The sequence below is a fragment of the Gadus morhua genome, chromosome 22, assembly GCF_902167405.1.
Source record: "Gadus morhua chromosome 22, gadMor3.0, whole genome shotgun sequence".
Lineage (NCBI taxonomy): Eukaryota > Metazoa > Chordata > Actinopteri > Gadiformes > Gadidae > Gadus > Gadus morhua.
The window spans coordinates 23,388,065-23,458,786 of record NC_044069.1 but is presented as its reverse complement, the minus strand read 5'-3'; the positions used below and the strand labels follow the sequence as shown (position 1 = coordinate 23,458,786).

The 70,722-nt window shown below is 46.1% G+C and overlaps 3 protein-coding genes and 2 long non-coding RNA genes across 16 annotated transcripts in view; 2 read left to right on the top strand and 3 right to left on the bottom strand.

Moving 5' to 3' along the window:
- snx13 (sorting nexin 13) overlaps window positions 1-14,049 on the top strand; it is a 26,921-nt gene extending 12,872 nt beyond the window's left edge. For 4 of the 10 annotated variants that reach the window (XM_030346990.1, XM_030346988.1, XM_030346984.1 and 1 more), the window contains exons 7-26: window positions 1-39; window positions 629-717; window positions 1,175-1,258; window positions 1,549-1,687; window positions 1,850-1,938; window positions 2,479-2,578; window positions 3,953-4,149; window positions 4,299-4,403; window positions 4,547-4,679; window positions 5,653-5,690; window positions 6,079-6,148; window positions 7,635-7,813; window positions 8,751-8,870; window positions 8,951-9,061; window positions 9,212-9,373; window positions 10,084-10,155; window positions 10,297-10,442; window positions 10,785-10,853; window positions 10,968-11,080; window positions 11,472-14,049. The exon at window positions 1-39 is cut by the window's left edge and continues 66 nt beyond it. In XM_030346990.1, coding sequence (XP_030202850.1) covers window positions 1-39; window positions 629-717; window positions 1,175-1,258; window positions 1,549-1,687; window positions 1,850-1,938; window positions 2,479-2,578; window positions 3,953-4,149; window positions 4,299-4,403; window positions 4,547-4,679; window positions 5,653-5,690; window positions 6,079-6,148; window positions 7,635-7,813; window positions 8,751-8,870; window positions 8,951-9,061; window positions 9,212-9,373; window positions 10,084-10,155; window positions 10,297-10,442; window positions 10,785-10,853; window positions 10,968-11,080; window positions 11,472-11,707 — 2,291 coding nt within the window. In that variant the 3' untranslated portion in view covers window positions 11,708-14,049. The remainder of the gene's footprint in view (window positions 40-628; window positions 718-1,174; window positions 1,259-1,548; window positions 1,688-1,849; window positions 1,939-2,478; window positions 2,579-3,952; window positions 4,150-4,298; window positions 4,404-4,546; window positions 4,680-5,652; window positions 5,691-6,078; window positions 6,149-7,634; window positions 7,814-8,750; window positions 8,871-8,950; window positions 9,062-9,211; window positions 9,374-10,083; window positions 10,156-10,296; window positions 10,443-10,784; window positions 10,854-10,967; window positions 11,081-11,471) is intronic. The other 6 variants (XM_030346991.1, XM_030346989.1, XM_030346987.1 and 3 more) reach the window with 3 other exon arrangements.
- Window positions 14,050-18,103: 4,054 nt separating this feature from the next.
- Window positions 18,104-19,894, bottom strand: LOC115535696 (uncharacterized). The gene is made up of 2 exons (XR_003974544.1): window positions 19,653-19,894; window positions 18,104-18,927 (listed from the first exon to the last, which is right to left on the bottom strand). It is a non-coding gene; the product is annotated as an uncharacterized LOC115535696 (long non-coding RNA).
- Window positions 19,895-24,664: 4,770 nt separating this feature from the next.
- Window positions 24,665-25,903, bottom strand: LOC115535697 (uncharacterized). Its single transcript, XR_003974545.1, has 3 exons — window positions 25,641-25,903; window positions 24,917-24,954; window positions 24,665-24,719 (listed from the first exon to the last, which is right to left on the bottom strand). It is a non-coding gene; the product is annotated as an uncharacterized LOC115535697 (long non-coding RNA).
- Window positions 25,904-29,900: 3,997 nt separating this feature from the next.
- btd (biotinidase) lies at window positions 29,901-32,870 on the top strand. The gene is made up of 6 exons (XM_030347108.1): window positions 29,901-30,482; window positions 30,888-31,037; window positions 31,122-31,270; window positions 31,390-31,567; window positions 31,660-32,283; window positions 32,437-32,870. The coding sequence occupies exons 1-6, from the start codon at window positions 30,216-30,218 to the stop codon at window positions 32,707-32,709; spliced, it is 1,641 nt and encodes a 546-aa protein (XP_030202968.1). The 5' UTR covers window positions 29,901-30,215; the 3' UTR covers window positions 32,710-32,870.
- A 376-nt stretch (window positions 32,871-33,246) lies between these two features.
- On the bottom strand, window positions 33,247-69,798 carry LOC115535694 (serine/threonine-protein phosphatase 6 regulatory ankyrin repeat subunit A). 3 transcript variants are annotated; one of them, XM_030347105.1, is made up of 29 exons: window positions 69,126-69,798; window positions 67,368-67,451; window positions 66,105-66,183; window positions 64,707-64,777; window positions 64,135-64,335; window positions 63,048-63,135; window positions 62,429-62,571; window positions 60,646-60,753; window positions 60,177-60,281; window positions 59,476-59,554; window positions 57,310-57,424; window positions 56,702-56,784; window positions 56,428-56,491; window positions 56,200-56,268; window positions 55,104-55,244; window positions 54,831-54,942; window positions 54,599-54,625; window positions 54,407-54,481; window positions 40,737-40,938; window positions 40,123-40,210; window positions 39,246-39,363; window positions 38,388-38,607; window positions 35,997-36,084; window positions 35,810-35,893; window positions 35,370-35,518; window positions 35,212-35,294; window positions 34,917-34,999; window positions 34,732-34,823; window positions 33,247-34,140 (listed from the first exon to the last, which is right to left on the bottom strand). In XM_030347105.1, exons 1-29 carry the CDS (start codon window positions 69,291-69,293, stop codon window positions 33,839-33,841), a joined length of 3,321 nt encoding a protein of 1,106 aa, XP_030202965.1. In that variant the 5' UTR covers window positions 69,294-69,798; the 3' UTR covers window positions 33,247-33,838. The 3 variants fall into 3 exon arrangements, 2 of the variants coding, with proteins under 2 accessions (XP_030202965.1, XP_030202967.1); XR_003974543.1 differs by having other exon boundaries at window positions 34,120-34,140; window positions 35,374-35,518; XM_030347107.1 differs by lacking the exons at window positions 33,247-34,140; window positions 34,732-34,823; window positions 34,917-34,999; ... (6 more) ...; window positions 40,123-40,210; window positions 40,737-40,938 and adding an exon at window positions 52,542-52,901.
- Between the last annotated feature and the right edge of the window lie 924 nt (window positions 69,799-70,722).

The following is a 70,722-nucleotide window of genomic DNA, read 5'->3' as shown; positions in this document are numbered from 1 at the left end:
GCCGAGACGTGGTGTGCACGTCGCGCAAAGACGAAGAGGGTATAATATGCACCTTCCTCTCGCTATCCTCTCTCTGTCCATCACTATATGTTTACATTCACTCTCCCCTCTCCCCTTCCATCACTATATGTTACATGCACACTTATCTCTCTCCTCTCTCTGTCCATCACTATATGTTTACATTCACTCTCCCCTCTCTCCTTCCATCACTTTATGTTACATGCACACACTCATCTCTCTCTCTCTCTCCTCTCTCTGTCCATCACTGTATGTTTACATGCACACTTCTGTCTGTCTTTTTATTATTTATATATATCCCTAATATGTTTATGAACACTCTCATCTTTGATCTCATTGTGAGAGCTTCGTTCAATTGCTTTCATATACTGAACACTTTCATTGTAATATGACCTCTGTGCACAAGTAAACATTCTGATTTGATCCTGCGACTGACTGTAAAACACATTCAACCACTTAGTGGATAAGTGTTATGTCTTGGCAGACAGATCTGAGGTGTGTGTGTGTGTGTGTGTGTGTGTGTGTGTGTGTGTGTGTGTGTGTGTGTGTGTGTGTGTGTGTGTGTGTGTGTGTGTGTGTGTGTGTGTGTGTTTCTTTTTCTGTGTGGCAGGTTTCCTGCGGGACCTGTGTGAAGTGCTGCTCTATCTGCTACTACCTCCCGGAGACTTCCACAACAAGAACATGAGATACTTCCTGCGGGTGAGAAACTCACAGGGAATAGTGTCACGCCATAGCGGAAAATCTGTGCTTTTTACTATTTGTTCATTTAGCAGATGCTTTCATCCAAAGCTTATTCGGATGTATGCCATTAATTAGGCGGTAGAGGTTGGACATTTGCCTCAAGGATGCCTTTTTTCTAGACCGTAGACATCGAGGTTTGAACCCACAGCCTTCTGTCCGAGAATCACATCCCCACCACTAGACTATCGAGTGACTTCACTATGACAAATACATTAATCTAAGGTTCTGTTTATCAGTAATTGGGACATGCAAAAAGCATTTTCTGGGAGTTTTGTTTTTGTTTGTGGTGAAAATGGCTGATGAGCAAAATGTTGACTGTAACCCTAACCGGTCTAAGTGAGGCCACGGTGGGCCCTGGAGGGGGCGAGGCTACAGGAGGTCTGCGGTGTTGATGTGGATTCTCTTCTGCCTGCAGGAGGTGCTGGCACGGGGCGTTCTCCTGCCCCTCATCAACCAGCTGAGTGACCCCGACTACATCAATCAGTTTGTCATCTGGATGGTATGACCCTGTTCACTGTTATTCCCCTGCCCCCGGGGAGTCCAATAGGAGGGAGGGGGTGAACTGACCAATGCTATTTAAGCTCTGCTGTTGTAAATTATTCCTATGGGTACTGATGGAGTACCCATAGTCCTCAAAGGATTTCGTCATAGGGAAGGGATTCTGTGTTTGTTAATGTGTGTGTGTGTGTGTGTGTGTGTGTGTGTGTGTGTGTGTGTGTGTGTGTGTGTGTGTGTGTGTGTGTGTGTGTGTGTGTGTGTGTGTGTGTGTGTGTGTGTGTGTGTGTGTAGATCCGTGACTCCAGCTGTAACTACGAGGCGTTCATGAACATCCTTAGGCTGACCGACCGGCCGCCAGAGCTGGAGGCCGTCAAGGACAAGGTGCTGGAGGAGCTGCAGTACCTCCGCTCCCTGGACACGGCTGGAGACGGTGCGCACTCACTTACACGCAGACACACACTTCATCTAACACACACTTCACAGACTGGCCCACATTCCAGTAAATGTGTGGATCTATTTTATTTACATCAATTCGTTTTTTTCATTATTCTTATTACTTTCCCTCACTCTCTCACTTTCTCAAATCCTGCAGACATCAACGTGATTAAGAATCAGATCAACAGTCTGCTGTTTGTGAGGAAGATCTGTGAGACCAGGATACAGAGGCTACAATCCGGCAAGGTGAGCTCCTCTGCAACAGAGCACAGCTCCCATAGCGTCTCACTCAGCATCTCAAGAGCTCCCATTCAGTACTATCGGGAATCATCATAGGACCGTGTTCATGGTCAGGTTAAGGATAAGGTTATGTTGCGGGGAACTGCTTGGAAATTGGATGATAAAATGTGATGCGGTTGGGCCGGGGAGAGCTAGGATGTGTCTCCTTTCAAGCCCCCCACGCTCGCTCCCTGGGGACACCTAGTTCTGTACCACTTCATTCCTCTGCCCCTGAGGCCGAATGTTGCCTCACATGAATACTCATTGAGTGTCGAGGTGTCCCTGAGCAAGACACCTCACCCTGACTGCTTCTGACGAGCTGGCTGTTGCCCAGCATGGTTGACTCCGTCGGTGTGTGAATGTGTGTATGAACCTATAGTTGGATGAAAGCTGCTGCTAAATGCCCTAAATGTAGATGTGAAAGCGCAGCACAGAAAGCGTTTACCTTCTTCTCTGTGTGTGCTTCTTAACCCCTGCCTGTTTTTGTTTTTTTTACGGGCTGAACAGGAAGTAGATGCACTGAAGCTGGCCGCCAACTTTGGGAAGCTGTGCATCATTCCCTTGGATCACATCCTGGTGCACAACATAGCTCTGCAGTTCTTTATGGGTAAGCCCTTCTGAAGCCTTTCCAGACAGTTAGTTAGTTAGTTAGAAATGTATTGTCCCCTTGGGGAAATTGTTCTCAGTGAAAAGACAGATACACATGACCGTTAACAACAACAACATAAAAAACAAACAACAAAAAGTAAATAAAGATAAACAACCACTGCCCCAAATCATCATATTTTCCACATAGCTCAGGGACACATCTAAAGATGTTGTCATTTTAAACCAACAATTAAAACCTTATTTTTAAATGTTTGTTTAAAAGGCTGATGGATTGTGGAATGAATGACTGTTTTGTTCTATTTTTGGAGAGGGCTGGGTATCGAAACCTGCTACCTGAGGGTAATAGTTCGAAGGTGGAGAAAAGTGGGACAGACAGACATATTGTTCTTTTCCGTGGACATGGAGCAGTTGTTCTACATGCCTACTTAATCCATATCCTGCTTGTCCTATTTGATGACCCATAGTCATCACATTACTGGCCTTTCAAAACTGAAATCTCTTGCTTTTTAACACGGGAGGCGTTCAAAATGTCTTGCGACACAGAAGAACTGACATTGCACTGACGTTTAAATCGTTTAGATGAGATGAAGAGTTGAACCCTTTGGCTCACAGGGTCCCGTTTTCACATTGTGGACAATGTAAAAGAGCGGCGTCTTCTCAAGCCAGCGTTTAAAGAGCTGGCTTTAAGAGCTAGAGGTAGGACAATGAATAGTGGGTTGGTGTGTATGTGTAATCTATTACACATCGGAGCCACTGGGATGTGTAGAGCTGCATATCAAGCCATGATTTGATCGTGTTTCAAAGAGTATATCAAGGCTTCGTTAACTGTGGGGCTTATTGACACTCGGGGAGCTTTTGAAGCGGGAATAGTGACAACCGATTGGACAGATGTCCTATCTTTATTTCCTAGCTTTAAGAACACTCTTGATGCCATCTAACGACAACTCAATCGATCATCGGTGAATCGTTCACTTCCCCAGGAGAAAGAGCACCTTCCACTGTAGGGTGTGAGTCCAGTTGTGGTCACACACCATCACGGAGGCCCCGTTAACACACCTTTTGTCGCGCTATGAGTCATATGGCCGTCGAAGGGTAGCTTGTCATGTTGGAGGAACGAACTCGTAGAATAAAAGGGTAGGGTGCATTCCAATAGTCGTACCAGATCTACTTGGATCGCCCTTGCTTCATTCATCTCCAGACGCTCTACTCTGTCTCTGACGGCCAGTGTCCAAGTGTGAAGTAGGCTATAGAACCTGCCTAAAGATGCCTCTCAAATAGCTTCGGACCGGTGACTGACGTCATGTTGTAATGCCGCTGGTGTGTGTGTGTGTGTGTGTGTGTGTGTTTGGTTTGTGGGGTGTGTGGTGTGAAGACTACATGCAGGCGGTGGGAGCGCAGGCGGAGCTGTTCTTCTGGCTGACGGTGGAGGGCTACCGGGTGACGGCGCAGCAGCAGCTGGAGGTGATGCATGCCTGGCAGCGCGACGGCAAGAAGCAAACCAGCAGCACTACAAAGGGCTTGCTGAAGGCAGCCGCGCAGGGCGTGTTCGAGCAGTACCTCTCGGAGAAGGTAGCGGCACCAAACGGGCCGGCCATCCCTGCTGAATAGTAGAGACGTCCTGTGCGGTTATCAATCATATTGAAGCTGAAAAAGATGGCTCGTTTTCTCACCAGCTCTCTCTCCTCCTTTCGTTCTGTCGCTCGCCCCGCGGCGGCCAGGCCTCCCCAAGGGTGCAGGTGGACGAGGCCTTTGTGATCAAACTGGGGGAGAAGCTGCTGAAGGAGGACCCCACGGCGGAAATCTTTGATGAAGTCCAGAGAAAGGTGCAGAGGAAGGCTCATCACTTGGCTTCATGGCTTTGCGTTGTTATAGGTGCAGTTACACTTCAGCATTGTGTGTGTGTGTGTGTGTGTGTGTGTGTGTGTGTGTGTTTGTGTGTGTGTGTGTGTGTGTGTGTGTTCTCCAGGTGTACGACATGATGCTGCGTGATGAGCGCTACTACCCGTCCTTCAAGCAGAGCCCGCTGTACGTGCGCATGCTGGCCGAACTGGACATGCTGAAGGAGCCCAGCTACCGGGGCTCGGACGACGGCGACGGAGGTGTGTGTGCTGCCGTAACTGTGTGTGCACAGTTACGGTGCGTGTACATTTGTTTGGTTTGTCTTTGCAGTGCCCCATGTTTTAGGGGATTGAACATTCGGTTTTTAATACTAGGTTGTTTGATGATGGCGTGTAGCCAGGGTATAGGCCAGGGGTCTTCAATTAAAATTGAACAAGGTCCAGTTACTAAAAATTCCTTCCAAGAAAGGTCCGAACCTACCACGTCCTAATAGCCTTCTTTTGTCAAATACAATCAACACGGCATATTACCTTATCATTTCAGATGTATTTATTTTCAATTTCCAAATAGCTTACTCTTAACCATGAAAAACTAGTAAGACAAAGTAACGCATATTAACATTTCAAGTGAACAAAACAGGTACATTAGGCCTGCTATTCAAGTGAACATAAAAAGTGCATAAGGCCTACATGTGAAGTAAGCAGAACAGGAACACTAGGCCTACACTTCAAATAAACACAAAGTGCATTAGGCCTACATTTCAAGTAAGCAAAACAGGTACACCAGGCCTATATTTCAAATAAACACAAAAAAATAGCATCAGGCCTTCATTTCAAGTAAGCAAAACAGTGTCTCAAGTGGTGTTACACCCAGCAGGTCCTCACATATCTCTTTCTTGTCTTGATAAAACAAACATGCTGTTTTTATGCTGTACTACTGACTATTCTGCCTTTCAATTTGTTTTTCAGTGAGAAATGATTTTACTAACATAATCATGCTTTGTATAGTGAAATCATAAAAAATATTATTTTAAATTGGTCATGGGTCCGGATAGGACCGTCACTTGGTCCGCCGTTTGGAGATGCCTGGTATAGGCTATGGTCAGGTGAGGGCGTATAGCCAGGGTATAGGCTATGGTCAGGTGAGGGCGTATAGTCATGGACTAGGCTACTGCAAGCAACTACTTGTAAGCATGTGGACCTTTTTAATTGTGGTATGTCTCTTGCTCTGCAGAATCCTTCAACGGCTCACCCACGGGAAGCATTAACCTGGTATGTTTACTGTCTTATCTTACTGTTTTATTTTCGCTGAATACATAGTCCTAATTTGTGTTGCTTCTTAATAGCCCCCAATTTTTGCAGCAGGCAATGTGCGTAATATTGTACTTGACTAAACAGTGAAATTAGTAATAAGTGGTAATCTGTAATGATTTTAATTGTGTTTGACTGCAAGAATAGTTTCATACTCTTGAACATGGTTAAAAATAAAAACTGGCCCCAGCCAATGGAGGATTGAGATGATTGGTTTGCCGGTACAAAGATTCTGGCTTACACATGAATTTGGTTGCTTGACGTGTTAGGTAAAAAGACAACATTCCCATGTATTTTGGAACCTTCTCTGGAAGTTCCTAAATGTTACTGACCTCCTCCCTTTGTTCAGTCTTTGGATGACCTGTCCAACTCCTGCCATGATGACACTATGCAAATCCATGCCTTCATCTCTGATACAGGTACGCTCCCTTACACATTCCGAAGTCATTCCTTAACAGACCGTGTTGAAGTTTAGCGGTGCTCCCAGGCATGAGGTGACTAACCCGACATTGATGTCAAACATGCTGGTGACATTTTAGCAATGCACTCTGAAGATCTCTGGATATACTTGTGCGTAGTAGTAGTAGTAAACTTGGAACATGCAGCAGACGTGCCAGACAAGCAAGAACAATATATTTTTTTTTAAACCTCACTCTAATATTATCATGTTGATACGGAATTAAAATAACATGAGTTGAACCATCGCGTGGTGTAGGAATACAGTTTAACCATCTGAGTGAGTCCTATAAATAGTGAGGGGAAATAAACGTAAACAAACATGAAGAATCCCCTCGACAACATTCAAACCAAACGGCTGCCTTTCTGCACGCTCCTTTGCAATACCTCCTCTTGTACGCTCCACCTGTAAGGCTGATCGTGATTGACCCACTGGAGAATGTTTTAACATCCGCTATTATAAAAGAGGATTTTACTTGTGTATTGCAAAGTGTCTCCTAGCCCTTCCCTGTTCCCTCGCCCTCCTCCCCTCAGACTCTCTTGATTATATGATCCTTCCCACCATTGATTAAAATCATCCGTTTACTTTTTTGCCATTATGCATGACACACACGTTGTGTATTCCATAATTGCTCTCCTTCCATCATTACTTTCAACATTTTCTGTTCTTCCTTTTTCCTTCCGGTCATTTCCCTTTTCTGTCCTCTTTATTTTTCTGTCCCTTCCTCCACTCTATTCCTGCTCTTCCTCTTCCTGCTTCTCCACCCGCCACACACTCTCCCTTTAATTCCTTCTTCCTGCCTGCTATGGAATATTCACCCTCGCTCCTTGATTACATCACCCCCCCCTCTCTTATCACCCCCCCCCCCCTCTCTGATCACCCCCCCCCTCTCTGATCACCCCCCCCCCTCTCTGAACACCCCCCCTCCTCTCTGATCACCCCCCCCCTCCCCCTCTCTGATCACCCCCCCTCCTCTCTGATCATCCCCATCCCCCTCCCCCTCTCTGATCACCCCTCCTCTCTGATCACCCTCCCTCCTCTCTGATCATCCCCCTCCCCCTCTCTGATCATCCCCCCCTCCTTTCTGATCACCCCCCCCCCTCTCTGATCACCCCCCCCCTCTCTGAACACCCCCCCTCCTCTCTGATCATCCCCCCCCCCCCCTCTCTGATCACCCCCCCTCCTCTCTGATCATCCCCCTCCCCCTCTCTGATCACCCCTCCTCTCTGATCATCCCCCCCCCCCTCTCTGATCATCCCCCCTCTCTGATCATCCCCCCCCTCCTCTCTGATCATCCCCCCCTCCTCTCTGATGACCCCCCCCCCCCTCCCCCTGATCATCCCCTGCTCTCCCTGGGCTCCCCCGTTGCTCTGCCGTCTCCTCTCCCTACCCCCACCCTACCCCATGTGGTTGTGGTCGTGGTGCCTGTGTGGGGGGTGCGGGGTTAGCTGATCCTCCTCTCCCTGGCTTCTGGGGTGCCTCAGGGGTGTGCAACGACCACGGCAAGACGTACGCGCTGTACGCCATAACCGTGTTCCGCCGCAACAACGACGGCAGCGAGGACTGCTGGAAGACCTACCGGCGCTACTCCGACTTCCACGACTTCCACATGAGGATCACCGAGCAGGTGGGCGGCGGGGCTCCCAGCAGTTTACACGTATGCGCACACATGAACATGGCCAGAGAGGTCAGGTCCGGACATTACCCGGAGTCTAGCGCTTATTTAAATAATAGAAGATTTCTCTGTCAGATGCATTCTCAATTACTGGAAACACTCTGTTTGGTTTAGGCAAGGGTAAACGTCAGCACTATCTGTGAATTCTTCTTCTTTGTGTTTACCCATCTTGAAAATATGCCAAAAGACTGATTTATTGTGTTAAGCTGACCCAGAGCTCGGGCTGGTCACGCAGTCTTTGGCCTGCTGTTCACTGTTTTAGGGCTAGCGGGGTACCCGTCCAAGCAGCACTTGTTATCTCCATCGGGGGCGTTTTGTGACGTATCCCATCAAAGGAAGAGCACTGCTGCTCCGATGCCTTCGCTTGGAAGCCCTGCCTCCTCGGCAGCTCCAGACGCTAGACAGAAAGGACTGATACCGGCGATGGTGACTTCAGTACCCCGCCTAAGATCACTGATTCAGGGTCGAGCAAGAGAGCCAGAGGAGCGCCCTATGGGAGTGCTGCAATTTCTGTAACAACCAAGGTGGCTGTCGCCAATGTGTCTCATGTTTCGTTACTCTGATTGGTCTTAGGTCTATCCAATTACGTCCAGAGCCATTTTGGTCTATGCCCGTTGACAACGGCCCTAGGAAATTGAAAATGAACTGAGAGGTTTAAAACTAATATGCATTTGGGAAATGTAATGCTGATGTCAGGTTACCTTTGAGCTAGTCTATCATTGGACTTGTGAAACTAGTGTCTGACAGAGCGGGCTATTGCCTGTCTTACTGACTGTGACTTGTTGTACGGTGTGGCACAGTATTGATGGTGGAAACAGGGCTTATAGCACTACAAGGGGACGTGGGCCTTTACTTTGACAAAATAACAGCTAACATAATGACTCCTAAGTGTTCGCTGCAGTACGAGAACCTGACGTCTATCCTGCGGCTGCCTGGGAAGAAGACATTCAACAACATGGACCGGGACTTCCTGGAGAAGAGGAAAAAGGACCTCAACGCTTACCTCCAGGTACGGGCTCCTACTCACAGCCATCTCTGTGTCTAGCCGTGTGTGTGCGTGTGCGCGTATTCACTGCGTGTGCTCTCCAGTTACTGATAAACCCAGAGATGGTGAAAGCCTGCCCTACTCTGCTGCCCCACGTCTACGACTTCCTAGAGAACAAGGCCTACAACAAGGGCAAAGGAGACTTCGCACGCAAGGTCAGTGAGTCGCAGACCCCCCCCAGAGGCTGTGGGGGATGCTGTGCGGATATGTTCGTGTTTTCGGATGCGGTTGAGATTTGTTTGATTCTGGTGCCGTTCACCAGAGTGGTTGTCCTAAACTCTCTCTGGCGGGGCGTCACTCTCCAGATGGACACGTTTGTGAACCCGCTGCGGAGCTCCATGAGGAACGTGTCCAACGTGGTGAAGGCCTTACCCGACAGCCTGGCTGAGGGAATGAACAAGGTCTCCGACAACATGGGACGCATGTCGGAGCGTCTGGGCCAGGACATCAAGCAGTCCATATTCAAGGTGAGCCTCCGCCAGGAGGTCCATGGATCCCTGCATCCAGACCTTGAAGGTTTAACTTTAAACTGATATTTCACTCTTCATTTTGGAGCATCATTTGTAATATTGTGGTGAGGTGTTGGGAACAGGAGCTGGGGTGTACCAGATCGCTCGCTCGTTGGCCAGCACCCCATCATCCAGAGTTATTTTCAAAATGTTCTAACATAAATTTGTAAATGTTTGCTTTTGATAAGACTGTATGTCAATGATTGCACTTCTCACCATCCCTGAAAGGAGGGACCCCCCACTCTGCGGTTCTCCTCCAGATTTCTTCCTTGTTAATGAATGGAATTTTCATAGCCGTTTGGGATGCTAGGGTCAGGGGGGTATCATAAATACATGGCCTGTAAAGCCCTTATGAGACTCTGACTATTTATTAAAGGCCATACAAATAAGATTGACTTGACTGCATCTATTTCGGGGCCTTAACTTCTAACACAATGATCATTCAACGTATATATTAATATACTCGTCAAATAGTCATATTATACATAAAACTATTGAAGGTATAACCAATCTAAATCTCTCAAGTCCCCCTTGAGCCCGCCCCTGTGGGCTGGTTAGGGGTCCATGTGGGCTGGTTAGGGGTCCCTGTGGGCTGGATAGGGGTCCATGTGGGCTGCTTAGGGGTCCCCGCTACAGAGCTGGTGCTGACGTTGGCTCTGTGTGTTCAGGTCCCTCCACTTCTCCCCAAGTCGGATATCGACCCCGAGCACTGCCGCGTGCTGGCCCAGCTCGACGACAACGTGAGTGTGGTGTGTGTGCGGGACACTTGGAGAATACATTGAAGCAGTGTACAATACATTTAATACTGCCGCTCCAGAACCTGACAAGCTGGTGTGTGTGTGCGTCCGTCCATCCGTCTTTCCGTCCGTCCGTCCGTCCAGGTGGACGACAACATCCCTCTGCGCGTGATGCTGCTGCTGATGGACGAGGTGTTTGACCTGAAGGAGAAAAACCAGTGGCTGCGAAGGAACATCAAGAACCTGCTGCAGCAGCTCATCAGGGCCACGTATGGAGACACCATCAACAGGTCGGCACAGCCTCATCCCTCCCTTAGCTCCTACCCTACACTCCGACCTACACTCCTACCCTCACCCCTACACTCCTACCCTCACCCCTACACTCCTACCCTCACCCCTACACTCCTACCCTCACCCCTACACTCCTACCCTCACCCCTAAACTCCTACCCTCACCCCTACACTCCTACCCTCACCCCTACACTCCTACCCTCCTACCCTCACCCCTACACTCCTACCCTCACCCCTACATCCCTACCCTCACCCCGACCTACACTCATACCTATACCTAGCTAACTACTCACCCCTACCCTAACCATACCTGACTAACTGATCGTTTTCTGCTCGCAACAGGAAGATCGTGGACCACGTGGACTTCATGACCTCACCGGAGCAAGTGGCAGACTACGTCAAGAAGTTCAGGTACCTCCTGTCCCTCTTACCCCTGCCTTCAGCACACGCATATCATTAAGCTCACTGTGATTGGTTAGGGGGACGTGTCAGTCACCCTCTCCGGCCCCACCCTTTTCTGTGCAGGGACTCTTACTGGCCCAATGGGATCCTGGCAGAGAGCCCGCCCACCCGGGACAAGGGGACCCGCATGAGGACCCGTGTCGCGGCAAAGACCAACCTGCTGGGCATCATGCCAGGTGGGGCCCCCACACACAGATATTTGCAATACATTTTCTGAACATGGGTGGCCCAACTGGGAATCAAACAGCAACCCTTACAGTGTTTATGCAATGTTCTGGCAGTTCAAAACTGGCAGAACAGAACATTTTCTGGAAATGCCAATGAATATAAAATCCGTAGTACCAGATTGTTAGTGCTTGGCACTTAGTTTTATGAACATCCTTACTGTACCAACAGCGATATATTCTTTCACCTTCTTCTGACGAATGTACTTCATGTAAGTCGCTTTGGATAAAAACGTGCTCAATGTAAATGTTAATGGCAACCATCTCCATGCACCTGTACGCCACGGCATACAAACCATAATAACCTGACCTGTTTCCGCGTCTGACGGCTTTCTCCCTCCAGACGAGCTTAAGCACATCATCGGCGCGGATACCACCCGGAAAGGCATCCTGCGCGTCTTCGACATGTTCCAGCACCAGCCCATGAACCGCCGGCTGGTCTACGTCTTCCTGGAGAGCTTCCTTGAGACCATGTTCCCGCAGTACAAGTTCCCTGAGCTCTTTGTCAAGCTGCACTCACGCTCGCCCCGCACCCACCGCTACAGCCAGAAACTTAAGAGCACCGCCCTCAAGAGGTGACAGGAGAGAGGTGGAGATGGAGGGGGGGATGGGCCACCGGGCAGCAGAATCCCAAGGCGTGGAGGCGTACGAGATGGGCACGTCGCAAGCGTGCACATGTAGACCACCACCATAAACAAACACAGATAGACTCAAGAACAACCACGATGAAGAGTGAAGCGATTGGGGGAAGCGAGGTGTGTGTGTGTGTGTGTGTGTGTGTGTGTGTGTGTGTGTGTGTGTGTGTGTGTGTGTGTGTGTGTGTGTGTGTGTGTGTGTGTGTGTGTGTGTGTGTGTGTGTGTCCATTCTCTGGACCTCTCTTGGTCTCCCATCGACACTCCTCACCATGGTTCTTCACTCCATCCAGCTGAGACTTTAGAAAGACTGAAATGACCGGGAACAAGTCGACACTCGCACACTGCCCTCCTGACACACAAACACGAACATGTTTGTATGATCTTCTGTTTGGACCTTTTATTTAGGTGTTTAGCTTTAGCTGGCCCAGGCCGTGCCGAGCCCCCCTTCCTGGTCCAGAGAGCAGACCACATACTGTTGATGTTGGACGGTTTGTTTCTAACCTGCAGTGTAGCCCGCATTGACCCTCACCTTGCCTTACCCTCCTGCTTCTCTCGGCTTGCATATAGACGGATTAAGCTCTCATTCATTTGTTTGACCTTTATGTGTTGAGGAAGATTGAGCGAATAATCACTTGGGTTTTAGATAATTGTGTATATTACATAATCGCATATTTAGAAAACTGATTTTGTCAGTTGCACTGGTTCAAAAGGACACGTCTTGTTTTTTAATGTGACTAAACTCTCTCTGCATCAACCTAATTCTAAAGAGTTAGTCAGAGGCTTCCAGGCCTTTCCAGACTGTAAGAATGCCCCATTCAACACTACTGTCAAACTAACAAAGCACCTGCGCACACACACTCACCTGCATACACACGCACACAAGCAGACGATACTCCAAACACTACTGTCCTCCATATCAGTTTTCATGTGGGGTTAAAAGGTTAATCCACGATGCACTGTTCACCTTTAACCCTTTCCATTAAAAGGGTTAAATCTATACTGTGGTGTTGGCGGCCCTCTGGCTTTGAAAAGTGTACTACTTTAGTATAATGTTTAAGAGAATGTACTTTGGTCTGGTCTGTACTTTGTTCATTGAGAGCGTTGTGTGTCTGTATGAACGTGCGTGCGTGTACGTTTGTAGCATGATGAACTCTTTTCAGTCCGAAACTGTGCCAGTGTATGCTAGTGAGCCAGCCTTAAAACGCTTTATTATATTAGTGACCAAGACGTAGCTCTCCTTGACACACACACACACACACACACACACACACACACACACACACACACACACACACACACACACACACACACACACACACACACACACACACACACACACACAAATGGAGTGATACAAGGAAACAGATTTATCCCTAATTAATCACTTTTTTTTTTGTGCAATATTTTTCTTCAGTGCATGTATATTTGAATAATTGGGTACTGAAAAAAAGTTTGAGCATACTTCTAGAGATTAGCAGGTCAAAAGTAAATCAAATCAAACAATCAATCCAACAACTTACATTCCGTTGTTGTAAAAGGACTTCTTCAATTAAACGACCTGTAACTATGTTTTTATGGTTTTTACTTTGTTTTGTTTTTATTTTTTGGGGGGGTTACATGACTAGCTCTTAAGCCAAGGCCAGACTTGGCCTAGAACAAATTTACTAGATGTTCACTGAAATGTGGCTACCTGTCAGAGGCGCTCTCCTCCAATGGAATCGCAGGAATGACACTTCCTATGACCTCATTGAATCGCTGCTTAAAGCAGCACAGGAGGGAGTAGTGGGCAGGATGTGTGACTACCTGCCTAGACTGTACCGGAACCCTCCCTACCCATCTGCTGGGATTGGCTTGCACTGAGCAGCCCTGTTGGACTTTAATTGGCTTGAGACGAAGAGAACTTTTGAACCTCTTGCCCTTTAAGAGCTGAATATCTGTCCCCATACTCGATGCAGTGACTTCCCCTTTGTGTCCCTGTCTGTCCATAAAGGAACTTGTCATGCTTTTGTTTTTTAAATTCCCAATGTATATGAATCTATGATGATAAAAAAGTGTGCATATGTGTACAGTATGTGTTAATAGTGTGCCTAAATGTACTGTCAATTCTATTTTCATATTTTTCCTTATCTACAAAAAAATGAATCAAAGTCATGGTAATTTTAAGCGACTGAAGAGGATTTAAGGGTGTTTTTTTTTTCCGCATCATGCATATCAAACTGCTACTTTTGGTGCAGCCGTGCTCAGATCAGTATAACACTAATAAAACAGTAACTGAGACTAACTGACCAATTGAGTGTTTCATATGTACTCTGTAAGGGCTGTATGTACATCGAGAACAGACTTTGCGTATTGCTTGGTGATATGCAAGCATCAACTATTCTGTATTACAGTTTTGAGGGGTATTCCATCAAAGTCGCTAACGAAAGCGGCGCTTAGAACTAGCCAACTTCCACTTGAGGCTAAACCCATTCCATCAACGTAGTTCAGCCGCTCCTTGCTCAGGCTAGTTCAAGCCAGGTTTACGTTATCGTGGATTACGCACGCTCACGAGATATGTAACCAGCCCAGAACCGTGAATGTCAAATCATGGATCAAATGTCCGAAAAGGACCGAGCGGGATCTTATCCAAATGCGAACAGACGCTGCTTGTGGAGGTCTATGAGGAGTACAAGCATAAATCAAAAAGGGTCTATGAGGAGTACAAGCATATAATAAATCAAAAAGGGAACACCGTAACCATTAATAAAAACAGGGAGGCCGCCTGGCAATAAAATCACCGATCCAGTGAATGAATAAGTAGTATTAAGCGTAACATATTTATATATCTAATATTGTCCGTAGATTTGTGTTCAGGGAGATAGTCTCGAGGTTACGTGTCGGACTTGCACCCGTCCGGGGTTCAATTCAATCCACACCTAACGTCAGACCTCATCTCAATCTACGAGGTCTGGGAACCACTTTTTTTCGTATTTGAGGCGTGGTTTACGATTGCCCGGAGCCGTTTATTGGGCGCTACGAATGTCTATCATATGAGTCTGTACGTAGCTCATAGCCAATCAAAGCCTCTTGGTAGCAGGGCAAAGACATCCTTCTTGGTAATGAAAGAGTTTAACGCCGAAAGTTGCTATTTTTTCCAAATAAACTTGCGTTCTAAACTACTTAGAACACTATAGGCTGCATCGAAAGGCAGGCCCGGTTCCAGAACAGAATGCCTTGGGGTGCATCTGAGATTACAGGGGGTGCACCAGTACTATACTAAAACCAGCTACCCAGCTTCAGTTCAGACTTCGCTTTTTTACACACAGGCTTTTCCTACCATAGACAAGCACTTCTGCGTAGTTCTACTGACATGTTGGGACAACAAACAATTAGGCTACTGTGCTTAAAAGATGGTATCATATCATGTCTTGTGATGTGGATTTCAGCTGCAACATTAGCTTATTGATATCTTAGATAGCTTTGAATATGAGATAAGTTTTTGAGGTATAAAAATAACAGAATTCAACAAAAAAACAAAAAACATGTGACTGCAATTCAAAAATAACGATTATTTTTTTATAAATTGTGGCAGGATATTTGAAATAACAAATAATTGTACATTGCCACTTATAAATAAAACAGATTTTAGCTGAACAAGGAAAGAACACTTTCAGACTTTGAACTTTGAACAAAAAGTAATCAGTATAATACTCTTAAAGTTAACACGATTGTAAATAAATGCAATAAAAAGAAATATGGGTTCCTATGAACATAATACATTTAATACATGTATTGGATATCCAACGGATATCCAACGGATATATAACTGTTGCTGCCGAAGAAGTTCAACGTCACTACCGTGCGCACCATAGATATACTATATGGGTGCGTGCATTTTGCACACGATGCCGGCAGGCGGCCAATCACAGCAGCGCTGATATAGAGCGACAACATAGCGACCTCGAGTGTGATATTGCTTTATACAACAGTTATACTAGTAAAATGTACTGTTAATAATAATGATTGACAATAGATTTTGATTTGTTTGTTTATTTAATCATATAAACGAATGAAATTGCTTCCGGCAACAAAAATAGATCCCCACTGAGCGGACTGTTGCCAAGCAACATATAAACAAAACACCATAAATAAATGCGGAGTGATTTTGTCAGTTTGGTGAACAGTCAGAGTGATGTTGGATGCTGATATCTCAACGGTATTTAATGGAAATTGTCACAGGTTTCATTACAAGTTGTTTTGTGAGCAAGTATTTTATTATTTTTTATCATATTTATAAGAAAAATAATCTTTTTTATTTTTTTATTTTTTTTCAATTGAGGGTGCAAACATTTTTTTGGGGGGTGCAATGCATGCTTATGCACCCCCGTAGAACCGGGCCTGTCGAAAGGTAACGCGTCTGCTGCCATTTGGGATCCGTAAACTACAAGCTTCGGTGTGTTGCATAGACGTCATCATCGTCTTGCCGTCCCTCCCCGTTCTGTGATTGGTTCCCTATCTCACGCGAAAATCGGATCCATGGAATCCAGGCTGTCTCGCAGCGTGAAATGAAATCGCGCACAAGGCAGCATTGGGTATCACCAGGCTAACACCTAAATAGTAATTTAGGAAGGATTACTGTAGAAATCAAACAACTTTCCATGCCTTTTATTTTCCATTCCTTTGAATGTTCTATATTGACTAACATATGGGTAGCACCGGAAACCATTCTTTAATCACGTTGGGGCATTCAAGGAGCCTGTATGAACACCGGTATTGTTCATTAAAATAACATATTTCACTTTCGTTGCCCCTATTTGTAAACAATCGAAATCTAACCCTAACCAATATTGAGTGTAAAGAATATATTAATATTTGAATAACGTTAACATTATTCTTGACAACGAATAAATAACTGCAGCGAACTAATTTGGATTTCTGATATTTTATTTGACAATCATTTGAAGGATAAATAAAGTTCCTGAATTTATACAAAAGGTGGCATTAGGACAAATCGGGTTCGACTACATGATAGTGAAATATACATTATGGTTTTGTTTCATATTGTCATTCATCTGTCGAAGACTTCTGTGCTTTTCCTACAGGGTCAGCAATCAGAACAATCCCCCAGGCTCCCAAACCTGCAAAACAAGCGTTTGTACCGAATTTAAATCTGGATATCATTCATCATCTACACAATAAAGCACAATCACGAAGGAAAGCTTACTAGCAGCGAAGGTGAGCTGCATGGCCAGGCCGATGGTCGGAGGGGCTCCTGTCCGCATGACGCTCTTAGCCGCCCGGAACACATACAGCCCGCCGGCGATCAGACCTCCGCCCGACAGCAGCCGGCAGCTCCAGCAGCTCTGGAACCGCTCCCTGGGGCTAGAGACCGCTGCGGCTCCCGCTGTCGGCGCTGGTTCAGCTACTGTTGACATTTTCCTGTTCTGGACTCGGCTCTATAGGCCTATGTCACACTTCCTGCTTCCGGAACGCGTAGTAGGGTAATCCAACTTCCGGTCGCGTCCAGCAGCAACAACAATGGCAGCTCCCTTTCGCAGTTGTTCTTGTTGTACCGTGTTGCTCTACATCAGGACGTATACAGCCATACCTCAGCTTCCACGCTTTCCCGAAGGACAAAATAAATCTTGGTTGAGATATTTTTTTGCCCAGTGCTGTCCTAACGTGCGAGTGATTCTAGACGGCACAGAAATCAGGTGTGAGGCACCCTCATCACTCACCCTCCAGTCTGAAACATTCTCCCACTACAAGAATACCAACACCTTCAAAGGTCTGATTGGCATTGCTTCATGTGGAGTTATCACCTTAATTTCTAAGCTAATTTCTAAGCTGTACACTGGTTCCATATCAGATAGAGAAATCACACAGCAGTCAGGAATCCTTAGTCTACTTCAGCCAGGAGATGCATGCATGGCTGACAAAGGCTTTGTTATCGACAAGATGCTTTCTGAAGTTGGGGCCACCCTCATAATGCCGCCATTTAAAAGAGGCGCCAGGTTAACCAGTGAGTATCGCCCAACTTAGAATCTTGGAGAGGGCCATCAGAAGGGTCAAAGAATATCATATCTGGGACACAACCATTCCTCTGACTCTTTCAGGCTCTGTCAATCAGCTGTGGGTAAATTCTTGCTTGATGTCTAACTATCAAGGTCCTTTAGATGTTAAGGGTGATGTCCCAGTGTTACACATTAAAACACACATGACGTCACATGACTATTTTCAAACGTTTATTAATGTTCTTTGTTTACATTTAGCAGAAAGAAATTAAAATGGTGTGTGTGTTTGTGTCCGTCCGTCCTTTTCAAATGTTTATTTAATGTTTGTTTCCAGTTCTTTTTTTTAAATTTACATATATACATATTTACATTTAACAGAAAGAAATGAAATGTTCTGTGTGTTAGGCAATGCAACTTTATTTAGCACTTTTCATACACAAGGGAAGACTCAAAGTGCTTCACATATAAACATTGTCATACAATAAAATAGATAAGTAAAAGAAAACATATGCAGAGAAATGAGTAAAATAGAAAGTTAAAGGCATTTTAGTATTAAAATAGAAAATAAAGGCAAAGTTAAAAAAGCTTTTTAGAAAGTGCAATGTATTTAAGATGTAGCAGAAAGCTAATGCAAACATAAAAGTCTTCAGGCTTGTTTTAAAGGTGCTCAGAGTGTGTTACCTTAAAACAAATGTTCAGGAATGTTCGTTTCCAATTCTTTGATTAAAATATTTACATATATACATTTAACAGAAATAAATAAATGGAATGGGGTGTGTGTATCCCTCGGCCATATTTACTTGGCATTCAGGAGGTATGTGTCCATGTATGTGCTCAAATAAAACACCTAACCCAAACCTTGGGTTTCCTGACCACAAGTTGGTCAATGGGTTCCGGGCGAATCCCCTGGAGCGAATCCCCTGGAGCAAAAAGAAAAAATATGTCAGCACATAAATCATAATGTCAGTGTAGCAACACTTAAGTCAGTGTTAGTCGCGTCTGTCTATATACAAGAACTTCGAATACTATTATTGAGTAGACTATACAGGATGTTTGGCTAGGCCTGAGGTATACACATAAACCTGTGTCCTTGGTCCACGTCTGCAGAACACTGGTGCACGACAGAGGTGTTGGCACGCTTTTCTCCCCTGTGAAGTGGTTGTCATGTGTCTGGAAGAGCAGATATAAAACAAAACATGACAATCTGCAACAGCAGACATGAAACAAAACATTATCATCTGCAACAGCAGATCTGGAGAAAGAGAGCATTTTGGAACAGCAACAAGAAACCATAATAATAAAAAACACACAGACTGAACATGCAACTGAATCTGTGAAGGTCTGAAACCATGCTCTAGGCTATCCATTATGCTACATATTACGAGGTGGGCCTGTTGTTTGAATCACAAAATGTAAATCTAATTAAAGTGGTCAGAAAGGTAGGCCTAAGTAACAGTCCCATTGATTCACAAAAGACTATGAAAAGCGTTTTTCTTCTGGGAACAGTAGCAGTTCGCCCGAACTGCTACTTCCAAATTAACTAAATCTGACACTGCAGTAAGAGGGAAAGATTAACACACCATACAGCAAAATGTATGGGCATTGGTAGTTTATGACAGCCACCCAGCCACTATGTTCTGACAGTAGCCTGGAGCTAATCTGACATACTATCGACACTTACATGTACGGTAGGCAGTGGCTACCTACCTATACCAAACCTCTTGGGGTTCGTCAGGCAAAGTTTCAGAGACACTCAAACTAAATATGTATTCCTACCAGTGTAAAAAAATATTTTGCGATTAATTAAAAAGGATACGTTTTAACTGACATGTATTACACTTAGTGCTATCTGTCACAGTCAAGCTACACAGTGTCAACAGATTTGAAACACTTACCTATGTAATTAAAAATGTACTTCTCCCAGAATAACTTATATCCTTTGCGTAGTTTAGATGTTTCGACACGTAAGTGCTGATTTACTATCCTTAGGACGTCGTCGTAGGACAATTTAGGTAGGTTGGAGAGACTTGGTCCAAAGGTATTGATCTGCCTCCGCCATGGTAAACAGCTTAGCTAAGCTAAGCGGAAGAGCAGTTACCCTACTCCGCGAGCTTCTTCCGGTCTTCAATAGGCCTATCTCACAACTTCCTGGTTCGGCGTTCGATTTTGCCTTCACCGGGTAAAGTGACTTCCGGTCGCGTAGTCCATATTTGACAATGGCGCGGTCAAAAAACAAAAGCTTCTGTTGTGTACCTCTATGCGCCAATTCAAAACAAAAACAACCGTATTTACATGTCCACGACTTCCCAAATAATACCCAATACAGCAGTGGCGATCAGACGGAATGAAGGAGTTAATTTCGTAATTCAGAAGGGGAGTACACTGGTCTGTAGTCGGCATTTCTCAGCGGCTGATTATGACGACGGGAGTGCTACGCTGAATACTGGAGCTGTTCCTAGTCGTTTTGACTGGAACAGCTACACCACAGCCCCGAAAAAAACACCCGTGTATAAACGGGTGTCAGCTCGAAAAGCTGAAGGAGAGGACAAAACACGAACGGACCGGAGAGGTACCGGGGAACATGACTACGCGACACGCCCCCCTGCCGGTAAGTAGATGTGTGCTAACTAGCTGTTATGTCTGTTATTTGTGTTCAACACTTGTTGGGCTATTGTATAATTTTGCCAAACATGGCATGGTTAACGTTAAAACATTCAATCAACATCAGACGTACTGTTAAACTGGGGTTGCATATTAATTCAGATTCAGCTTTATTGGCCAGGTTTGCGAACAAACGAGGAATATGACTTTGGTTTTTACTCTATGTGCACTCAACCTATAGTTAATACATAAAAAATAAAAACAGAAAACAGTACAAATAAATGTAATAATAAGAAATATAAATAAACTTAAGTATACAGAATAACAATACAATAAAAAGAAAGGGTGAATACGAATGAATGGTAATGAAGACTTATTTGTCTTCTTTTTTTGTAGGTGCACTGGATGATGCCCTGGAGTATATTGCTGAGCTGGAGGCAAGGCTGCAAGAAATGTCCATGGGGCCACAAACTGTCCTCAACAGGTTTTGTGTGTCTGATCAGACCATGACATATTATACTCGGTTTCCATCTCAAGAAGTGTTTCAAGTGTTTTGGGAGTCTGTTTTGCCCCTCAACACAATATATTCTTCATTGGAGCAAAGCACAGAGGATTGGACAAGAGGCGATTCCAACACCACGCCCTTCAAGGAAGATTCCAGTCATTGATGAGTTTTCATCTACTGTTGTAGAGTAGCAACTGGCCTTAAAGAACAGGTCATTGCTGACATCTTCCAGGTCAGGGCCCCGTTTCCCGAAAGCGTCGTTAGCCTAAGTGGATCGTGAAGTGCGTCGAAAGGGCATCGTAGAGTTTTCACCGCGTTTCCCGAAAGCATCGTTGGTCACGAACGTCTTGATAACGCTCGTAGCTAACGAGTACTCCAGGGCCCCGTTTCCCGATAACGATGTATCTTCGCTCGTACGATCATTCTCCCGATTCTTTGGAGCGTTTCCCGAAACTCCTCTTAACGTGAACGCGCATTCGCTGCACTCACGACGTCGTAGGATTGTAACTGTCTATTGACACGGTGCTGAAATGGGCTCCGTAGGAGGGGGAGACGCAGGAATGTCGCAGGAAAATTGTGTTAAAAAGGGTTAAAATATATCCCCATCAAGGACAACAGCAGAGTAGCCTACGGAAAAAATAGACTGCAATTATATGAATGCTAAAGACATTAAAACACAATTGATTATGCTTAAACCGACATATATCAGTCCTAATCCTGAATGCACTGTGCGTTTCACGGCATTTTCCCCCCTGAAATAATTCCATATGACAAAAAATTAAAAATAGCTTGTGTGCCAACTACATTTATCTTAATGGGCTGATTTCTGAAACATGCTTTGCGCAGCAAAGAGAGCCAACTTAATCTGATTCCGCATAAGGGTTTCCTTGATTGATAATTTGATTGGCTATAAAAGCCCCTCCGGAAATAGGGTAAGGTATGTATTGATGAGGAATACAACGAAGCCCACCGTCTGGCCCGGTGCATCGTTGAGCGCACGATCGGGAGGTGGAAGTTGCGCTTTAGATGCCTTCACAAGTCAGGCGGAGGGCTCCAGTTTTCGCCGGCCAAGTCCAAGTACCCCTGACTGCAGCCCGCAGACGGAGCCCACATGGAGGGGGCGGGCACTCAGTCCACATGGAGGGGGCCGGCACTCCGCCCACATGGAGGGGGCGGGCACTCAGTCCACATGGAGGGGGCGGGCACTCAGTCCACATCGAGACCTCTGTGCCCTATACCACGAAGCTCGCTGAACATACCCAGGCTTTCTTGGGAAAACCTGGCTCGACAGAGCCGCAACTCGCAATCAGAGTTAAATGGTACCACGAAGCTCACTTTAGATTCAATTAGTTGAACCAGGTTTTCCGCTTTAGGTTCAGTGCGCGTGCACGTGAAAGGGGCGTTTTTTGCGTCATTTTTCTCACCTTTACGATAGATCAAGCAGTCTATATGCATAGAAGTGAAAATATTCTGCATATTGTCTGTAAAATAACTATGCCAAATGCAGAATTGTTCGCCATTAATCCAAATAGAATGATGATGATTTAAAAATGCATAAGCAACGTCCATCCTGCCTTATTCTATCATTTAGGGAATTCACTTTAAATACACCCAATTTAAGAAATGTATTGCATGTTGTCGACCGCCGAGAGGTAGCGGCTCTAGCGTAATGGATTGGTATAAGACCCGAACGCCGGCGACCGGGGTTCAATTTCGCCGGTCTATCATCATGCATTTTACCCCCATAGATGTGGTGCCAGCACGGCCTTGAAAATATGCGTTCAAGTTCGAAATAAGCACAAAAATATAATTCCATAAGCTTTAGTGAATAAGTATTCCATATGCATGAGAATTAGGACTTTTTAAGCTTCACATAAATTTGCATCACTTGGGAGTCGACCCCCCCACGCCGAAATTCAAGACTGACGCGCTACCTCCACTCTAGCACTCTTTCGAGGAGACACAATGCGCAACAGTAATCATTGTCTACATAAGGTCCAAAAGGACGATCAAATAACGAACACCCTCTGATGATAATCTGTATCTCTCATGAAGAACCCCAATTTCGTTGTTTGCACAATGACAATAAAGTCTGAAATCTGAATATCGTCAGACAATGCCAAGGGATCGGTTCTGTCCCGTAAAACCCTCTGTCTCCGGAGAGACGCCTGTACGAGAAGTGCGCCGGGGTCCACCCACAAATGGTGACGCCATTGTCAGAGGAGGGGCTAGGAAGCTGCGCACGCCGATTTAAGTAGCCGATCTCCGGCTAGACTAAGCCGAAAAACTGCTCCCGACCAGGTTTGGTTGCGAGCATAAGTCACCATGGTGATACAGCGACGCTAAAAGAGATCGACTTTCGTGGTACAACTAACCCAGGCTTGGAGTTCAACATACCTCGCTAACCCTCTAAGCGAGCTTCGTGGTACAGGGCCCTGATCGAGACGATTGAGCAGATTTCCGCTGCTCTTGTTAATGCAAGAGTAAACGGTAATACTATGTTAAGCTAGCGGGAGCCCATGCTGTTAATTAAATTATACAAACAGATGGTACGGGAGTATTGTGACTGGGTATCTTTCTTGCTGCGTACCATGGAACTATTATAAAGTTAAGCATAGCCTAAACGACTTGCAAATACATTTTCTCTTGTTTATTTTTTTTTCGCTTAGCTGTTCCACTCATGGACCTATTTAGGTTCTACTTAAGAGTTCACGTTACAACCGTTCGCCGTTGCTCCATGTTTAAATCACAGTGCCTTGTTCGTGACCAATCTCAAATTCACTAACTGAAATAGTGCCCCCTAGTGATCTTTTTTTTTTTTTACTCAGTATTAATAGGCCTACTATTGCTGTTTTCGCTTAAATTTTTGTATTTCTCTACTGATTGCTTCGACAATGCAACATTAATAGTTACAAGTTAATAGTAACAGCGACTTCACACAGAAGCTCTGGCTTAGGGCCCCCCACCGCCCTTGGGCCCCTGGGCATGTGCCCGTGCGGTAATCCACCCTTGCCTGTAAACAATGCAACGTGTGCGAACTCCTGTACCCGTCTGTCTGTGAGAGTTACAGGCCCAGTAAGAGCCAAAATAAGATTTGGGGAAAGACTGGGAAGACTGGGACCCAAAGGTATGACCTTAACAGATGTAATGTGAGGAATAACGAAGTGACCACATCTAAGGGCAAAAAATGTACCTCAATAGACATAATGAAAAGCTACATGTGTGAAGCACATTAAGTTACACCAATCACAGGAGCACTAACAGTCTTTTTATTCAACAAAACAATTACAAAATAACAACTACAAAAAATAGATTGTAAACTATTAACATAAAAGATAAATCAATAAAGAGTAGAACAAACAAAGTCTCAACGGGGGGGGGGGGGGGGGGGGGGGGGGGGGAACACACTGACGCCTTCCTCAGTGAGGTGGACGCCACTCTCGCTTCACGCTCTGTCGCCCGACATCGCCGTCACCGCCGCCATAGCTGCCAAGCGCCGCCATTATGCTGCATCATCAGACTACATTGGAGTCGTGTGGCGCAGGCGTCACGGGGAGGGAGGACGGGGAGGGGGAGAGGTGTTTGACTCAAAAGAGGCAAACACCTTCAGGTTTCTCCTGTCCATCATCTCCACACAAAACAGTTCATAGTCAGTATGTAATCTGAATGAGAATTGGAATGGTTTCCACGTTTCTTCCTCATCCCTGCCGTCATGGGATTTGCGCTGTGTTGATGCTGCCATCTGCTCCCGACCTTCCATCCCAATGACCTCTGGGAGAGAAACGCTGTCCTTGAAAGACTGTAACTGGCACCATGCTGCTGCCTGAATTGTGTCCTTCAGGACAACATCATCTTCCTTGAAGAAGAAAGAAAAATTATTTGTGTCTGTAGGCCTACTTGACACCCTACTCTCCCAAAACCACAAAATGGTATGCAAACAAAGGCTACTACTACTGATGAGTTTTCAGTGATAAAAAACACTATTCAACTAGTCATCAGACTATTTCATCTGGCTATACATACAACCTCCAGCATTACACACATATTACATACCAGGTTCCCAGGTTCCAGTTCCTGATCTTCAGTTTTGCCTGGAAATAAAACAGATTGTTGTCTGTAATGTTGAGTAGGCTAATGCAATGGAATAATAAAAGTAGGCCCTAGTAGTGCAATAGATCCGCCATGGAGTAGGCTATAACTTGTATATTGATGGTGTCTCTAAAAGTCAAAGAAAACCAGACATAAAAGCAGTTTTCTTCAAAAAAACATTGCAGCGTTTCGGTTTCCTATTTTTTGGCTGCTTTGTATAAGATGGCTTGTGCATATACACAATGTAATTAGAATAAAAAATAATATTGATATTCGATTTCTGTGGACTCTTATGAACATTTCAAGACCCAACATGAAGTATCAACTCATTGCTAAGGATATCCACAACGACGATAAAGTAAGAATGCACCAAGGGTGGGGGAGGGTGAGGGGGGCTATTTTGACCTAAGACACTAGGATATATTTGATCTATATTCATTAAACACATTTATTCCACCGAATGGTTGACATTGGTTGACATTCCTGAGATTCTAGCTTTCAAACGGTGTATGACATGACTATAACACTCAACCTTATGATGCTGAAAATTGACCTAGCATGTTGGGGGGAACATGCTAGGTGTAACTTTCTCGCCGGCGGGATTTGACGATTAAGTAGTTAACAAGACATAATACACAATTGCATGAATATTACTAAATATATTAAGCATTTTGACAGTCTCACTTACTTGAATGTTTTAGGCATCACTCGCTCGGGCGGGCACACTCTAATTCCAGGTAATTTCAGGTACATTTCAGCTAATTTCAGGTCAGAAACGGGATCAGAAATGCTGTTTGACCAGTCCTCAATGTGAACTGAGTGGCCGCCCCCCCCACGTGGACTGAGTGCCCGCCCCCTCCATGTGGGCGGAGTGCCAGCCCCCTCCATGTGGACTGAGTGCCCGCCCCCTCCATGTGGGCTCCGTCTGCGGGCTGCAGTCAGGGGCTTCTCGCCAAGTCATGCGCCGTGATATGTGTGACGGCTATGTTGCACAACATTGCAGCTAAGGCTGGGGTGGCATTGCTTGAACCGGAGGACGCTGAGGACGATGACGACGAGGAAGATCGGTGTGAGGACGGCCTCCCTCATAACTACGCGGCTGGTTTTCATGCGCGTCGAAGAGTGATTGAGACTTTTTTTTAACCCCCTCCACCCTCCCACATATCACTAAACATTCCCGTCAACGTGACCAATCCCCACCATATCCCAGCCTTTTGCCTGCTCCTTTGCTTGTTTTTTATAATTTATTTTATTTCCTTATTTTTTATTTTTTTTAATTTCTTTTATTTCTTTATTTTTTCTTTATTTTATTTTTTTTAATTTAATTTATTTTTTACATTATTTTATGCTACGTTTTATGATGTCAGTCTGCACAAATCCCCCCACTTTCTCTCACACATTTTGAGTGCCCTGCCTGCGCAAACATTTTCTGGACTGTCCCGTTTTATTTTGGCCATTTTAACATCTTTATTAATAAATTAATTAATAATCTTTATTAATTACCAAACTAAGAACATAAAGGCGCAATGCGTTTTAATAAAACGCATCCAATAGACGGAATGTCCGATGGTGTCGCCACTGAGGCTATAGCTGACGATGCTCTTAGCGTCCTACGAGTACCTACGAGCACCCCTGGAGTACTCGTTAGCTACGAGCGTTTTCAAGACGTTCGTTCCCCACGATGCTTTCGGGAAACGCGGTGAAAACTCTACGATGCCCTTTCGACGCACTTCACGATCCACTTAGGCTAACGACGCTTTCGGGAAACGGGGCCCAGGGGTGCTCGTAGGTACTCGTAGGACGCTAAGAGCATCGTCAGCTATAGCCTCAATGGCGTCACCATCGGACATTCCGTATATTGGATGCGTTTTATTAAAACGCATTGCGCCTTTATGTTCTTAGTTTGGTAATTAATAAAGATTATTAATTTATTTATTAATAAAGATGTTAAAATGGCCAAAATAAAACGGGACAGTCCAGAAAATGTTTCAAGGCAGGGCACTCAAAATGTGTGAGAGAAAGTGGGGGGATTTGTGCAGACTGACATAGGCTACTCATAAAACGTAGCATAAAATAATGTAAAAAAAAAATTCAATTAAACAAATTAAAAAAATAAATAAATAACGAAATTAAAGAAATTAAAAAAAATAAAAAATAAAGAAATATTTTTTTTTATAAAAAACAAGCAAAGAAGCAGGCAAAAGGCTGGGATATGGTGGGGATTGGTCACGTTGACGGGAATGTTTAGTGACATGAGGGAGGGTGGAGGGGGTTAAAAAAAAGTCTCAATCACTATTCGACGCGCATGAAAACCAGCCGCGTATGAGGGAGGCCGTCCTCACACCGATCTTCCTCATCGTCATCGTCCTCAACGTCCTCCGGTTCAAGCAATGCCACCCCAGCCTTAGCTGCAATGTTGTGCAACATAGCCGTCACACATATCACGGCGCATGACTTGGCCGGCGAAAACTGGAGCCCTCCGCCTGACTTGTGAAGGCATCTAAAGCGCAACTTCCACCTCCCGATCGTGCGCTCAACGATGCACCGGGCCAGACGGTGGGCTTCGTTGTATTCCTCATCATGGACGTCTCCCGGGTTATTCACAGGTGTGAAGAGGAATTATTTCAGGGGGGAAAATGCCGTGAAACGCACAGTGCGTTCAGGATTAGTACTGATATATGTCGGTTTAAGCCTAATCAATTGTGTTTTAATGTCTTTAGCATTCATATAATTGCAGTCTATTTTTTTGTAGGCTACTCTGCTGTTGTCCTTGATGGGGATATATTTTAACCCTTTTTAACACAATTTTCCTGCGACATTCCTGCGTCTCCCCCTCCTACGGAGCCCATTTCAGCACCGTGTCAGTAGACAGTTACAATCCTACGACGTCGTGAGTGCAGCGAATGCGCGTTCACGTTAAGAGGAGTTTCGGGAAACGCTCCAAAGAAATTGACGATGGATCGCAAGATCCATCGGGAGAATGATCGTACGAGCGAAGATCCATCGTTATCGGGAAACGGGGCCCAGCACAGCTGAGATGGTACCAACTCCAAGCTGGATATTCCCTCTAGGATGTGGGACATTAAAGGGCGAAACGTCAAATAAAAATGTGACTTTTTTTTTATATTGTAGTGATAACAGATGTATTCTAATATGCATCTTTTCATAATGAGCAAGTTTAACAGAGTGCAAATTGCAAAACAAATGTCTTACCAGCATACGCTCTGTAGAGTGTGGACTTGACTCCAGTCTTCCCCACCGACTTGGGTTTCTTCACCACCAGGTCACTCACAGCCTCTGGATGGATTCCCTGAGGCGAACAACAATACAGGAAATGCATATACTCTAGACAAATACTGAAGTGTATGATTTGAACAGAGGACACAACAGCACACATGGGTTCGAGGTCGATGCCACATCTGTGGTTGACTGGTACAGGCCAGGGAAGGTGGAACCACATCAAGGCCCAGCTGCACATAATGCGCTGTCTGGAACAGAGCGGTTATATGGCTACAGAAGCCTTTGCCCGCAGCACAGCTACAGCTCTGAGAGACCCAGTTGTCCAACAGCCTCCAGGGTGATCTGTGAACACCATAAGAATTGAGTTACTGAACTTAGTAGGTAGGACCTTGATATAAGGCCATTGGAAACTGGCAAGGAGCCTGCAACCGCAGAAAACCCATGTACAGTTCCGTGCAAAACTCTTGGGCCACCATTACATCTGTTGTTTTAGCAATGTTATAACATGAACTAGCCCAGATGTTTGTCCTTTTAATGCACTCAACACATTTCCTTTATTTACGGCTTGTGCCTTAATGAAGAGGAAGAAAAATACATAGGTCTACTCTGTACAGCCACAACATTGCAGCAAGCTAGGTGGGCCAAGTCTTAAGCACGCTACTGTTTGTAAGAAAGAACAAAGAAAATGATCTGAACTTCAGAAGAAGAGGAAAACTGCAACTGCAGTTGTTAGTCCAGACAGACTATCAAAACTAACAGACTTGGGCCAACGGGCCCTAACTCAGCAGAAACCTGTAGTATGTGGGGCTCCTCATCGAGCGGTTGCATCTACCTCTCACTACCACCTTTCCATCAACTATATTTGACACTTAGCATGTACATAATGTTACTAATATGTCGCTGATCGGAAGAAAACTGGTCAGCAAATAACTAGCTGAACCTATCCTCGGCTAAACTAATGCTAAAATGCTAACGCTACACACGGAGACTTCATAGCCACCATGGCTAATTATATTCATAATATTATAGTCTACACGTAACAAATATGATCATTTTACACACATTTCACATCCAGACAATATTTCTGACGATTTATATGGATCGTAAATGGTTTGCTTGTCATCACAAAACATGAATGAGCAAGGCGGCCATTGAGTAGCCTACTGACAACAACAAAACACCTTAGACAACTTACCTTGATAATTGTGTACAAACTCCTCCACAAAAAACTTGTACCCCTTTGTCAGCCTGGGCTGTGGTGTTGCTGAGTGTGTCTCCACAATCTTCTGCACATCTTCGAATCGCAATTTGGGAATACCCACCAGGGAAGTGGCGAAGAAACGATCCATTTTTGCATTGACGGCAATACAAAAATGACTACGCCGGAAGAATGTTTACCCGGTGTGACGTCATTTCCGATTTTCGTGAGATAGGCCTATTGTTCCGTGACATAGGCCTACCTCTTGACTGTGGTGATGCTTCTGCACTCAGACGATGACGTATATGATGTCCGAAGTGTTCCGCGGCAGATATGTGCAGCCACCGATAATGAAGTCGAGATATTAGTTACAAAATAATGAAATCGTGTTCTGTAGGGCATGGGTGTGAGGATTGTTTACAGATCACCTTTCAGACAACAGTTCCGGGTTATGTTTTTTAAACTTCCAGTCGGCCTCTTTCAAAATAAGATTCCATGTATTATGCTTTGGTTAAGATGCAATTCCGTATGCATCACATTGGGCTCCATTATTGGGAGGAAAATGTATTTTACTTGAAATGTAACGTTTCAATGGCAGACTTTGTGTGTCTCGGATCTCAGCAAGACAACAAGAAACGCATAAACTATATTGTGAAATGATACCCTTTACGTCGGTGGTGCTCGGATAGCTCACTGTAAAGGGGGCGTTTCGTTAATTACGGTCTAAAGTGCACTATCGGCTGGTCTACTCTGCACAACTCGTCAAATTATGTTCCACTCACAATCCCTCCAATTGCGGACGAGTAACCGGTTGGACAGTTACATATGGAGACTCTTACAGCGTTAACTATGGATATCAGAGGTTTCTCGATAACTCTTTGTTTTCTGATTTGTGTCTTTCCGTCGTCGTTTGGTCTGAATCCCGATGAAGTAGAGAGACTGGGTAGATCTTCATACATAGCGGCGGTGTATGAACACCGGGTTGTGTTGACCCCTGAGCCGCACCTGGCCCGGACGCGGGCCGCTGCGCTAAGACACATGAGGACCAACCTGGACGTCTTCGAGGAGCAGGCCAGGCGGGCATCTCAACAAGTAAAGACATTTTTTACAAACCCTAACCGAAGTAATGATTGCTTCTCTTGGAAATAAAGTGTCCGTAAATGTACAATTTTCTTGACGACTGTTTGGGGAATATTTTTTTTTTCTTTTATTATTCATGAACACTAGTCAACTAGTCTTCCTGGGTTCCACACATAAAACAAACACAAAAATAAGAAAACTTCCAATGAAAGTGAGAACACATCAAGACAAAAATAACAGGCAAAAAGCTGGTTATAACACAATAAATACATACAATCTTACAAACAGATATGACTTGGTTTTAAAATAGACAAGACAACCCCTGCTACCAAAACATTAAACCATACCCCCAGCTAATGTACATAAAACTTACTGAACGTAGCAGAATACAAAGAATGTATTTTTCAATTTCTTCAGGGTGTCCAGATCCTGGTGTTTCCAGAGGACGGCATTCATGGTTTCAACTTCAGCCGCTCCTCCATATCCAGCTACCTAGAGACCGTCCCTGACCCCCGACTTGAGAGCTGGAACCCCTGTACCCAGCCGGGAAGATACAACAACACTGACGTACCAATCACGTTATCTTCATTTAAAAATTTGCCTTTGGATCTTACTTCGGATCAAATCGTAAAGAATGGCTCTGTGTTTCAGGTGCTCCAGCGGTTGAGCTGTATGGCCCGTTGCTACAGCCTCTACCTGGTGGCCAACATGGCCAGCCTGCAGCCCTGCCCCGCAAGCACGGACCCCCCCACCTGCCCCCCCGATGGCCGCTGGCAGTTCAACACAGACGTAGTTTTCAGGTGCCGTTGTTGGTTCAACTTCTCCTGTCGTTGGATTCGCTGATACGGGGAAATTGCGTGTTAACAGTCAGACTTTTATTTTATTCTGTTGATTTCTTTATTTGCTCGTATGACAACAGTTCTGACGGCCAGCTGGTGGCACGCTACCACAAGCAGAACCTTTATTTTGAAAAGGCCTTTGACGTGCCCCCGAGCCCAGAATTGATCACCTTCGACACACCCTTCGCCGGGCGGTTCGGCGTCCTCACTTGCTTCGATCTGATGTTTCGCGAGCCCGCGGTGGGGCTGGTGGAGAGGGTAAAGGAAGACACACGACAAGCATGTATGTCCTTCGAACCAACTCCCAAACTCCCTAATCTCCTCCCCATCAACCCTCCCTCCCCTCCAAGGGCGTGCGCCAGCTGGTCTACCCCACCGCCTGGATGAACCAGCTGCCCCTGCTCGCCGCCGCCCAGTTCCAGCGAGCCTTCAGCCTGGGCGCCGGCGTCACGGTGCTGGCGGCCAACGTCCGCAGTGATGTGCTGGGCATGACAGGAAGCGGCATCTTCACCCCGGCCTCCGCCCTCGCCCACCACCACTCGTTCCAGGGCCAGCCCGAGGAAGGCCGGCTCCTGGTGGCCCGGGTGCCTGTGTTGGATCCCCTGTGGTCGGGAGCGGAGGAGGAGGCTGCTGGGGGAGAGGTGGAGGACGTCGGTGGAGATGGGTCCTTTTGGTCTGTGGTGGAGTCCAGACACTGCAAGCAGGAGGAGAACAACTGTTTGGATTCCATGGCTTCAACCCCATCTCCCTCTCCTCGCCCCGTTACCTCCTCCTCCCCCACCTTTCATTCCTCCATGATGTATGACCTCTTCACGTTCGCCCGGCTCCCGGCGGTGAAGGGACAGCTGAGGGTCTGCCAGGGCACCCTCTGCTGCTACCTGCAGTACCGGAGGTCACAGCCAGGGGGCGGTGAGCTCTACGCGCTCGGGGCGTTTGCTGGCACGCACACAGTCAATGGCCGCTACGCCCTGCAGGTACGACCAAAAACCTTGAATACAGAGGGCAGGTCAGTCTTAACGGTCGGGGTGTTTGACTCACTGCTTGAAGGTTCCGGGTAAATCACTCAGGTTATTTTCCGAAAATACTAAGTAAAATTGTAACATGTCTTTACTTGTCTCAAATTCAAGGTTTGTGCATTGGTCCGATGTGCCGGCCAAAAGGCAACGTCCTGCGGACAGGAAGTGGTGGAGGCCGAGTCTAAGATGGACTTCGTGTTGAGCGGGAGGTTTGAGACGCCGCACGTCTACCCGTCGCTGGTGGTCAGCGGCGTGAAGCTGGAGCAGCCCCGACACCTTGACATAAAGCCCACCGGCACCGTTACCATGGCGCACTCCAACATGGCCGCAGGCCTGGTCACCGCCTGTCTCTATGGACGCATGTATCACCTGGACCGGGTCTGAGGTGTTTGCATTTTTGCAATGCAAACGTTTACACAATTTACACAATTTATCAATTTGTATTGAAATTAATTTAATTTAAGGGATAGTCTTGACTGAATAAAAGGGTTCATGTATAAAATATATATATAAATCGATAATTAAATTTTGACAAATCTCAAGACTTTGCTGCGACCTTTGACCCTTTGATGACTTCAGCGGCACTTCCAGTGAATGATGGCTCGTTCAGATCGCTGGGAATTATTGGGAAAACATTTTCGCTACGTCAGAGAGTTCTTGTGAACGACACCTCCTGACCTTCTAATGATTCTACTTCTGTTTAGCAACTGGGGCCAGATTTGATAGAGATGCCCAGTTGGTGACGAATAGTTAAGATTCCGAACGCAGTGCTCATGAACGGTCGCTGTCGGGAACGCGCGTAAGTGTCACTGACGAGGCATTACCAGGATCATGAACGCGCCTTGAACAACACAACTCATGCTTTAGTGGAGTCTGCTTCTTGCCCTTTACCATCCACTCCCCAAGAAACAACATCTTCTGTATCTTTTCAAAACATATCTTTTTTTTATTACGTCAAACGCCTTTAAAAACATTTACAACAAGGACAAATCTGTCCTCTGTGGAAATGTTTTTCGGAAAGTCCATGGATCTTTTCTATCTCTGACACAGATAATTTACACACACACACACACACACACACACACACACACACACACACACACACACATGCAGACACACACACGCAGACACACACACACGCAGGCACACATGCATACACAAACACGCACACACACACACAGGCACACACGCCCACACCCACACCCACACACACACACACACACCTCTTCATTACACAACAGTACAGACCAAGACCAAAAAATCCAAAGTTGCAGTCCAGAGGCGTCCCACACCCCGGGCAGTGGACAGGGAAAGGCTAAAATTCAAATGTACTGTATACTATTTATATTCCATTTCATTCAACATCAATACTTTCATTTTCCCTCTTTCCCGATCTCCTGAGTGGTTGGCTGGCCTGTCAGTCAATCAGGGGCAGCGGCCAATAGCAGCGTCTCTGAGACACATTAACCGGGCATTGGTCTGGGGTTAAAGGGGAGCAGTGGGCGGGGCCTCTTCAGTATGTCTCTGAGTCCGAGTCGTTGAGCTCCTCGTCCGCCGAGGCCGCGGAGCACGGGCGGTCCCGCCTGCGATGGGGGCCGTGGCCGGAGCGCAGAGAGGGCGGGGCATGCACCACGCCCTTGTCGGTGTGCTTCGAGGAGGAGGAGTGGTGGTGATTGACGGCCGTCCGGGCCCGGGGCGTGGTGGGCAGAGTCGCTATGGTGACCATGGGGGAGGAGGGCATCATGGAGCTGAGGATGAGCGCCAGGCAGTCGGCCACGTCCCGGTTGGGGGCGCACGCCAGCGCCGGGGTGTAACCTACAACTCACACGCGCGTGTGTGTGTATGTGTGGGGGGGAGGATTTGTTATGGCAGATATCTTATATATTTTTTTAATGCTTTAGTATAGAGAGGGACTGAGTGGCAGGTATGGGCGATAGAGGGGAGGACATGCAGGATTCAAACCGGGTTGCTGCGTTGAGGACTGTGCCTAGATGGTACGCGCTGCAACCCGGTGCGCCAACGGGGCGCCCCATGGCAGAGATCATTAAAGCTCAAATATCTACTTTTACTATTATGCAGTAATATATAATTGGACAACAAAACGTATCTTTCGGATGCCTATAGGTGCTCTGCATGCAAGTTAGCTGTGCAGCACTTTGTAATCATATGCTTGATTCTCAATTGTAAGGCTCTTCGGAGAGCAAATACGAAATTTAAGTGTGATATAAATGTTATCATATCATACTTCTTCATATAAAGGGAAAACATTTCTTGAAGAGCAGGACATCGGTACCACGTATCTCTAACTTAATGTCCTGCTCCGGTCCAGAGAGCAGTGATCCCCTCCTCCTACCCCACGAGTCACGCTGGTAGCGAGACAGAGGAACAGTGACCCCCAGGGCTTACCGTTCTCATCCACGGCCTGGATACTCGCCCCCTTCCCCAGCAGCTCCTGGACAACCACGGTCAGGCCGCTCTTGGCCGCGACGTGCAGGGGCCTGGGGGAGAGAGAGGGATGAGAGACTGAGGGTCTCTCAGGGGCTCTCCAGTCAACACCCTACAACAGCCGGTGGGTGGTGTTGGATACGTACGTCTGCAGAGCAGCGTTGGTGCAGTTGACAAGGTTCCGGTCGTGGATTTTCTCCAGGATCAGCAAGGCGCTCGTCTCGTGACCCTGGAGAGGGAGACACCAAGTTGGGGAGGGGAGGGAGGACGACGACGAGAAGAAGAAAATGAAATCTTAGTTGCACAAACAGATGAAGAAAGAATGAAATCTGAGCTGATGGCTGGTCTAACAGTGGCAACAAGAGGTCCAATGAAACAACATTATTTAGCCGATGCATTATGGGATAATGAGTGAGATGGGAGTGTGTGAGCGTGCTTTACCTTTCCACACGCCAGGTGTAAGGCAGTGTTCCTGTCCCTGTCCTGCAGCGTGAGGTCGGCTTTATCACTGCTCACCAGCACCTCTGAAACCCAGAACGCTGGTTACACCCGTGTGTGGGTGCGTGCGTGTGCGCGTGCGTGTGCATGTGCCCACTTACCCACAGTGTTGGTCTGTCCGTTGTGAGCAGCCATCATCAGGGGTGTGCTGCGGGTGTGTGTGTCCGTGGTGTTGCCGTGCGCGCCATGCCCCAGCAGGAGGGACACACACTCCACATGGTCGGAGAAGGCCGCGGCGTGGAGGGGGGTCCTGGGGGTTCAACGCTCAGTCAGTATCACCGCTGTGCCGCTTCATAGCAGAGACCACCTTATGCAACGTTATCCAAACTTTATTTCTCCCCAACTTTTTATTTGTTTGTTGATATTTTTTAGGTGGAGCAAGTTAAATGTGTGCATTCTGATTGTACTCACAAGCCATCAACCTCTGAAGCATATAATAATGACATTCTGCTGACAGAGGGCAGAACTGTGGCGCTATTTCTGCTGCAGAGTGTGTGTGTCTGTGTGTGTCCGTCAGTGTCTGTGTGTGTGTCTCTCTCACCGGCCCTTGGAGTCTATGGTGTTGACGATGGCGCTGCCCAGAGAGTCTAGAAGCATCTCCGCCACACCCTCATTGTCGTTCATCCTGCAGCAGACAACACAGACCGTCAGAAATCTCCAATCCACATAATCACTAATCTGCGTGCGTATGTGTGTTAATGTGTGCGTGCGTGCACAGACAGACTCACACAGCACAGTGCAGTGGACTGAAGGAGTTTCCCTGAATGTTCCTGAAGGCTTCGTGTTCCAGCAACAGCTCCACACAGCCGTCATAACCTGGAGAGAGACCGCAGGATGGTTTCACCTATGATGTTAAAGACTGTGCTCACAACTTCAGCCTTGTCTTGGTTGGAGAAGGAGTTTCAACATAGGCCTGAGCCCATCAGAATACAGTTAATGACGTATTCTATAAATGTTCTCGCTGGATAAAATTGGAAAGACCTAAAACCAATCAGAACAATGGGATGCGTGACACAACAGCAGCAGCCATCTTGGTAGTTTATGATAAATACCTTAATAGCGCTCGCATTAAGGTATTTGTCCCGATCGGGGACTGATTAATTTAATATATATATTTTTCGTTATATCTTACTTTATTTCAGGGCATTCAGCATGCTGCTCATTAACTACCCCAAAAATGTAGTCCAGTCAACCATTCACCCCGGGTCATACATCATGTTTTCACCCAATAACAATGATACAACTCAGAGAGTTCTGAAATACAATCCGATCAAATACAATAATGTAGGCGGATTGAACCTGGGGGAGGGTCAAACAGCAATAGAGTCCTTGATTGGCTCTGAGAGGCTGTTTACTAATGAGCCGTGATCTGATTGGACTAAACCCCCAGCAAGCTTTTCTCCCTACCCCTGCGAGAAGGCAGTCTTAACAAGACTGCCTTCTCGCAGGGGTAGGGAGAGTCTTTCCTTGTCTAAATACCTTATATTTTGTTGAATGAACATAAAGTAGACAATTATTGATCACCTTCGGTCATCAGGGCTCGTGTCCACATAGCTTGTTGCTCTAGGAGAAATACACTGGCATGGCGCTGGGACGCACTGGGACAAACTGAGATGAAGTGAATGGTCACTGGAACAAAAACCTGCTGCATCCCTGTGCTTTGTTTACCTTTTTTATGACAACTAGATCCCCTTACAGATGGCAGACAGCCCACAGACCTTGAAGAGAGACAACAGCCCGCCAGACGCCATCAACACTGTGCCTTCCCCTGATGCTGTAGATCTGGAAAAATACTTTGTGAATTGCTCTTAGTGAAAAAAGTTAGGAGTCCTAAATTTAAGAGTGACACGCCCATTATTTTTAGGAGTTACTCCTAAATTCTCCAGTTAGGACCTACTTTTAGCCCTAAGATCCTTTGTGAATACGGCCCCAGGTCTAGAGTGTGCCCCTTACAATGAGTAGCCTCTTTCTCTTTGTTGAGACAGTTCAAATGTGTCCAAAATGGTAAAAAGTTTTTTTGCACACTTGTCATTCAAATCATCAGTATGAAAATTGAAGTCACCAGTTATAACTAGACAGTCCAATTCTGTGGAGATGCTAGACAATAATTCGGTGAAGTCATCGAAAAAATTTGCAGAATATGTGGGTGGCCTGTAGATAATTAATAGGAGAACTCTGGGGGAGCATTTCAATACAGCACTACGGTATTCGAATGATGGAAAATCACCAAATAACATCTGTTTCCCCTGAAATACATTTTTAAATACAGCAGCAACCCCTCCACCTATTTTCCAGATCTACATGCATCAAAAAGGTTATAGTTGGGAGGAGCTGTCTCTATCAGAACTGTTGCACTGTTATTCTGTTCCAGCCATGTTTCAGTTAAAAAAATAAAATCCAGTTTAGAAGTGGTAATAAAATCATTAACTAAAAATGATTTGTTATTAAGAGAACTCACATTAAGTAGAGCCATCCTGATGGTGTTGTTGATAGGCTTTAAGGTTGGTTTTGGTTTGGAGGCAATAGATATGAGATTTGTGAGGTTAGCCGTGTGTCTAAATTTCCCAGATTATGTGAAACTTCCTTTATACTGTGTCTACGGCTGAACCCTTTTTTGTCTCAGTAATACTCAGGACTACTATCAGTACAGGGGGGGGGGGCTGGGGCGCCATCCTCTTGGGTGTCATCAGCCTGTGGCCATGACCTGGCGATGCTATCATTGACACAGATGCAAGTTTGATGCCAACATATTCCAGTTTCTTAAATTCAGCTGGAAAATCGCAAAGGGAGGAGACATTGGGGCTGGAGTTGTTGTTGTGGCTATGGGAGAGATGAGGCTGGAGGTCATCGTCGATGGGGGAATGCAGAGGAGGGGGGTGGCCGTTCCTCACCAAGCCAGCATCAGCTGGCCTTAGCCCGGGGGGCTTGAAGTAGATCACGGTATTTTCCTCTCACTCGCGTTAGAAACAATTCCCTCCGTATAGCTTCAGTTACCATACCGAAACATGCCGACGACTTTATAATAAATGAAGTGAGTTAAAGCAACCCGGGATTGGACAACTTTCTTCGAGAATATGCAACAGGTATCTGACCACAGAGGAGTGTCTGTGTGGGAGTACCGTTGTAGCAGGCCCAGTGCAGTGGTGTGTATCCCTGGTTGTCGGTCAGCTGGGTGGGGGCATGGTAGGAGCTGGCCGCCTGCAGCAGGACCCCCAGGACGCCCACCCGCCCGCAGGCGGCCGCCAGGTGGACCGGCGTGCGGCCCCGCACGTCCCTCACACACACACTGGCCCCCCGCTGGAGCAGGGCCTCCACACACTCCTTCTGGCCTGTCACTGCCTTGGGGGGTCACAAGAAAATACAAACACACTTTAGAGGACATGTTCAGACAGGAGAGCCGTCTGTGCTGAAGAATGATTACCGTTGAACCTTCACCTATTGTGTGGAGTTAAACCCCACCAGATTGACCGTTTGAACAGACCTTGGAACAAGGGGAGATTTGAGCATTTCTACAATAGGAGCATCAACTACAACATAGAGTATTGCTTCTAATAGTGTCAGCTGGAGAAAGACGTGATGAGTTCAGGTTCAGCGATGGAACCACCGGTTTACTGAAGACAAGGAGTACCTCATGATAGATGCTGATTATTCACAGGAAAACCGGCTGATGTACCCGTGGAAACTTGACTGGAACTTGGTCTGTGAGTGAGTGAGTGAGTGAGTGAGTGAGTGAGTGAGTGAGTGAGTGAGTGAGTGAGTGAGTGAGTGAGTGAGTGAGTGAGTGAGTGGGTGAGTGAGTGGGTGAGTGAGTGGGTGGGTGAGTGAGTGGGTGGGTGAGTGAGTGGGTGAGTGAGTGAGTGGGTGGGTGGGTGGGTGAGTGAGTCGGTTGGTGGGTGGGTGGCAGGGTAAGTGAGTGAGTGAGTGAGTGAGTGAGTGAGTGGGTGAGTGAGTGAGTGGGTGAGTGAGTGAGCGCTCACCCCTCGGTGCAGCGCCGTCCGGCCCCAACGGTCCTTGGCGGCCACACTGGCTCCCTGGCCGAGCAGCGAGTACACACACTCTGTGTGTCCGCTCAGCACGGCCAGCATCAGAGGAGTCCTGCGCACACACACACACACACACAGACACACACACACACACACACACACACACACACACACACACACACACACACACACACACACACACACACACACACACACACACACAGCTACTTAAAGTACTGTTACGATCAGAGTAATCTCTAGTAGGAAGTAATGGCTTTATCGGACCAGTTGGGTGGAAAGTCAATAAAAATAGATAAAACAACAAAACCAAAGCACGTCTGCATGCATATTTGCGGTTTGAGTCTTGCACACACACACACACACACACACACACACACACACACACACACACACACACACACACACACACACACACACACACACACACAAAATAAAGTGCTTGTTTTAATGTTACACAATCTAACAAATCAGAGGATCCGACTCTGAGGCACCAAGTCATGTGGGCTCACACCCTCCGCTCACGTTACATGAGAGCCGTAGATGAAGTAAACAACCCGTCACTCTACACTTTGGTTGCTTGGTGTTGACATAAAAAAAACAAGCAGACAAAAAAACCACTGACAGACCTAGGAGATAGCAGAGGTCATAGGGCGAGATATGACGCCCCTCGACACGGGGACCAGGGCCTGCTCTGCGGCTTTAGTAAAGACGCTGAGAAACCGGGGTCAGGTCGCACATGTTTACACATTACATGTTTGTTACAACGACTTTGAGTTATCTCAATGTTTGTAAAGTGTTTGAGCCACATATTTGCACACACAAGCACACGCACACACACACACTCTCTTACTGTCCGTTGCTGTCCTGTACGTCCACTGAAGTGTGCTGGTTGTTGCCCGACATGAGTAGACGCAGGCACTCTGGATATCCGTTCAGAGCTGGAACACACACACACACACACACACACACACACACACACACACACACACACACACACACACACACACACACACACACACACACACACACACACACACACACATTAAGCCAAATGTCAATCTGCATCATCTAGCCTTCTCATTAGATTTGTTTTAAATTATGATTTCTATTCCATTCTACCAAAGTACTAGAAACATATTAAGGATTGCACTATCTGTATCTCTGTGTCAATGTCGGAGTCATTAACACAGCTTCAAGCCACGTTGTCCATCTGATACCTGCACATATACCCCTGCTTGGTCAGGCGCTCAAATGTACAGATACACACATACACATGTCTTTATTGAGCCCAGAGGAAATCATATTTGTACTGCTGCTCAGCTCCAGCCATAAACACGCAAGTAAATAGAATATAACTAGCCAATAAAAGTACAAAATACAATTGAAATATTCTAATCAAATAAATTATAGAAAATGTGCATTTAACCAACAGCAAAATGCAATAAAATCTGTTTGTAAGTGTACCTGCGGCGTGCACGGCCGTTCTCTTGTGTGAGTAGTCGCGGGACATGGGTGTGGCCCCGTGATGGAGCAGCAGGGACACACACTCCTGGTGGCCCCGGGAGCAAGCCAGGCTGAGGGGGGTCCGTCCCTCGGGGCTCCTGACATCCACCTCCAGCAGGGAGGACAGCAGCACCTCCAGGGCCCCGCAGTGGCCGTGGTACGCCTACAGACACACAAACATTAACACACACACACTATTTATATTATACAGTTTTTACCCAACAGCCATAACCTCACTAAATGTTGCTACCAAAGCATAGTTGTTTATCACATTTGTGTAAGCACATTTATGAATGTGAATGTTTGTGTGGGTGTGTCTTGTGTGTTTTTTAGTGCACTTAAGTTGACTATAGTTGACTATTTTTATAGTTTTAATTTAGCTGTTATTTATTTATTTATGCATACGTACATATTACCTCAATGTGATGTTTTTGCACTGAACAAGGACTGCACTTAATTTTGTTTAACTTTTTACAATGACAATAAAGATATTCTATTCTATCTATTCTATTATCATTAGCAAACACACACACACTATCATACACACAGTTAAAATGGACATCAGGGGCCCTATTTTAACGCAAGTGAGAAGCGCCAAACGCAAGTAGCTTTCTGGGCGGTTCTATGGCGATGTTGCTATTATATCGGCGGATAAATGACTCTTGCGCCCAATGCAAATCTAAAAAGGGTTGCCCTGAAGTAGCCTAAGGTGTGGTTTGGGCGTAACGTGCAATAAACCAATGAGAGTGCCATCTCCCCTTTAAGAGCCATGAGCGCATTTGAATCTGACAAGTTGATATTTTGACAGCGCATTTGCAGCCTCCGATGAGACAGATGCATGACCACATGAACTTTAAACTTCAAATGGCTCAGTTTATGGCCAAATAATATGGCCTAATTCACACATGGAATAGCGTTTTCTTCCACAACGTCCTCAAATAAATGTTGGCAAAGAAAACATAACAGACATATGATATGCGGTAACTGCAGTTGTATTTAATGATATACGCAATACATTAACAAACATAGTTTCTTACCAGTATTGTATGCATTATCGTTATCGACTTGTGTTCCTAATATGCATGTGTCCCCCCGTTAATATACATTGCCATGGACTGTATTATGCATTTGTGTTTAGCGTGTGTTTAAACTAGTGCTGTCAGTTAAACGTGTTATTAACGGCATTAACGCAAACCAATTTTAACAACGTTCATTTTTTTATTGCACGATTTAACGCTCTTTTGGTTTGGCAAACATTGTTGTTTTTTCACCTGCTGTCTAGCAACAACTAATCACGTTAGAAAAAACTACAACACCATACTGGATTCTAGCTACACCAGAAACAAAACAACAAGCACTCCGCACAAACTTGTTGAGGCAAGCAAGGATACGGAGCGGGTGAAAAACTCCTTAAAAGTGTGTGTGGGTTTGTGTGTCCCTCTGTCGAGCCTGCACGAGAGTTAATGTTGTATTTAGCTGTTACGTCTTTCCGACCAATCGCAGTTCAAGGCCCACCTGGGCTGTACCACTTCGGGAGGGGCCGCTCAGTTACTCCCCTCAAGACGAAATCGGCTTGGTTGCGACGTTGACAGTTTTTGAGTGTTGCAGCTGTTGAGTGAGTGAGAGGTTGCGGGCGCACAGCTCAGGCTCCCGGAAGGCGCTGCAAGGAACTTTTATAAACGCAATATTGTTATCCCGCAGTAATCAGCTCGACAGCCCCAAAACGTTAAGGGCCCATCGGGAATTCTCCCGACTCTCCCAATTACCACTCCGCCTGTGTGTGTGTGTGTGTGTGTGTGTGTGTGTGTGTGTGTGTGTGTGTGTGTGTGTGTGTGTGTGTGTGTGTGTGTGTGTGTGTGTGTAGGCGTTATTCAATAGCCTGGTAATGTGTATAGGCCTTCGTACGGTAGGAATATTCATACTGGTTTAAATAATAAATATTATAGTATTTCCCATCTTTGCTGAGCAAGAGTTTTGTTAGAAAGTTCAGTGATTGAAACAAATAAAAGCCTGAGCTATTGAAGTTTTACGGTAGGCCCACTGTCCTGCCCAATGCACCTACCCGATGTCAAGTTGACCAGGTTCAATTCACTGCGGGTCTCTCTTCTTATATCCATCTTACCAAATACACTTTATTACTGCCCTTTCAAAATTGAGTGAGTTAACTATGACATTGAAGTGATTAATCGCGATTAAATATTTTGTTCGCTTGACAGCACTCGTTAAACAGATGGATGCACACACGCGTGCCCGCATTCATCAATTATTTTACACATACACACACGCGTGCCCGCATTCATTCATTCTTTTTAACACTCACTCGCGGTAAAACAATGTTTTCTCACAATCAAATACTCATCAATCCTTAAAGTTATGGGCTTGCACACGATGTCTGTGTCAAGAAAATATGTGTTTGCTGTACGGTGTTTGCAGATGCATTGATTAAAAAGTACAACTTATTACCGCTGTATCAGCTGTTCTTTCCCAAATAATTTACCAAGAATGTGTGGCTAGGTAGATGAGAGAAGCAAAGTGTATGCGCGAGGTGCACAAGCAACATTATGCATGCGCCCTTAAAAATAGCATCTGAACAACACGCCTCTGACTTTAAACCAGGTATTTCCTGATTTGTGGCGGAATTGTTTTCTGAAACTACAAAAAAGCACCAGGGAACGTTTGCGCCAGAACTCCTCCTTTCGCTGAACCGCCCCTTGGGGCGCAAGATCATTCCCTAATTTAGCAAGGCGTGCCTTTGGAGGGAAAAGAACTCTCCGCTCCAGTTGCAAACTAGCAACGACACATGCGTCGGTGTAGAAAGTCAATTGCACTGGATGCAAGATAGGTATGAAGGTGTTATTGTAGCAAAAGTCTTTAGCACCTGTAACTGCAGATTTTAAATTCACTAAAGTCACAGTAAATTTGTTTTGTTTTGTTCTAAATATTTATTTTGCATGTGTACTCTAAAGTCACAAATGTGTAACAGTACATTTGAAGTCGTAAATATATTTTCTACCATTGTAAACACAAAATAGGGCCTACGAGTTCACAAGTCTGTGTTACAGGTGCACAAATCCTATCCTGTGCATCACAACTTCGAAGAGTCATGCACTTGACACTTTTGCTACAATCATTGCAGTGCAGTTGGTGCAAAACACATTCGCACACCCGTGTTTCATCATCTGAGAACATGCCCAAAATGTGTGCATTCGTAAACCAAAATGTGAACTAATGCATCAGAAGTTGTACATCTTTGAAAAATGTCCTCACAAATAAAATGATATATAACGCTATGTGGATTCAGCATTTAAATGAGTGAGCGCAAGTCCATCGTTACAACTGCTCGAATCTGCTCCTGCAAGCCTCAGCTGTGGGTTTTTTTGCAGATAGTTTTGCAACACGTCTTGGTGGTAAATGTGTAGCAAAAGTGATTCGTATCCGTAGATGCCTAAAAGCAGAGCATCCGTGGGCGGGACAAAATAGCTCTGCCAATAATTTCCGACGAGGTGACGAGGCACTCCATACGGATTTTGAGGTTCCGTTTAAAAAGAGCTGTAGTCTGTGGAGCCCTCAGGTGGTCAGGGAGGGCGTTCCATAGTCTAGGGGCAGCAGCAGAAAAGGCCCGATCACCCATGGTGCACAGCTTCGTATGTCGGGTTTGGAGGGTGTGAGTGGATCCTGAACGGAGTGTACGTGAGTTTGTCGGGGGGGTGAGAAGTTCCTGAAGGTAGAGGGGGGCAAGTCCGTGAAGGCACTGGTGGGTGAGGAGGGAGACCTTGTACTCAATTCTGAGTGAGACAGGGAGCCAGTGCAGTGATTTCAGGATGGGGGTTGATGTGGTCATGCTTGCGCACCCTCATCAGGACCCTGGCAGCACTGTTTTGAATGTATTGGAGCCTCTGGATGCTCTTGCCAGGGATCCCAATGAGGAGTGCATTGCATTAGTCCAACCTGGAGGAGACAAAGGCATGGACGAGCTTCTCTGCATCAGCCAGGGTGAGTGATTGGCGGAGTTTGGCGATGTTCCTGAGGTGGTATAAAGCTGTCTTACAGAGGTGTTTGATGTGGGTGTCAAAATTAAGTTGTGGGTCCATTTTAACACCGAGGTTGGTGACGGATGTGGAAAGGGGGATGTTTTTGCCAGAGAAGGTGATATTGGTGATGGTGGGGGAGCGGAGCTGATGTGGCGTGCCAACAAGGATGGCTTCCGTTTTATGGCTGTTAAGTTGTAGGAAGTTGAGCTTCATCCACGCCCCTATCTCCTCCAGGCAGGTGGTCAGTGTGGATGTTGGCAGAGGGGCAGAAGAAGTGGGGGTTGTCCTGATGTAGAGCTGTGTATCATCAGCATAGCAGTGGTAAGACAAGCCATGCCTGCTAATGACACTACCCAGGGGGAGCATTTACAGTGAGAACAGTGTGGGGCCCAACACCGAGCCCTGGGGGACACCGCAGGTGACGTTGTTGGTGTGTGATTTTGCTTTGCCCAGGGCAACGTGCTCAGTTCTGTCAGTGAGGTACGAGGTGAACCAGTTCTTTACATTTCCTGATAGTCCAATGGTGTATTGCAGGCGGTGAAGGAGAATATTGTGGTCAACCGTATCAAAAGCAGCTGTTAAGTCCAGGAGGATGAGGAGAGATGGGGAGCCGGTGTCTGCTGCCATCAGGAGGTCATTTGTGACCCTGACCAAGGCTGTTTCTGTACTGTGGCCATAGCGGAAACCAGACTGGAATTTTTCAAACAAGTGATGTTGTATGAGGTGATCCTGGAGTTGTGCTGCAACTGTTTTTTCCAGAACTTTTGACAGAAATGGGAGATTTGAGATGGGCCTGTAGTTGGAGAGGACTTCTGGATCAAGGGTAGGTTTTTTTAATGTTGGTCTGATGACAGCAGTTTTTAATGCAGATGGGATATGGCCGGCCAGGAGGGAGTGGTTAATGATATTGGTGATGAGTGGAGAGACAGCAGAGATGTTGGCCTTCAGCAGAGCTGTAGGGAAGGGGTCTAGTGCACAGGTGGATGGCTTCATTTTCCTGATGACGTCCTCCACCTCTTCCTTTGTGATGCTGGAGAAGGAGCAGAGGGTCTGGACAGAGTCAATCGGTGGGTCAGCAGTTTGAAGGGGCAGGGCAGTAGTGATGGAGAGGTGTGAGCGGATGTTATTCACTTTTTGTTTAAAAAAGTTGATGTGCATGTTGCACCTCTCCGTGGTGACATCAGATTGGGATGGTAAAGGGGGTTTGAGAAGGTGATGGACAGTTGAAAAGAGCTGTTTGGAGTTACCAGGGCTATTGTTGATTATTGCGGAATAGAACCTGGACCGTCCATTATTCAGGACATTAGCTCCTCTTTTATCCATGCCTCCATTCTCCCTCCTCCCATCCCCTCCTCTGTCTTTACCCAATTTATCCCTCTCACCTCTGACGAGGTCAACAGAATAATAACATCTAACCATGCCACCACCTGCCCCCTTGACGCTATCCCCTCCTCTCTCCTCCAGGATGTCTCAAGCGACATTCTGCCATTTCTCACATCAATTATCAAATCCTCCCTCACTTCAGGCATTGTTCCAGCGTCTTTCAAGACAAGCCTCTCCTCAAAAAAACAACTCTTAATACCACCGACATCCAGAACTACAGACCGGTATCTCTTCTTTCATTCCTGCCTAAAACACTGGAACGTGCCGTTGCTAACCAACTGTCCTCCTATCTCTCATCTAACAACCTCCTTGACCCTCACCAGTCAGGCTTCAAGAAGGCACACTCCACCGAGATGGCTCTCCTCGCGGTGACTGAGTCCCTCCGTGCTGCCAGAGCCTCGTCCCTCTCATCGGTCCTCATTCTCCTCGACCTGTCCGCAGCATTTGACACGGTGAACCACCAGATCCTTCTTGCCACTCTTGCCGAACTTGGCATCGCTGAATCTGCTCTTTCCTGGTTCACATCCTACCTGGCGAACCGCACCTATCAAATGACATGGAATGGCTCCTTGTCCAAACCTTGCACGCTTGAAACTGGTGTCCCTCAAGGCTCTGTACTTGGGCCTCTTCTGTTCTCCCTCTATACCAGGTCTCTGGGCTCGGTAATTGCATCCCACGGCTTTTCCTATCATTGCTATGCTGACGACACTCAGCTATTTCTCTCTTTCCCCTCATCTGAGAAAACCCTGATTGCAACACGCATATCGGAATGTCTGGCGGACGTCAGCACCTGGACAACTGCCCATCACCTGAGGCTTAACCTCAACAAAACCGAGCTCCTCCTAATCCCAGGGAAAGACTGCCCACACATGGACTTACTGGTCACCGTCGAGAACATTACTGTATCTCCCTCTCCAACTGCCAGAAACCTCGGGGTGGTACTGGACAATCAATTATCCTGCACTGCAAACATCACTGCGGTCGCCCGATCCTGCAGATTTGCACTTTACAACATCCGCAGAATCCGGCCCTTCCTCACAAGGGAAGCAGCTCAGCTTCTTGTCCAATCACTGGTCATCTCCCGCCTCGACTACTGCAACTCACTCCTGGCTGAACTTCCTGCCTCTGCGATTAAACCTTTGCAGCGCATCCAGAATGCGGCAGCGCGCCTCGTGTTCAACCTACCGAAGTTCTCCCATGTGACCCCCCTCTTCCGGGACCTCCACTGGCTCCCTGTAGTAGCTCGCATCAAATTTAAGACGATGGTACTGGCATACAAGGCAGTCGAGGGAACTGCCACTGCCTACCTCCAAGCATTGCTAAAGCCACACACCCCAGCTCGATCCCTCCGCTCAACTACCTCAGCTGGACGTCTGGAACCGCCATCGCTAAGAGCTAGCAAAGGCCGTTCAGCAAAGTCACAACTTTTCTCGGTTTTGGGACCTCAGTGGTGGAACGAGCTCCCTGCCGCTCTCAGGACCCCAGAGTCGTTCACTATCTTCCGAAAAAGACTCAAGACTCACCTGTTCAGAGTCCACCTCGACTCTGCATAGCCACCTTCCCACTTCTGACCACCATTGTACATTGTACTGTATTGTATTGTATTGTAGTACTTAACTGTGTAGCAACTGCAGTAGCTGCTATCATGGCTGTAACACGGGGAATTGATTGACCTAGCGATCGTGGTACTTGCACTTGGTTCTATGAACATCCTTTCTGTACCGATAGCGATACATTGATGCACTTCTTATGACAAATGTACTTATTGTAAGTCGCTTTGGATAAAAGCGTCTGCTAAATGCCCTAAATGTAAATGTAAATGCTTCTGATTCACATCTTTCATATCGCCTGGCAAGAAATCCTTTGGTTTTCACCGTGGAACTTTATTCAAAGTGAAAGCACATGGCATGACACTGTCATGAACATCAAACACACTTCATTAGTATTATGACTGTTGTCATTAAGTGTTATTTGTTTTTGTTATCCATCCGTTATAAGTATTAATAAAGTGTATTAGATGTTCATGAACGATGTTATGTAATAGTTAAGACAGTATCATGGCACCCTTATGTAAGTACCTTCAAGTGAAGTGTAACCAAATGTTTTATTGAAGTTTAATGTTTCTGGTGGTGAAGCATGTGTTTCTGGAAACTACAAAACAAATATATTTCTAAAGACATATTCTGTAAAGTTTCATCTTCTTGTTTTGGTTGTATCGCGGAATGTATGCTCTGGGATTACCACGAATACATTTTGGAATTCGTGTGAATGCGCAACAGTTGTCAGATGAGCATACTCCTGGCTTAAGGTTACTGTTGTGGCCGACGAGTAATTATTTATTATTTTTCAAACATTCAGTTAGACCGCCACAAATTAATCATTAGCGGCCTTGTACTATTCCTGTCCTGTAAAGTATTTTTCAGGCCCTCATGCTGCTTATTTTTAACGTTGTTTTTTTGTGTAATTCACCAACCAGTAATGTTCTTTTGTACCCTGTCAATCAGTCCCCCTTACAAAGTGGTTTGAAAAATTATATTCTATTTTGTCAAGGTGGCAGTGGCAAGAGAAAAATTACATCCCTACCCCAGGGGACACAGGGGTACACGGGGAAGATCCTAAAAACATCATCCAACAGCGGAGAGTATTTTTTATAGTACCGCTCTAGGAGAGCCTGGATCTCAAACCATTGGCACATACTGCTGTGGAATTCCATAAGATTCCAAAGCACACAGATTCCTTCTCCACCATATCAAATTATGCAATGCAAGTCTTTTTTTTGTGTGTTTTTGTGATGTATTCCGCGTTACACTATGGTGAAAAGTCCTTTTACTTTTGTATTGTTTCAGAAAGATGAGCCCAACCTTATTTATGACGATGACGAAGACGACGCCGAAGACACAGCAGCCGCCAAAGACGTAAATGATGACGTCATTGCCATAGTAAGCTTCCACTGATGTTTTAGTTTCATACATAATAATACAATTCAGGAAAATAATACAAATCGTTGTTTGATTAAAATACATCAGCATTGCTGGCAACATTATTTTTGTTTAATCATACACTTATTTATGACCCTCTCTTAGCAGTCATGTCAAATTTGTGGGGAGGACTTAGCTGTTGACTACTTGCCTACTCATGCAGCATGGTGTGATAAAAGGTATTGAAGGCTGGAGTACGAGAAATGTCATGATTCAGTGTATGGCTTTGCCCATGTAATTGCAAATTTTACTGTATTTCTGTGTCTCTTGTTGGGTAGTTTATTTTACGTTCTATGCGGTTGCATGTTTCCTACAAATGTAACAACACAAGAAAATTAGGAATCGATACCAATATCATTGACATTCCACGTTTCTTAATACCTAATCCATATCCTAGCTTTTAGTGTCAAGTGTCATGTAGCTGTAAAGTGAATAGATTAAAATTGTCAGAAAAGATTTAGAGGATCTGCGTAGCATCTCAAGTATTACATATAAACAAAACACGCTACCCACCATATTTTAATACTTTGAATAATTAGAAAAACAACATTTATCTCTACATGATAAGGCCAATGCCTTCATGCTCTACCCAGCCTCAAATCCAGGGCAGACTTGAAGGAGTGCAGGACAGAGCTGAAGGAGTGGAGTAGTTTTTTTCTACATTTTACAGTTACAGTAAATATGATTTACCCCAATTGCTATGAATCAATTGTTCTTCCATTTTCTTACACAAGACCCCAAACATTGACTGGGCAAGACCTTTTCAGGCCAAATTACAAGGTACAGTCAGATCGGAATGCGTTTTATTGTAATTTCATCTAAAATAGAACAAAATTGGAGCACTACATTGAAAACACATACTCACAATAAAAGCAGTTAAGGGTTGATATAGATAGAATTGAATGCCTTTAGAGACCTTTAATTGCCGTAGACAGACAAAGTCATTTGTTGATATCTGAAAATTACCCTACATTGTCAATGTTCCGCCCATCCTTTCCAATGGCTAAAAACAGGGATAGCAATGGACAATGGACCCATTTCTGTAAGCATGGCACACTGGTTTGGGCCAGACTTTTCAACATTGTATCATGTTCTGGCTGGTGGCACCCCACAAACGGCCACCATTGCCCTTGAAGACATAACTGACATTGATGTTCGAGAAACCATTGGACCAGTAAGTAAAGGGGAGTGCACAATGAATACATTGGTTTACTTTTGTCATTTCTTTACTGTGCTGGCAAATGCTAGATTGCTTGTCAATCTCAATTGAGATACAGAGTGTGTTTGGAGAAGTAAACTGAACTTTCAGGGACCAATTTGTGATATGTTGATATCAAATGTTGCTGACTTCATACTTTTTCTGTCCAAGCTTTATGAAGTCTGTGAGAGCAACAATGGGAACCTCACAACTCTATCTATGAAGCAGAGGGATGTTATAAATAAACTCGCTGTGGAAATGGACTACTCAATTTTGAAAGAGACCAACCGCTCTTGGCTGCTGCATAATCTCCTTCAGGATGCAGTAACTCCACATTTACCAGTCTAGATTTAATGGTCCTATGACATGTTGATTTTTGGGTGCTTTTACATAGGTCTTAGTGTTCCCCTAATACTGTATCTGTAAGTCTCTTTGCATGCATGGTTGGTGCATGGTTAGTGCATGGTTGTAGGAGCATAACCGAACCTTAAGCCTTTCCAGGAACACCAAGATGGAAAAGCCCCTATAACTGTAGCAGAAACTTTTCAAATGTTTGCCAATATAATATATCTTTTCAGAGCCCAGCAGGATTTTTAAGCTGTGCTGTATTGTATGTTGATATGAGCCTGGATTTGTTTCCACTATGAGTGTGTTAGCAGTTCATCATGAAATACATAACAGTGATTCTAAGTCAGATGCTCCTAAATGCAGTTAATGCTTCTGGAAGACTGTTGAATATGTAGGGAAAGTATCTGAACCTGCGGTTTCTCTCACACTATTAAAAACATATCAGTTGGGTAAAAATAACCTGTCTCAAAAAAGAACAGCTGAAGCAGATCAAGCAAGGTCTGAAAGAGACCTATGTTCTGGACTTGTGGGAAGCAAGACCTGATGCCATCACACAAGTGTTCCCATCCGAGGCCGAGGATACCTGCAGTCCCGAGGTAATAACTCTTATTTTCCTACTCATATGTAAAATTACAATTACTATTTAATCATTACAGATGTATTAAGTGCTTAATACTTAACTTATTTCTATGAAGACATAATCTAAACGGTAGTAAGTAATGCTCATTAAATTAAATGTGTAGCAAAAAAGTCAGACCCCATTGAAGAAATTATGATTGAAATAATGCAATGAGTTATAAAGGAATTTCTGTTTTATTCTTCTGTTTTTAACATGCAGTCTCCCAGGACAAGCTAAATCCGCTCATCAAGTTCTGGGTGGGCTGGGAGATCCCAATGACCGATATGAAGGTGGAGGTGGTGGATAACAACAATTATCCAAGGGCATCCACGTGCTTCCGCACACTCCGTGTACCATCACACTACCAGACCTACGATGACTTCAGTCAAAGTCTAGAAATGTGCCTTGGCACCAGTGAGGTCGGGTTTGGCCTAATTTATTGAGTCAGAAATACTCATTCAAGTGCTGTTGCACACATGTTAAAATGAGTCATATTTGCTGCGTTGATTGTTGACTGTCATTGTGATTGTTATATTGCCAAATACTACTCATTCCTGCGCTGCTGTGCACTTTTTTTTTGTATTCCACCAAATATCCCTAATGTAATGTGAAGTTTGTTTTATTTTGCATGGGTCATGCGCCCTCAGGGCCTGAGAGGCTAAAAAAGGCTTATTGTCTCCTTCGCACAATATAACTGAGTCCAGGCCGGTTACATACAATAGTAGTGTATATATAGTCAACAGTTATTTATTTATTAATGCTTTATAGTTTATTTGATGCTAGTGCCTAATGGTGATTTTAATTTGACTGTTTATTGTCGTAGAAACTGATAACAATATCGAGTGTTGAATATTCTCAATTACTCATGGTGGTGTTTAAAGGACGGGTGTGTACGAGGCTAGGAGGGAATCATCACAGTATACCCACTACAAAAAAGTAGACTTCACCACTGCAATCTTGTCGAACCATTCCACAAACCTATCAACATTACTCTGATCGAGAGTAGGGATGGGTCAGAAAGAATACTCGATTATTCGTTCCCGAGGGTCAGTCGACTTAACATTTGGACCGTCAACATTTTTTCCCATTCAAATGAACAAGAATTAACAAACAGAACTAATGTTGGACACCTCGAAGGGCATTATCCCTCTTATACCATGGTCACTTGCCAAAGAAAATGAATTAAGACCATTCATTTATATTTTCATGCGTTTTAATCCAAATATAAAGTTTTTCACAAGCCATAACTATGTTCTCTATACATTACAAGACATTTCAATGTTGTAACACCCATCTCTAAAGCTCTGGGAGCTGAATGATCTGAGAATCACTCATGAAATGAGGGTACATAATCTTATATATATACCCTAAGCTTTGCATGTACTGCACTGCAGCCATGAATATGTCCACCCCCATGCATGTGGACGGTGCCAGTGGGTCCACTGCTGCATGAAGTCCCGCAAGTTCCTCAGGCCTGAGAGGGTAGTCACTCTCGGGCACATGGACACCACAGTAAGGATCCGGAATGAGGCCACTGTCCTCCCAGTCGATGTGAGGAATGTGTAAATCCTGCAGGAAAAGTTGTATATTAGCTAAAGTGAACCGAAACAAACTTGTTAGGGTTTAGATTTAGCTCAGCGAGCAAGTATAGTAGACACACCTTGAAAGCCACCTGCATGCGCCAAAGGCTATGCGTCAGCGGCGACCCTCCCGAGGCTATGTCAAGTGCTCAATGGACAAGCATGAGTACTACTAGCCTAGCTATCTGGTGATCGCGTAGCAAATTGTCATTTTACCGGTACAAACCAGCACTTAACACATATTTTCGAATCATTTGGGCGGTTGGGGGTATTCAAACTATTTTCGAATAATTTGGGGGGGGGGGCAACTTCACACAGGCGGCGCCGCATCCAAGACAGGGAATTCACTTGAACTAAGTCATTTCATTTAACATAATGTAGGATACCCACCTCCGTCCAGTAGGACGACCTCTTCACTTCTCCAGAAAGGAAGTATCCCACGCAAAGAGTGTGCTGCGATCTTTAAAGGTCCAAGGCTGCGATGGGTCCCAGTGTAATTTGAAAAATGCACCCCTGCCGGCGACTTTCATTGGATTAGGAAATTATGGGTGGAACTATTTTGTCCCGCCCACGGACGCTCTGCTTGCATCTACGGATACAAAATACTTTTGCTACACATGTACCACCTAGACGTGTTGCAAAACTACCTGCGAAAAAACCCACAGCTGAGACTTGCAGGAGCAGATTCGAGCAGTTGTAACGATGGACTTGTGCTCGCTCATTAAAATGCTGAATCAACATAGCATTCTGTAGCCTATCATTTTATTTGTGAGGAAATTTTTTCACAACTTCTGATGCATTAGGTCACATTTGGGTTTACAAATGCACACTTTTGGGCATGTTCTCAGATTTTGAAACACGGGTGTGCGAATGTGTTTTGCACCAACTGTGCTGCAACGATTGTAGCAAAAGTGTCAAGTGTATGACTCTTTGAAGTTGCAATGCACAGGATAGGATTTGTGCACCTGTAACACAGATTTGTGAACTCATAGACGCTATTTTGTGTTTACAATGGCAGAAAAAACATTTACGACTTCAAATGTACTGTTACACATTTGTGACTTTTAGAGTACACATGCAAAATAAATATTTACGACTTCAAATTGAATGTGACTTTAGTGAACGCATTCAAAATCTGCAGTTACAGGTGCTAAAGACTTTTGCTACAATAATACCTTCGTAGATAGGGCCCTAAGTCATTAGATCTTTAGATCTAGGCTTTCAAGAAACACAATCATGCACAATCAAAATTTGAGTAAATACAAAAAGATCCACGTACGGTACGACCTAGTTTCTAAAAATAAGTGGAGTGGAGGGTAGTGCAAAAAAACTAAAAACCCCTAGATGCATCTCAGAGATACACTGACGTCGTGCCTTCTAACTTAGACCTCATCAAGTTGAATTCGACAGCGACCTGTCGAATGAGCTGAATCAAACACACAAAGGGAGGTGGAGAAGAGCGGGGAGGTGGGAAAGAACCAGTGCAGGACTCACGGCCAGGTGCAGCGGGCTGACGGGGGCGCTGCACTCTGAATCACTCAGCAGCTCCAGTCCAGATGTGTCCATCAGCTGAAACCGAAGGGGAAACACACTCAGCACAACAGGCTGCAATACTCACTACATTCCCAGCAGAGGGTGTCGACGTTGCCCTTTTGCTCACTGTCTTGTAAAACCGCCCAAACTCACCACATCCAGGGGCGTCTCACTAGCAATCTGAAACAGAAAGCGACACAAAAGAGCGATCATTGCGACTGGTAACGCGCTTGATTACTATAATTACAACGTGGTTAGGGTTAGGGTAAGGGTTAGAACCGACACACAAGAGCGTTCACTGCGACTGGTAATGCGCTTGATTACTATAATTACAACGTGACACTGGGAGTTTAGGCAAGCAGTGTGTTGGTGGAGCAGCTCGCACCAGTTCCAGGCACAGCGTGTGACCGTAGGCCGAGGCGTAGTGCACAGGGCTGAAGCCGTGGTGGTCTCGCACAGCTGGGTCCGCATCGTTCCTCAACAGGTACTCCAGGCACCTGACACACACACACAGAATACTATTGGAGAACGAGCATTGGGGATAGGACATGCACTGGAGGGAAAAAAGAGAATTTAAGCACTTTTCAGTTACGAGCAGATTCCATTGTAGAAATTCAGCGCACACACACACACACACACACACACACACAGTACTGACTTCCCGGCTGCGTCTCCGGCGGCTGCGTAGTGCAGGGGGCTGCAGCCCCTCTTGTCCAGCTCTCTGACGCTGGCCCCGGAGCCCACCAGGGCGAACACACAGTGGTAGTTACAGTTGGCCGCAGCGTAGTGGAGCGGGGTCCTGGGGGGGGGGGACAGAGAGGTTCTGGTTGAGGTTGTGATTGGCCGATAGGTTGAACGCAACTAAAAGGAGTGTCTGGGGACTGGTTACTTCTGAGTGTTGGTCCATTAGTGTTTCAGTCCATTACATGGGGAACTGGAAAGGGAAAGGTAGGAGTGATGGTACTTGTAGACAAATAGGGGTTGGTGTTGGGGGCGAGACAATATATTACATTGACAGCAAGTATTTAAAAACGGGCACTGCGGTCCAAATTCACAATATTGGACAGAGTGGTCAGCGGTGGTGATGGCTCCTCCCCAGACTCAATGCTCTCGCAGGTTGCCAGGTTAAGGGAAGTGAAGAAACGCCTTATATTTTGAGATAAGCACAATTATTATATTTTGACAATAACAAGCACGGACGAGTCCTAGACTTCAGCCTCTCACCCGTGCACCGAAAGTCTAATGTATACGTTTGCAATTCATTAAAACAGCTGATGTGCCATCAATCTTAAATCCTTCTGGGCTCCAAGCCGTCTCCTTCTTTCAAATGCAACTCCAAGGCTCACCTGTGTTTACCACAATCTCAGTGGATTACTTGCATTTTTTTTTTTTTCACAATTTCTTTAAAACCTGGCGACCCTGGGTGCTCTGAGAACAGTGAATCACAACATACAGGCCAAAACAAAAACAAACATTCCGACCCAGGACGGAAATCTTAAAGTTGACCATTCTGGCTGGAGCATTGTCGTCGGAGGATGAACAAAAGAAATCGGCAATCTTATGTTTTATTTGCTCTGGCTTTTCCGACTTGCCCTCCTGCCCTCCCATTTGCGCATTGGTTGACAGCCCCACCCATCTGAACGCACACAGAGCTTGTAAGAAATCATGAAATGTCCAAACAGGAAGTGTCACCTTACTTCAGTACATCCCTCATACATGCACGTAACAATAATACTATTGTTGACAGAGCTTACCGGCCAAAGTTGTCCCTCCTGTTGAAGTCTGCTCCCGCGTTCAACAGCAGGTTCAAACACTCCACATTCCTAGAGGGTGGGGTCAGAAAGAAGATGGTGTTATGTTATTATTTGTAATTTATTGTTTAAGTGATAAGATACAGACCTAAATAAATAAGTTAAGGATAATGTTTATAGAATAAAAACTGTCTCAGTGACCGACAGGTGGGTTGAGCTACAGCGACTGACCCTCCTGCTGCAGCAGCATGTAGACAGGTCCTTCCGAAGTCATCCGGGGTGTCTATGTCAAAGCCTGCAGAAAAATGTCAAGGTGAGCATTTTTGTATGCGAGTGTGTGCGTCTGTATGCAAGTGTGTAATGCATGCAAGTGTCGCTATATGCGAGATTAAGTGTGCATGTGTGTGTATGTGTCTGCGTGCGACCGGGTGCATGTGTGCGTGTATGTCTATGTCTGTGTATATCCCTGTGTCTCAGTCTGTCTCTGGGTGTGCTTGCGTGAGACCTGAAGGGAGCAGCTTCCTGCAGCAGTGTGAGAAGCCGCTGAGTGCGGCGAGGTGCAGGGGAAACATCCCATGAGATCCTCTCCTGAAACACAGACAAACAACACACCGCTAGAGGTAGTGGCAAGAGAGGGCTGCTTCTGTGCTACAATCCTTCACTCCTTTACAGGTACAGATACACAGAGAGATGTGGAGACAGAGGCAGAGAGAGAGAGTCAGAGTGAGTTAGAGAGAGAGTCAGAGAGAGAGAGTCAGAGAGAGAGAGAGAGAGAGAGAGAGAGAGAGAGAGAGAGAGAGAGAGAGAGAGAGAGTCAGAGAGAGAGAGTCAGAGAGAGACAGAGACAGAGACAGAGAGTCAGAGTTAGTTAGAGAGAAAGTCAGAGAGAGAGAGTCAGAGAGAGAGAGTGAGAGAGTGAGAGAGTGAGAGTGAGAGTGAGAGAGAGAGAGAGAGAGAGTCAGAGAGAGAGAGTCAGAGAGAGAGAGTCAGAGAGAGACAGAGACAGAGAGAGACAGAGACAGAGACAGAGAGAGAGAGAGAGAGAGAGCGCGAGAGAGCGAGAGCGAAAGACAGAGAGAGAGAGCGAGAGAGAAACACGGTGTGTGAACTGACTTGGCGGTGGCGGCGCCGTGGTCGATGAGGGCGGCGACCACCATCTGGTGGCCGTGGCGGGCGGCAAGGTGGACCGCAGAGTTCCCGCTCTTGTCCTCCAAGTCAAGCTCCGCACCTAGACACACACACAAAGACACCATTTAGAAGGCCTCAAAGAGACTTGAGAGGGAGAGCCCCGGCTCCTCCTAGCTGAGTGTTGATGTGTCCCTGACAAGCTGGCTGTCGCCTTGCATGTCAAAAGAGCGGTAGTGCACGGGGGTGCACTATTGTCAAAAAAGTCCATTGGGGGTTAGCCAACTTGCTCAGGAAGGCCTGACCATAACAGACTGACTGATCCCATATGAACCATATGGCTTGGAGTCAGGTTGAACACCCTAGCGACTAAATAACCTTGCTTCCATTGCAACACACACACACACACACACACACACACACACACACACACACACACACACACACACACACACACACACACACACACACACACACACACACACACACACACACACACACACAGTTAACAGCTGGAAGAGTACGGGCCAGTTGGCACCAGCTTTGAGAATGCACAAAACATAGTCTAGTTTGAACGTAAGTGTTTATTAAAGTCAGTTAGACATACTAAATGAACACCGGTTGAACCACAAATACTAGTTATTAGGTAGCCCTTATGGCGAGTTTCCACTGCAGGGTGCGGTACGGTTCGGTTCGCAAAGGTGCGGTACGGATTGCGTTTCCACCGCCAAATGTGGGCGTGACCCGGACTGAGCCGTACTCGTTTTGCCCTCGTCTTCAGTACTCCTCCGTTGGGGTACTGAGACGCCTGAAAGGGTGCCGGAAAATTCGACCTACACACCCCCACCGTTGATTGGTCGACAGAATCGTCACTTCCGGGTGACGTGGGGATAAAAACAAACAAACAGTAGCCTCGAGGTATTATTCTTTACAATGAACATGTTGCGTAAAACAATTGAGCAGGCTTCACTGTGTCGACATGCTATGATGTCACGATGTTTACGTAGCTGCCGCGGCGATCGACATCCGGCCAACCATAAAGGGTACTGTCGGCGGTGGAAACGCAACCTCGGAACTGAGCTGGGCTATACCGCCCCCTCCCTACCGGACTGAGGCGAACCGTACCGCACCCTGCAGTGGAAACGTGGCATTAGTGTGGCACACACTCCCCCGTTTGGAGGGACTCGGACGAGTTCGGAACAAATCAGTTTTGTGTGTTTCCTGTGTTGGAAGCTTTTGGAACCGCGCACACAGTGTCTTGTCCGAATCAACATGCAAAGTCTGAGAGTGTTGGAGTCTGAGGATCGGAGCCTCTGATTGGTTGAACGCTGCTAGCACACGCTATTGTATAGTTGGCATTAGTCTTCGCGGTGGGTTACAATGCAACTTTTCTGCCGAACAGGTCAGACGAGGGGCAACGGAGTGTTCGGATAAAGGCAGTTGGCCGTTGGTTCTGGTCTGGGCGGTGTGTAGGCCCCATTAGCTGTTACCAAATCACACCAACCCCTAAGAGGTTGTGTGTGAAAAATCTGTAACAATTGTGTATAATTATGGGGGTGGGAGGCTAGGATTTAGCTCAGTGAACACAGATCCACGCCTCTACGCAGGATCTACGCAGGATACTGGGCTGGTTTTACTGTTTAACTTGTGATTACTATACAAAGTTATTCTAGAGTTCATGAGTGCAACAAAACATACGGACGATTTCAACTTTCATGCGAGTCAATGTCCTCCTCTCTGGTCTTCTAATGCTCTCCCTCGTTTACACAATAGCTTGTTGTTGATTCGATACAACTTGGGAGTGCTAATGTTGAAGAGACAACTAACTGCCTACGCTCAAAGTTTCCTTTGCAAAGTTGTTACTAGGCTGGACATTACACGTATTGGTGGTGCAACTGAAATTATTAAACAGCTAGTTTGAATCAAAGTAGGACTTGCTAGGACTTAAGGTACTGACTAGCGGGTGCATAGCTGACAGTGGCTTCGCCCGTACACCTGACCTCGGTTGACCTCTCACACTGACCCCGGTTGACCTCTCACACTGACCTCGGTTGACCTCTCAGACTGACCTCAGTTGACCTCTCACAATGATCAAGGTTGACCTCCACATTTGATGGGTTCACCAGTAGCACCTTGTGTGTGTGTGTGTCTCACCGTTCTTAATAAGGGACTGAGCACGAGAGAACCTGCCGTGGGAAGCGGCCATGTGGAGGGGAGTCTTCCCGTCTTTACTCTGGAGGCAGAGAGAGGTAGAGAGACTTAGATAGAAACAGGGGGAGTCAGTGACAGAGACACAGACAGAGACAGAGAAATACCGAAAGAAAGAGTAAAGAGAAACCGAAATGAAAAGAGTGATAGATGGAGTGAGCAACACAGCGGCAGAGAGAGAGACAGAGGCAGAGAGTCAGAGACAGTTTGGTTCTAGTTCCAGGGTTGAGATGGTGAATGAGCCATTTCCCGGTATATCATAAGCAGCATGTGGTCGGGTGACTCAGTGGGGGAACCACTGATCTGTGTTAGAGATGGAGCCCACCAGCTTCACACACACACACACACACACACACACACACACACACACACACACACACACACACACACACACACACACACACACACACACACACACACACACACACACACACACACACTATGAATGGTCACTTGAGGGACTGTGTGGACACCATTTCAACTCAAGAATCTGCTTATAATGCGTTTGTGTGCTACTGAGGCACACGTCAACAGCCACAGGGTTCCTGAGGACGAAGCATTTATCGAAGTGTGACTGTGTGAATGTGAATATGATGAGTGAACGTCTAATCGAGCAGTGTAGTTATGGTGAATGATTCTGTACCCACTCTGGGGTTGACGTGAGCTTTGTTGGCCAGCAGCAGTTCTTGACACAGCGCCCCCTGGTGGGTGGAGGCGGCAAAGTGCAGTGCAGTGATTCCCTGCTTGTTCACCTGGAACAGGAAGGGGAAGTAAAATAACTATGGATGTTTTGTTTTTCTGCAAACGCACACCATCATGTGAAGCAGTGGTCCTCAAACTAAAACAAACTATTTAGCTTGCGAGCCCTAAAATGACTTTTAGGGCCGATACTTGCGAGCCGACACAACTCACACAGAGACAGACTGTTACTAGCAGGGTCATATTAAAACTACCAGACATAAATTTTACTTATCAGAGACACTATGAACTTTGGCATAGGTATCAATAATTTTCTGGTGATCTTGATGTCACATGCTGTTTCATTGTATACCGAGACTTTTCTTTTAACATTTCTGAAAGTGTTATCCATGACAACGGGAGGCGTCTCAGACTCACTTGGTTGACGTTGGCCCCAGAGGCAAGGAGTTCATGGACCACCACGTTCTGTCCGTTATAACAGGCCACATGGAGCGGGCTGTTACCTAGGCTATTCACATCGTTGACCTACACACACACACACACACACACACACACACACACACACACACACACACACACACACACACACACACACACACACACACACACACACACACACACACACACACACACACACACTTTAGAACCATATGGCTACATTATAATGACCAAAATAACAAAGCGAGGCTGCGACTGGTTATCATATTTCCTTGAGGGCTTCTGTGTTTCTTCTTCGCCAACAATTACTGGCAGGAGAAACACCTGGCTTTGTCCTTAAAACGTAATATTTAAACAATTCCACTACTCATTCAAAGGGAAGTAAGTGTTAACTACACTATTCCAGCTTCTAGAAAGTACAGATACTTGATAGATTTTATTTCCTTGCGAATGGTGAATCTACTAATTAGTCTTACATTGATTCAAACTATGCTCCGGTGCGAACTGCTCTTGCCCGTGACAAGACGCACAGGCACAACAAATAAACAAACTCAACATTCCAAAACAGAATTTTAAAATGAACGACGAGCAACATCTCCCAAATATCTTTGACCTGGGAATAGCTAGAATGATGTATTTCTATGAAGGTATTATTGTACCAAAAGTCTTTAGCACCTGTAACTGCAGATTTTGTATGTGTACACTAAAGTGTAAGTGCACAAATGTGTAACAGTACATTTGAAGTCGTAAATATTTTTTCTACTATTGTAAACACTAAATAGGGTCTACGAGTTCACAAGTCTGTGTTACAGGTGCACAAATCCTATCCATCCAATACACGGAATGTCCGCTGGTGACGCCACTGAGGCTATAGTAGGCTAAAGCCTAAGAGTACCCCTGGAGTCCTCGTTAGCTACGAGCGTTTTCACGACGTTCATTACCAACGATGCTTTCGGGAAACGGTATGAAAACTGTACGATGCTCGTACGACGCACTTCACGATCCACTTAGGCTAACAATGCTTTCGGGAGACTGGGCCCAGGGCTGATTGAGGAGACAAAGGAAAGGTGCTTCTTGTTTGACCCTAGGTAAGTGGAAGATAACCCTATTTCCCTTCTTTGATCAACGACTTCTCTTGAGTTCTTCTTTGATCAACGACGTTCACATACATTGGAAACACTGTGGACTTAACTCATTCATTTATTCACATGCCAGCAATCCACATGAATGGTATATGACTCATGTGATTTAAATACGTCCAACACCTTCGCCAAAGAGGTTATGTTTTTTGCCTAGTATTTTTTGCCAACACGGTCCGTTATAGAAAGTACAAACATTGTTTTCTATGGAGAGTGTGTGTGTTTGTTTAATCAGATCAAGATGTATGTGCTTAAGTTTCAACAAACAAACAAAATGAAATGGGAAACTGTCGTATAGCCAACCAGCTTCAAAAACACGAAATGAAAAATAACAAAGTGTTTGTGTGTGGTTGAGTCACCGGTTTTTCCAAGTCATTTTATGTCTTTCTTACACAATAATACTCAAGTAGTTCTAAAGTAGGGAGTCACGTTCGAGTAAGCTACACATTCCGTGAACAAAACCAGACCTTGTAACACAGACGCCAAAAGACGATTTTATCTGAAAAACCTCAGCTCAGAGCCGGCCGATTGGCTCCCTTCCAAGCCACGCCCACTTCTGGTGAGTGGATTTATTGGCAGAGGAATGTGCTCTACTGTGGGAGTGTGTGTGCAGGCTCTCTTACCGGGACCCCCAGGCCCAGCAGATGATGCAGGACGGCGGCCATGCCGCTGGAGGCGGCCGCGTGGAGGGGGGTGAAGCCCTGCTTGTCCTTACAGTCCACCTCTGCCCCTCGGACCACCAGCAGCCTCACCACGTCAGCCTGACCTGGGAGAGCCACATGGAGCCACATGGAGACAGAGAGAGAGAGAAAGAAAGTAAAAAAGAGAGAGAGACACACACACACACACACACACACAACGGGACGAAGATAGATAGATACGGTGAGAGAGGAAAGAGACAGATTGAAAGATACAACAAAAGAAGAGGGTAAGTTTAGAGGGAGACCAAGGGAGACAACAAGAAACAGACAGATGGGAAGAATCGGGAAGAGCAACTTAAATGTCATTATCACAATGAACCCGTCTGTTGACAAGGGGGTCGAGGCGAGACGAGTGGAAACTCTCCATCTGACACAGATCCAGATCCATACGTTTAGTGGAAGCGGCTAGATGTAGCAAAACAAGGTCTGGGTGCTAACAGAAAACACACACATGCTCAGCTTGAGCACGAAAACACGTGTGTGCGTTTGTGCGTGCGTTTGTGCGTGTGTTTGTGCGTGCGTGTATGTGCAGGGGCCGTACCCATGTAGGCTGCCCAGTGAATGGCCCTTCTGTCCTTTTTGTCCAAGGCGTTGATGTTGGCCCCTCTGGACAGCAGCAGCTTCACCATCTAAGGGAACGAAAGCCCTTCAGATTCACACATCCACTCCACACATCGGTTTCAAATAATCAACAAACAGTTCTCAGTAAAATCACATGTGATCAGGTCAGATGCAGGAGTTTGTAATGTTTTGGTAAAAATATAAGATTTGTAAAGATATCTAAAATAAAAATATCTAAATATACTTATTTTGAGCTGCTAGGAACATGATGAATGGAGGGAAAGAAACATTTGATATACACAATTACTTGAAATCCTTATCATAACCCACTTACAGCCACTGAGTTAGAAGTACTGACATGAAAATTAAACAAGTCAATCATCTGTGGAACGGGCAGGGCTCGAAAAACTCCAGCCAATGATTTCCAGAGCCACCGAGTTGCATTGGACAGTAAGTACGTCAATCAAACGGTCGCACTGCACTCCCCCGCTCCCCGCGCGACCCCTTCGTGCACGTGCTCAAAGCTTGTGACCCAGAGCAAGCTTCTGTTTGTTGTTATCCTGCGGTAGCTACTGGAGCTAGCTAACTAGCTAATGGCTCGCTCTCGTGCATCTGTGTTCACTCGTGCATGATTGCGCGTCCATGTATTTGGAATGGGTGGAGTCAGAGTCAGCGTTGAAGGAGAGGGGGTAGGACCATTTGAGTTGTTTATTTTCAAAATCTGCTGGCGTTTCGCAAATCCCATACCCAACCTTTAATGTCCCCGGCCCCTAAACTGAATGTGTAGGAAGGATTACGGATTTCTGTGTGGGGTACGGAGGTCTGTGTGGGGTATGGAGGTCTGTGTGGGGTACGGAGGTCTGTGTGGGGTACGGAGGTCTGTGTGGGGTACGGAGGTACAGAGGTCTGTGTGGGGCACGGGGTCTGTGTGGGGTACGGAGGTACAGAGGTCTGTGTGGGGCACGGGGTCTGTGTGGGGTACGGAGGTCTGTGTGGGGTACGGAGGTACAGAGTCTGCGGGGTACGGAGTGGAGGTGGAGGTGAGGGTGGGTATGGGTGGGGCCGACCTCCAGGTGTCCGCTGAAGGCCGCGTGGTGCAGCGCGGTGCGGCCCGCCCGGTCCGCCACGTTGACGTTGCTCAGCAGCGGCACCAGCGCCTCGGCGCAGCGCACCGCCTTGTTGCCGGCGGCGACGTGCAGCGGCGTCTGCCAGTTCTTGTCGCGGGCGTTGACGTCGGCGCTGTGCTTCAGCAGCACGGACACTGCCTCCTGGGGGGGGGGGTAGGGTTTCTGTGAGTGAGTGAGTGAGTGAATGAAGTTTATATTAGCTACAATCAGCCTCAACCTCAATTTTTTTGGAAATAATAAGCAAATTCTTTCAGAATCCATGTTCTTTCTAAAATGTACATTAAATATTAAAACATAAGTGTACGTGTGTGTGTAGATTGTCTGCATTTCCTGCAGTTTGGTGCAGCATTAACTAAGGCCAACACTGTACAAATGGCATTAGGTAATCAAGAGTGTGTGCCTTCGATAAATAATTATTATGAAGTAGCCACACCATAATTGATAATGAATGAAATGTGGGTTTAAGCGTGCGTGTGTGCATGTGCGTTCGTGTGCGTGTGTGGGATTGATACCTCACTACAAGAAGCGACAGCTCGGTGAAGAGGAGTCAACCATTTGTTGTCTTTGGCATTAACTCTGGCTCCTGAGGCGCAGCGAGAGAGAGAGACGGTTAAAACCTGTTAGGGGCAGTCAGAGACGGGAAGACAAAGATAGAAACCGGTGTGTTGAGCAGACGCATGTAAAGCATGGATCTATCTGGGTCAGAGAAGAGAGGCGAAGCTTCCAGAGAGTGAAAGGACTTCCTCCGTCTCTGTTGTGTGTGTGTGTTGGGGGGGGGGGGGGGGGGGACCCCGTTAAGTCACAAAACCCTGGGGTTATAAGTGCCCAGGGGTACACCTGTTGGAAGGGTTAAAATAGCCCTCTATACTGCACCTGTCGCTGCACGTCACTGAGAAAACAGAGGAAAGCACACACACACACACGCTGACACACACACACACACACACACACACACACACACACACACACACACACACACACACACACACACACACACACACACACACACACACACACACACACACACACACACACCATCTCCTAGAGAATAAAGTGACTCTGGTTGTCTGGGCATGTGCATGAATGCTGAGCCCAACATGCCACTCAACATGTAGCGAGCTGTGACATCCTGAGAACCATGTGTATCTGCACCAGGGCACTGTACCAGAAAAAAAGAAAAGAAAACCTTCTTCATCTGATCAAACTTAGGTCATTTTGAATGTCATTTGTGTAGTTTTCCGAAGGTTGGGACTAATCATTTGAAAACCTGATTAATCCCATAGCCTTGGTAAATACCGGTTGTTCTTCATCCTCGTGCCGGGCTTTGGTCACTACTTATATTCACGCCCATTATTAACCATGTAAGCTCACAGAACCTCCCCTTAACCCTTTAAACACCACAAGAAATGTGTGAAGGAAATTCACAAAATAGAAATGGAAGATTCAAAAGTTGACGGAATGGAAAAGTGAACGGGAAAATCCAAAGACTAAAGAAAGAAGATCTATGGACCACAGAGTGAGACATAAGTTCTTAGGACAGGAGTGTCATCAGAGGAGAGGACACTTCTTAGTGCACTCTGACACGCTCCCTAGACGCTGACGAATGTGGCATGGGAGGGGCACGGTTCGCCGTAAACTGAGTTGAATAAACTGACCCTGCACAGGAATTCATCTGAGGTTAAAAGTGTCCTGAAATTAAGTGCAATAAATCAGTGTTCGTTATCAGCGCCACACTGGTCCCAACGGGAGCGAAACAGATCCCGTTCTCCAGAGACATTGGCAGCATCATTGGCAGGGTTCGATAGGGAGAACAGATGGAGAGAGTTAAAGGGCGAGAGAGGTAGGGTTCAATAGGGAGAACGGATGGAGAGTGAGAGAGGGCGAGAGAGGTAGGGTTATAGCAGCGTCACCTGAGAGAATGAGCAGCTCCATGATCTCGGCGTTCCCCAGGTACGCGGCCGCGTGCAGGGGGGTCCGCTTCTCCAGGTCCTGGAGGAGGAAGAGGGTTGGAGACTTATTACACAACCAATCACACACAACCAATCATCAGGGCATTGCCGACACAGCCGACCGCACAATCAATACACACAAGCAAGTGTAATAGCAGGAGAAAAGTGGAAACAGCCAAGTTTGACACCTATGTCTGTGCACACCCCAACACCAACCAAACACCCACACCAACAGTAAACGATGTGTCTGCTCCTTAGATGCATATATATAGTAACAATATGACGTCAGATGTTTCTGCATGGGAAAAACGTCAAACAATGACCAATCCTCCAACTACTGGATGAGGAATTTACTGTTCGGCAACGGTGATTAGGTGTATCGATCAGGTGACCCTCTATTGGCTGATACTTTTACACTCAAAAAGTGGGAGGATTGAGAAATGGGTGATGAGAAGGTTTTGATCGCCCTCAATCTCAAACTCTCTAACAGTACAGTATAGCTGCGGTCAAAACCACATAACAAACACCAGTGTGTCTTTCTCTTCTTCAGCATCGAGCCGTATAAACGCCTCTACCAGAAGCAATAGAGCACTGCATCGCCCTTTACTCTCATTGCATTGATCTCTCCATCCATCTGTCTCTTTCTCCAACCCCCCCATCCTCTCCTTTACAGTGAGGTAGAGGGCAGTCAGGAGGACGCTGGTATAAACAAACGTGTCACGTGCTCCCGGGGAGCCAATCGCACGAGGGCCAGGCCAATGTTGCTGACTACTGCAGGGAGGACGCATTGATGACCCTAGCAATAAGAGGGGGGGGGGGGGGGGGGGCGGTAGAGAGAGGAAGAGAGACAGAATAACAGAGGTATATAGGCAGATGGAGACAGGAAAAAATAAAACACACTTGAAAGTAAAATGAACGACAGAATGTTAGGTGTCCGATGCGATGGGCATAGAGAGAGAGGGAGTGAGGTAGGAAGGAGGGCAGGAGCGGACCAAAGGTATTCTGATCCATCCACGAGGCCATTGGACCCAGGATCCTAGATCAATACTAGCACGCTGGCTAATCACTCTCCTCTCCGGTGTGTCACCGAGACAAAAACAGGTCCGTCATCAGCATACAATACAAAAGAAATACGCTGAGATATTCAGAACCCACAATCATAAGAAAATGTGCATTTGGAGGAGCACGTTCAAAAAACGATGACAAAAGGTATGAATCTACCACCTGGATGTTGACATCCTCTTTCTTGAAGATGAGCGAGCGAACTTCATTTGCGTCTACCTTGAAGATGGCTTTCAGCAGAGAGGCCTGAACATAGATAGGAAAAAACACAAAACACAAATTTTAGTGTGCGTGTGTGTGTGAAACACAGTAATTTGCAGGGCACTTTACTGTGATGAATCTTCCCTCAATGACCTCACAAAAAAAACATGCCATAATCCGTTACATCACTTGTATAAAACTCCACACAGAACACATCGATTACAACACACTAGCAGAAGACACGTTCCTCGCGCCATATAAACAACTCTCCTGCCAATGATACTACACACACACACACACGCACACACACACACAAACCAGATGTTGGAACCTGTGAGGCATCAACCAAGCCCCAGTTGGCACCCAGGTGTGCACAGATGTGTGGAATGCGAGTAGCACTGTAAAACACAGGGGCCATGAGAAGCATGCAAAACAGTGACAAGCGTCGTCTGTCTGTCTGCACTAAGCACCAAACGGCCATCCATTAAAAGCAAAACATTAAGGACATAATAGAGGAAGGATGAGACGACATGCAGGAACAGGAAGGAGCTCAGAGTCAATGCGAGTCGTAGGTCGTAAGAAGCTGAAATTTATATATTGGTGATTGTCCGATGGAACATGCAGGTCGTTGCCTTACAATCAAGGCTCTGAGGTTTGTGTGATTGGGATTGAGCTTTACATCAATATGTTAATGTGATTATTGTGATGACTGTGATACGAGACTGGATATCATCTGGGAACAAACGCAGCTTTACTGTAGTAGGAATACTATTATTGTAAATCTACTGGCCATAACAATGTGCTTGACTGAAAGCCAGCAATACCAAGTATTCACAATGTCTTTGGAGGGCAGTTCCCATGTAATAGTAGCTTGATCGCACCTGAAATTCCAAGAATCTTAAGATTTTCAGTTTTGGCTTGTGTAAAAATGTTTATTCCCCTCTTGTGAGGGGGCCGGGGGGCATAGTGAGGGTTGTGACCCCTCCTCTTTGGCTCATAAAGAGGCCTTCCCCCTGTAGCCAGGGGCTGTCATCGTAAGGGGAGATTTAAACTATGCCATTCAAACATCCAATGTCCGGCCTCCATCCACCTCCACGCCCCCCGACCCAACCCCCCTCTAAAAATACCAGGTTTGGCGGCTGAGCGGGGGTGGAGTCACGTGTCGGCTCCGTGGGTCTCTTACCATAACGACCACCTTACACCTATAGCCAGGGATGAGGCGTCGCTAGAAGTGAGCCAACTGGACGCTGAAACAAGGCTCCTCTTCCCAGTGTTAGCGCAGAGCAACACGACTCTCCCCTCCCCTTCACAGACAGCTTGCTTCATTAGATCAAAAGGCACATTTCTATGGGTAGGCTTGTTTACAAAAGGAAAACCGGTACTACAGGCGGGCAAGGCAAGCCCTTGCAAGTGCATATCCAGACAAAGCAGGAGTCCTCCCGCTGCCAGGCTAGATGAGCGGTTGTATCGGTGCTACATTCAGCGACAGCGGTCATGTATTACATACGTGCGCCAGTGCGTGTTTTCCTGTAGCGAGGTAATTTACGCCAATTTTAGGTAGTGTATTGCGAACAAGATTTCCTTTGAATGAACCTCAAGCCTTGCAAGGTAACAACTGATGACAGGACTGTTCCTACGGACGCCGTGTGGGGAAGGGAGAAGGGTCATTGCTTTGATTGCAGCCATCTCATCATCTGGGTACAGCAGCGCAGCTCTCACCTTGTGGTCCTGATGAGTTAGAACCCGACGCGGGGCATGATGGGATTTGCGGTCCGGAGAGGATTTTGGTCGAGGAGGTGGTGGTGTGGTCGAGGCGGTGGGGGACTCGTCCTCCTCCACCTCCTCCAGCACCACGATACACACGCGGCTGGTCCGCGCCGACTGCATCAGGAACTAGTGACCGCGCGCGCATACATCAACACACTCCTCCGCACCACACAACATGAACCCACTGCTGCCCACCCGCCTCTCACACATGTGCTGTGGTCCACAGCTCCTCTCTCTCTCTCTAGTAAAATCCAACACAGATGCACATCCTCCAGAGAAAATCCAGGCGCACCAAGCGCCCTGTGTCCTTATCTGGAAGCACTGCTTGAATGCAGGTCTCTTTCCTCCTCGCTCTCCCTCTTTCCTCCTCTCGCTGCCTCGCTCGTCCCACTCCCGCTACCTCTCTCTCTCTCTCTCTCTCTCTCTCTCTCTCTCTCTCTCTCTCTCTCTCTCTCTCTCTCTCTCTCTCTCTCTCTCTCTCTCTCTCTCTCTCGATCCCTCTGCTACACACGCTCAGTGAGAGGCGGCGGTAATGCAGACAGCAGGGAATTCCTGGTGGTGGCGGCATTGGCTACCGGCATGCGGCAAAAATGTGTCTGGTTGGCGGGCGGCAGCACGCTCAGCGAAGTCCACCACGACTGCAGATAGGCAGACGTTCTGCGCACGCATGCGCGCTCTTTTAGTGGAGAGAGAGCCTGTGATTACCATGAACAAGGCTGGGAGCCGGAGCCACAGAGTGAATATGTATGAGAGAGATCTATAAAGACAGAGTGCTGAAACCAACTCTTTCAGATAGAAAGGCAGAAAGGGAAGGAGAGAGACAGAGAGAGCAGAGAGGGGGTAGGGGGGAGAGTGAATAAGGGGAAAGGGGAAAGCAGGGCAATGCAGATCAGAGATTGGGAAACAGCTGAATTGTTGTAGGCAGGAACTGGAACCTCTGTCTGAAGAACACCAACCCCGATGGAAACCTGGGGGACAGGAGGACAAAGACAAGGGTGGGGTTGGTGTAGCTGCTGGATCCAAAACGGAGAAAACCCACACCTTAACAAGCAGGAAGAAGAGAGAGAGAGGGAGAGCATTCGGGAAGACAGCGATGAGAAAAGTAATCTACCTAATTCACTTCACATGAACTATAGTACCTGTCCTCTACACGACTACAATAGGACAACACAGTTAGATAGGTCCATCTAACTGTGTTAGACGAGAGCTCACTCTCGTCTTGGTAAAAGACGAGAGTGAGCTCGTCTTTTACCAATACTGTCCAATAATTCTGCAACAATTTATTAATGTTGTATATATAAAATGGATTATTAAACAAACTACTGAGGTAACCTCCAAACACCAATCAGAATTTAGATTAGATAAAGTGATCCCGTAGCTTTATAGGTTGGAGTATAAACCCCGAGCAATGGGACCAAAAGACTAAGAAAGCATTTTGGATGAGCTGAGATGAACCAGAGTACCATTGATTTACGATTGATCCCACAGTAATATCAACAACAAGCCCGGTAGTGGGAGGCTCATAATTGCTCTACTAAAGCTCTAAATT

Coding starts and splice junctions, on each gene's coding strand:
- btd (XM_030347108.1), top strand. CDS start 30,216: ATGGAGACTCTTACAGCGTTAACTATGGATATCAGAGGTTTCTCGATA. Junction 30,483..30,887: donor CCAGGCGGGCATCTCAACAA/GTAAAGACATTT, acceptor CAATTTCTTCAG/GGTGTCCAGATCCTGGTGTT. Junction 31,038..31,121: donor GAAGATACAACAACACTGAC/GTACCAATCACG, acceptor TCTGTGTTTCAG/GTGCTCCAGCGGTTGAGCTG.
- LOC115535694 (XM_030347105.1), bottom strand. CDS start 69,293: ATGCAGTCGGCGCGGACCAGCCGCGTGTGTATCGTGGTGCTGGAGGAG. Junction 64,778..66,104: donor GGAGCTGCTCATTCTCTCAG/GTGACGCTGCTA, acceptor GCTGCGCCTCAG/GAGCCAGAGTTAATGCCAAA. Junction 35,000..35,211: donor TACACCTGGCGTGTGGAAAG/GTAAAGCACGCT, acceptor CTCCCTCTCCAG/GGTCACGAGACGAGCGCCTT.